This window comes from Colossoma macropomum, unplaced genomic scaffold, assembly GCF_904425465.1.
Source record: "Colossoma macropomum unplaced genomic scaffold, Colossoma_macropomum, whole genome shotgun sequence".
Lineage (NCBI taxonomy): Eukaryota > Metazoa > Chordata > Actinopteri > Characiformes > Serrasalmidae > Colossoma > Colossoma macropomum.
The window spans coordinates 38,266,084-38,338,172 of NW_023494793.1; the positions used below are offsets into that span (position 1 = coordinate 38,266,084).

A 72,089-nucleotide genomic window follows, 5' to 3' on the forward strand; every position below is an offset into this window, starting at 1 on the left:
TCATTGAAAGATAAGAGAGAGAAAGTAAAATAAAAAAAATATAGTTCAGCTGTACTCTGGGACTTAAAACTGCACACAGCATGTGGCTCAGCTGGGATTCAAACCTGAATTGTAGCTGCAGGGCACACTTCTGAAAAGAGGGGGATGGTGCATTCAGAGTTAAAGCTGGTGAGAAAGTAGCTATCAGTGAGGACTGACTGCAGCTTCAGTCACACTCACACCAGCTGTTGGTATAAATAGTAAACTCGAAGGCCCAGCCGGCTCTCAACGAAGAGACTAGAACAAAGAACAAGGCACAGTGGAGCCAGTGGAACCAATGGAAATATGATTCTGATTATGTGGAAGAAGAGAGAAATCTACATTCGTCATCCACTTTAACTGATACCTTTTATTTTATGTCCGCTTGCTGTCCACTTTGAGCTCCACCTGCCTTTAGTTCCACTACATCTGTTGTCATGCACAATTTGTTAGCCGTCCTCTACCCCATTCATCATTGGTCAGTTTCTGACTACAGGACCATTGATGAAGGGCCAGAGGATGGGAACAGATGGGTTACAGCCTCTAACTGTACACCACTTTCTAATAAAGGTGCTGGTGAGCGTGCATGAGGAATGATAGCAATTCAGTTTGAATTTAAAAAGAATAAGACCCAATTTCTTATTTTATGCCTACCCCTTGTTTTCGAGTGTCACGTTGCCCCTTGAAACTGAAACTAAACTAAAACTAAAATAAAAAAGAGCATTACTTCATTAACAGCTACTAGCGCTGCTCTGTAGGCGACCCTGCCAGTCTGCAGTGATAGCAGAGGAGGGTGAAGTTCAGCTCCTCACTGCTGGGCTTTAGTTACATTTAGGGCATCATATGCCTTCAGAGAGGAAATGTGGCGACTATTTATTCGGTGATATGAAGCTGAAGTCAGTTACTCGCCAGCTTCTTGTTTCAATTTTCCTGTTCCACCTTAAATGGTGCAGCAGTTCTGATGCCTGAGGGACCAGAATGTAACTGCTGCACCATTTAAGGTGGAACAGGAAATTGAGCCAGTTAGCTAACGAGACTTCAACATACTACTGGCGACTTTTCATGCATGTTATGAAGAAAAGGACCATAATACATTGAAATGACATTGAACTAAGATAAAATAATGGTTATTGTAATTTTTTTACGGAGAAAATATTCAAATTTGTGGATTTCTTTAGTTGCCTGAGCAGCCATCTTGACGGTTTTTCTTTTTTTCTCGTAACACTCAGTTTGGAGTCTCTGAAAAACGTCCGTTTGGATGGCCATGTAGCCCTAACACTCCGCCTTACCCCTCTATTGCAGCAAAAATCGGGACACCGTACCCCTAGACGTGAACGAGAGGGGTAAGGGCTAAGCGGTAGGGGCGAGGGGTGAAATGGGATTGGGCCTTAATTATAGTCAATCCTTTTTGTTCAGAGTGTATATTTTGCACATATTTTAATCGTAATGTGTGGTTGATATTGATCCTTTAGTTTTTTGTGGCTGAAGGAGACATGTTGTGTAAGGTTTTATGTCACGTGGTTTCTGTATTTTATTTATCTGTTTTTTAAAATAAGCATTTTGTACAAGGACATGATACTTAGCTTGTCTTGTATTAAAATAAAATTTGTGTTCTTTTAAGCCAAACTATTCTGGGCCCAACATCCCAAAAACATCTTGGTGTTAAGATCATCTTATCTGGTAGAGAGGGTGTTCAGAGTGATGCTCGCTCTACCATTTAATCTCTCTATAATAAAGAAAGTTTTAATACTTTAAATGTCAAAATTCAAATCTCGAGATCAAAATTGAAAATTGTATCAAACCTAAAAATATGTGAATTTCATACGAGAGTCTCCAGTTTCACAGAATTGTTCTCACTCCGTGTGTGGGGGTTCTTCCACAAAATAAAGGTTGCAGAATTTTATTTATACTGTTTTTTTTCTCTTTATTACAATATGTGATCATGTTCTTGAATGCTTTGTTAAGTTTCGGTCAATTTGCTGATACATTATTCAACAACTGTATATTTAGCAGTTTTTTTCTGTTTGTTTTTTGTTTTGTTTTGTTTTGTTTTGGTTCAGAAAGACTAAATAAAGACTAAAACGTGGATGTACTTGCCCAACCCCTTTAAAATATAGGCTTCTCTGAAGACAGTGGAAGTAAATGTCCTTGAGCAAGACACTTAACCCCCACTCCAGGTGTACTGGTTACACAGTAACCTTAATCTACCCAACCCCCAAAGCCCCTCAGGTCATTCTTTAGAGTCCCTTACGCACTCCCTTAGTCAAATAAAGGTAATGGCGAGTGTGTGATGAGATCTCATTCTGTCCATTTGCCCGGAGTGAGGATGATTTATCGCCGTGTCGGCTGCCCGGGCGATCTTTAGCAGGTACTGCGGGAGTGTGTGGGTTAGCTGTGAACGTGGTGGCAGAGTGTGAGGAAAGAGTGTGATGACTGTTCTGTCACCCTGCGTCTCTCTTCCTCTTGCTCTTCTTCTTCGTCTCGTTCTCCATCTCCCTCTCCCTCCCCTCTCTTTCTGTCTGTTTGACTTGCTTTGGTGAAAATCTGTCTTCTTTCTACCTTTTTATTTGATTTGTGTGAACACTGTAGGCTGTCCCTTTTAGTTATATTAGTAACTGATACAACTTAATTAGACAATTCATAGTATAATCAAGACAAATAATAACCAAACATTCCAAAAATACATCATTGTTAAAACATAAACTCGGCTAACCTTTAACCAGTTATTCTCCAGGGTGTATTTCGGTTTGTCCATCTGAATTTACATGCCCAAATCCTAAGGCAAATTATTCAGTAACTGCATGAATTGAATGTAAAGTGTTGGTGTTTTTTTTGTAAAAGCTCGCCTCAAATTAACAGAAAATGTGTTTTATGATCATAAACATAATGTCATATGCTTACAATTTACTGCGCAAAGACAAAAATCTTAGGCGCTCTTTGTATTTTCTTATAAAAATATTTTTTTTACAGTGCATATCACTGAAGAGACACCATCTGAGATCCAGTTTATAGCTCAGATATGTGGGGGGGTCGATATTCAGAGTACATTACCCAACTATTTGACTGGAAAGAAGACAGTTACAGCTCTCATGTGACACCCACCTTTGGAATGTAGCTTCTGAAATATGAAAGTTATGAAGTAAAGAATATGACGAAGTGCGTTTTGGAGTTAAAGAGGTTAAAAATGCAGGTAAATAGGTGGCCATCAGGCTTCATTTCTTACTTTGAGAGACCAGTAGGGAAATTTAAGTCAGCCTGAAATCTTGTTAGTCTCTGGTCACATTAAGCACAAATCATTTATCATTTAAAAGACAAAATTCTTGTTTTTCTTTAATCCTCCATCGAAATGTAAAGGTAGATGTCTGTTAACATGTCGATTAATACACTCTAGCCACAAGCTAATGTTGGCCCCGCTACTACAACAATACTGCAGTCTTGCTTCCTAGTGTACTCCTTTCTAAAGGTGTTATAGAAGCAGTCAGAACCTTTCTTTTCATTTATTTGCATGCATTTGCCTGAAACCAACTGATGAAAACAGAGCCAGTTCACACAGTTCACAACTGTGGAAAATAATTGCAGTCAGCTTATATAATTGTGCCAGTTCTAATTCTAACTCAATATCATGATGCATTTTGTGTATCACACAGTATTATGTCTTATTTGTGCCAGTTCGCTCACTCCTAATTGTGACTGCCGTTAAACATCAGCCAAAGTAGTCAAGGTGATGTAAAGCACCTTTGTGTTCTGCTTTTATTAGCAGTCTGTTACAGAAACACTGCAGGTTCTGTTTTCTAACGAACGAGCACTTTTATTACACTGAACCCAGCAGTCATTTGAATCGTGGCTTTAAATCATTTTAATGTCTTTGTTTGTGCATGCGTGTTTTGTGTGTGTGTGATACTTAAAAAAGATGGTTCTTCAAGGGTTCTTTAGTAAAGAAAGTGGCTCTGTATAGAACCATGGCCACTCAAAGAACCCTCTGCATGGTTAAAATGTCCTTTGCAATCGTGAAAGGGTTCTTCAGCTAGACGGAGAACATGCTGTAGTTGGTTCTATATAGCATCAAAAAGGTTCTTTTATTGTTGCAAGCTTTTTATATAACAACTCAATCCTTTTCAAAAAGGATTCTATATGAAACAGAACCATGCACAATTCATTCTCCACCAGTCTGCAAAGAACCCTTTCATCATGCAGAGGGCTCTTTGAGTATTCATGGTTCTATACAGAACCATTTTCTTTGCAAAAGAACCCTTGAAGGACCACCTTTTTTAAGAGTCTATGATGGACTTAGGGCAGGTCCTTTGAGCAAGGACACGAGCTCCAGTGCTGTCTGCCGCAGCTTCTGCAGAGAAAAGTGAAGAGAAAAGGGGGAGGAGAGGAAAGGAGAATGAAGGAGAGGAGAGGTGGGGGGGAGGGGGAAAGGACAGAGCAGATAAATGGAAAAAGTAAAGGAGACTGTATGATTAATTACAGTGGAAAGACGAGAGAAAGAGGAGGGGAGAGGAAAGAGTGGAAAAGTATGTCACTGTGTCAGTGTGTGGGAATGCCGTACTGCCATCAGGAACCGCATTCAACGTGGCAGAGGAGAGGGAGAGTGTGAGAGGGAGAGAGAGCGATAGCGGAGAACGTGTATGTGTGTGAAGAAAGCAAGAGAGACAGTCAGATGGATTTAGTGGTCGAGAGACAGTCTGTTTGTGCAAGAGAGGGATGGGAAGAGAATAAGTGCATGAGAGAGCAAGAGAGTTGGAGAGAGAGAGAGATGGAGGTCTGTGTGTGAAAGAAGGACCGAGATTGAGAAATTGGGCGAGAGACAGTCTGTGCGTGTATGAGAGAGAGAAAGAGATATAGTCTGTAGATAGACTAACCAGCTGTGTGTCAGATATTTCTCAGTGGATGTCGCTAAATTTTCTAGAATTAAATCACGAAAAAACTGAAATACTGATTGTTGGTACAGAAACTCAGAGAAAAATGCTTTATGAGAAACTTAGTTCTTTAGCTTCATATACCAAACCTGTAGTACGAAACCTGGGTGTGAGCTTAGACTCTGAGCTCCGTTTTATTCCGCATGTAAACGCAGTCACTAAAGTAGCTTTCTATCATTTGAGAACTATCGCTAAAGTTCGCCTTTTCTCTCTCAGAGTGACGCAGAGAAACTTGTTCATGCATTTGTTACAAGCAGAGTTGATCACTGTAATGCTCTTCAACTGGACTTCCTAAAAAAACAGTGCATCCCTTACAACTCGTACAAAATGCAGCAGCATCCTAACAAAAAACAAAACGGAGAGATCACATCAAACCCGTTTTAAAGAACTGCCCTGACTACCTGTATCATTCAGGATAGATTTTAAAGTTCTGCTACTAGTTTTTATGGCTCTAAATGACCTTAAAGCACCTGCTTACATCACAGAGTGTCTGTCTGTTATGTTCCAGCACATAATCTAAGATCTGCAGATACTGACCTTCTACTAATACAGACATGGAGAGAGTTGTTCAGTTATTATGCTTCTAAACTGTGGAACTCAATTCCACCTTTTATTATACAGTCAAGCTCAGAGCTCACTTTTAAGAAGCATCTAGAAACGTATCTCTTTAACTTAGCATTTCATTAAAACTCTAAGGCTACGTTTACACAGCAGGTAAAAGTGGCCCAAATCTGATTTTCTCACCAAATCCAAATTTTTTTTTGTTTGGCCGTTCACATTATCTTTTAAATGTAACCTGTATGCGACTTTAGTCTGAACAGATAATGCTCCCAAACTGACCCGCATGCGGAAAAGAACAATGCTTCACGTGGCGGCTCGTTCAGAGGTAAACAATCATGATGGCCAGCGAATGCCAGTCGCTCCAGGAGCTTTCAGTTTCGTCTTTGCCAGCATCACAGGAGCGATTATGAAGTTCCAGTGGTTGACAGCTGGCTTCTTTGGTTCTTGCCCTCGTATTGTTTAACCTTGACGCTGCCGCCTCGGTCTCCTCCGGCCACGTTTGTCCGTTTCATTTGAAATCTCTTCGAACACGGAGCGGTTGCGCTAAGTGTCTTCTAATTTTTTGGTACAGAAACATCAGCCTAAATGTCTCAGCAGCGCAAAATTATGAGTAATGTTGAGTTGGGTTGATATAAAAGTTGCATGAATTCCGATCTGGCTGTTCAGACTGAGTCACATTGCCGCAGATCGGATACATATGGGATTTCTGTACCACATATGAAAGCGTCTCAAATCGGAATTGAAAATGTCAGATTCAGTGCGTTTTTTTGCTGTTCACACTGCTAGACAGATGACACATCTGTGTCACATGTAAGGATAAAGATCGGCCACTTTTACCTGCTGTGTAAACGTAGCCCAAGTCTCGTGGTTTTTATCTTTTAATTTGATCGTGTCATTTTCTTATGGTTCTAAATTAATAATTATAATTTCATGTATAACTGTTTTTCTCACCTGTCTGTGAAGCACTTTGAGCTGCCACCTGCATGAAAAGTGCTATATAAAAAAAATTATTAATTATCATTATTATTATTAGATATGAGAAAAGGTGAGAGACAGTCTGTGTTTGTGAGAGAGACATGTAGATACTGAGCGAGAGAGAATCTGTGTGTATGAGACAGAGATGTAGATACTCAGTAAGACGAGAGAGAGAGAAAGGTGGAGGTAATGGGCGAGAGGCAATGTGTATGAGAGAGAGATGTAGATACTCAGTAAGACGAGGGAGAGAGAAAGGTGGACGAGAGACAGTCTGTATGTGTGAGTGAGAGAAAGAGAGAGAGATGGAGGCTGTGGATGAGCGACAGTGTATGAGAGAGAAAATGGAAGCTTTAATCACTGGAGAGGCAGTGAGAGAGAGATTTAACCTACTCATCTAAATCCTCGAGTGTTTTTATCTCTGTAAGCGAGCGAGGAGGGAGGTGCTTACTGTACAGACGGACCCTCAAATCACCAGAGCTGTTTAGAGTGTTTGAGAATGTGAGTCAGCTGTGTGTGTGTTTGGGGTGGGGGGGGGTAAATATTCTTCAGGATTTGCTGTTCCATCACAGAAAATGTAATAAGAGAAGGCAAGAAAAAGGCATGTGACTGCCGAACCACACTTCGTTCCAGCTGAGGAGAGATGAGAGAAGCTAACGCTAACACTCAACGCATGTCTGTACGTGCTGGGTTCTAGACACATGCCTTTCATTCAGCAGCGGTCAGTATTTATTGTTTGATAACCTTGTGGTTTTCTGCTATGTGAAAGAAGAAGAAATGAGCATTTGGAGCTTGTTTGAATCAGGTGACCAAATGACTGTTCTGAATTATTTTGCAGCATCTCTATTTCAGCGGCCTTCCTTTGACTCCTCCATTCTGTGCGTCATTCCAGGCTATAAAATACCAAGTCAAAGATCACTGAACTAGCATTCCGACCTCAGTCTCAGTCTGGCTGCCTTCCAAAACACATGTGCACACACTTACATATCGCTGCTATTGGAACAAAACCTCATATCTCCAAAAAGGTCATTCTACAGGGCAAGAAAAAACATTCTTAACTTTTAATGGAAGTGAATGGATACATCATTTCTTCCAAGTAATTTTGGTCCATTCACTCTGAAATTTTGACATATCATAAAGTGCAAGTGACCTTTTCAAATTATGTAAAAGAAAAAATGAAAAACAACAAAAATGGAGATACGAGGTTTTGTCCCAACAGCAATGAAATGCATGTATAGTGTAAAATTGTCAATGACGTAACTAAACCCTGCATTTCTGAAATGATAACAGAAGAAGGAAAAGAAAAGAAATTTAGTCCTTTTGGATCGTATTTGTTGGTCCATTCATTAAGACATGTTCACAAATTATAAACAAGTTGTCTTTTTCAAATAGTGTAAATAAAAACTGAAAAAACATGCTAATTTTAAAGTTTGGAGTCAGTGTTTACATGTCTATGAGACCAATTTGTTTTATGTAAAGAGTGACTCTACTGCAGTGTTGATGTTCTATAGGTTTTAAACAATAAGTTTGGCCTCTGCGATGGCAACAGTTCTCTCATTGGAGTAACTGTTCGGAAAAGAACCATGTTTTTTATGTCTCATGTCTGAAACCTGGTGCTGTAAAGTGAGGACATGCTAAAATATGCGCCGTACCATAGAGGCAGAGTTTTGTATAGGCATAATATCTGCCTGTCAGAATGGCATCTAGTGCCCTGTCTTCAGTGCAGCTCAAGAGCCACATTCACTGCAAAAAATAAAATCATAACAAGACAATCTTGTTATGATCAAAACAAGACAAGCCACACGATCTTGAAAATGAATGAAGAGCTGCTTCATCTCATACATACAAATATAGTCTAATCTGTTGATCCTAAAATAAAAAAGAAACACCTGCTGTTCATTTTTTAAGATTAAGATTTCATTTTTTGCAGTGTTGTGGCAGCTGAATTATTTTTGTCCTTTTTTAAACAAGTGTGTTCCAAATCTGGAGTTAATAAAGCAATTTATTATCATACGTGTGGCTTTTTTAACATTTCAGGCCTCATTTTGAGAAGTATTTTCAGGAATCTTATTTTAAGCATTGCCATATTGACTTAAGACTGTTTTTAAAATGTTTTCGAAGCTTGTTCAGACATTCGCATTTGAAGACATATTGTACCTAATTAGGTTTTAAGAAAATGCTTAAAATAAGATTCATATGCTAGTTTTTGCCCATTTTTGATTATTATTATGTCATTAGATCAAAATAGTGTTACTTAAATCTAGCCATAGCACCCTAATCCCCTTATTACAAACATACTAAGGCTTATTATTCAGTAACTACAGTGACTTCAGTGCAAACAGGTTGAGCTATTCTTAGGTTATAGAAGTGTAATAAAACTTTGGGCCTGTTGGTGGGCACTGGCCATTTAGGGGTTAAACCAATGAAATACTCCCTCGATGTACACAGAAAACAACTGTCTACGTTACTATTATATTTAGTTTTGTTTATAATTTGAGCAGCTGTCCTCTACATTGTGTGAAAATGTCATGATTGGGCCAATAGAAATGCTCCAAAACTGCTTTGAATAAAATCTCTCTATGTTAACATTAGTTACCTTGAAAGTGAATCAGGTTTTTGCCCTCTCCTGTAAAGTTACCATTTTGGAGATGCTTGTTTTCTTCAGACAGTGATTTTAAGACTGTAAGATGACGTAGATGTTTTTTCTCATTTTCTCAGTTTTATCATCATTTTGGCAGATATTTGTGCTTAATTTAAGTAATTTTTCCTAGATTTGTTTTTATTTTTCTTCTTTTCTGACAGAATTTTGCAGTGTTCCCAGAACAGTCTCCTCTATGTTAGATATAATGCTTTATTAATATACAATATTTAATCATCCATCACGTGTAGGAATACTTGTATCTTGCTATTGTTTGCATGAAATAAATGAATAAGTGCACAATTTTTGTTTTTACTTAACTTGTTTATGTATTAAAACCATGGTAAATGATTTCTTTAACCATTATGGGGTGCTGTTACCATGTTAACTTGGTTAACCGTCACCTGGCACAGGTTGTTATTGTATAAGAATTATTAATGTGACGATGCGCAGTGGTATTGGAATCATATTGGTTTAGTTTTGACTGATATTTCAGACTGAGATTTGATGACAGATTTATCTTTTGAACTTTACTGTATATTGGTTTGACGAGTTAATAAAGTCAAGTTAGGCATACATGCACAGAAACTCGCACCAGAATCCGATCAGAAATAGAAGGATGGTGCCGAGTAACCAAACTAAAATGGACTCTCTGTGTAGAGGCTAAGTAAGGCAGCCTGTGGTAAGGCTCTGAATCAGGGATATCATGTATCATAGCGGCGTGTGCTCTGCAGTCCATGGCCAGGGACAATGCAGGTCACCAGAAAAAGAAACGGCTCGTGTAGATGTAAATTCACCAGGCGGAATAAAACGTTAAGAGTTTAACCTTCAGTAAGCTTTTACTTGGAAATCTATAATCTTGAATCCAGTCCTAGCTCCGAATCCTCCTGCTTCAGTGCATAATTCCCAAATCTTTCCCCTTCAAACCTCCTGTTCCCTGACACGCACACACTCTCGCTGGGAGATGATTGTAGGGAGCGCAGAGGTTCAGATTAGCCTCAGCTATCTCAGTCTCTTTAAAGAAGAAAGCCCTGCACTGCTGCAGAGGAAACCCTGATAAAGCTCTCCATTGTAACCACATTGTCTGTTCTTTTGATGTTTTATCGCTGCTCCCAAAGTAAACACTAGCACTTATTTTCTTAAGCCTCACCAGCTCCCTTTTGTTTTCTTTCAGAACCTAAAAAAAACAGTACAAATCCACAGCGGTTTGCAAAAGTATGAGTCTTTTTCAAAATCGAAATAGTGTTTCACTGACTGTAGGTTAAGTAACAGTGAGTTAAGTCTGTTTTTCTGATGTTATGGGAGCAGCTAATTCAAATGGCTAGACATTTACACCAATCAGGCATAACATTATGACCACCTCCTTGTTTCTACGCTCATTGTCCATTTAATCAGCTCCACTTGCTATATAGGTGCACTTTGTAGTTCTACAGTTACAGACTGTAGTCCATCTGTTTCTCTGCATACTTTGTTAGCCCCCTTTTACCCTGTTCTTCAGTGGTCAGGACCCCCATGGACCCTCACAGAGCAGGTACTATTTGGGTGGTGGATCATTCTCAGCACTGCAGTAACACTGATGTGGTGGTGGTGTGTTAGTGTGTGTTGCGCTGGTACGAGTGGATCAGACACAGAAGTGCTGCTGGAGATTTTAAACACCTCAGTGTCACTGCTGGACTGAGAATAGTCCACCAATCAAAAATATCCAGCCAACAGCGTCCTGTGGGCAGCATCCTGTGACCACTGATGAAGGACTAGAGGATGACCAACACAAACTGTGCAGCAGCAGATGAGCTATCGTCTCTGACTTTACATCTACAAGGTGGGCTGACAAGTTAGGAGTGTCTAATAGAGTGGACAGTGAGTGGACACAGTGTTTAAAAACTGCAGCAGGACTGCTGTGCCTGATCCACTCAGACCAGCACAACACACACTAACACACCACCACCACATCAGTGTTACTGCAGTGCTGAGAATGATCCACCACCCAAATAGTACCTGCTCTGTGAGGTCCTGACCACTGAAGAACAGGGTAAAAGGGGGCTAACAAAGTCTGTAGAGAGACAGATGGACTACAGTCTGTAACTGTAGAACTACAAAGTGCACCTATATAGTAAGTGGAGCTGATAAAATGGACAATGAGCGTAGAAACAAGGAGGTGGTAATAATGTTATGCCTGATCGATGTACATTGTGTATATCCTTGCTGTGGGGACAAAACCTCATATCTCCATTTTTGTTGTTTTTCATTTTTGGCATCATTTAAAAAAGGCAGTTGCAATTTCTCCATTTATTTCCATTAAACATTAGAAAAGCTTTTTCTTGTCCTTTAAAGTTATGAGGTTTTGTTCCGACAGCAGTGATGTGTGTGTGTGTGTGTGTGTGTGTGTGTGTGTGTATATATATATATATATCCTAAGAAGGAATGAGAGATAGTAGCCACCCATTAGCAGATTAAGTGGACGAATTCGATAAAGTGAAGCCAATGACATCATGCTAATTTGTGGCTACTAGGGGTTACATAGACTAATTGACCAACAACTGGTTGGCACTGTGGGCAGCAGTCAACTAGTCAATGACTGTTCCCAACACACACTGGTGGTAAAAACTGCAGTGAAGAGACAAGAGGAGAGAACAGAATTTTTTTCCCCCCACAAAACCCTAAGTACTTTGGGGGAAGCACTACATGAGATGAAGCCAATTCCACTGCAAGCTGTACAAAACTACCCTGAAAGATGACTTTGTAAACTAACCCTGTATCTTGCTCCAGAAGCTTATTAGTGAGTAGAAATGCAGCTGCTTGGTACCATCATTTATCTTGATGAAGAATCGTTTGTTTTCCCATTGGACTGATAAAACCAGCGCACAGAAGCTCGGATAGCCAGGGCCAGTTTAACTTCTCTGTGAGAGAAACGATTCTGAGAGCTGTAATGATTTTAGTGTGAAGTTTACATCAGACAGTCAGTGTGCCTCCATGGGCAGAGTGCCTGAGGCTGAAACTAGAAGAAAATAGAAGAAAAATTCTTTTGCAGTGCACGTCTCACACCTTAAACCACAGCACCTGATGTCCCAGCCCCTATTAGCAAGCTAGTAACAAAATATTTTCCAGATATCCAATATCTTGCCTTTTTTTCTGGGTATTGATGGCTAGTCGACTAGTGAACTACTGTTTTGAATGACTAGTTCTTCTTTATTAGTATCATCATCTTCAACTTAAACTTAAAATCAGTAGCTTAGAAAGTTAGAGTTCCTTCGTCTGTTTTGTGTAAGGAGTGTGTGTTTGTGTGTATATGTGGGAGACAGCTGGAGGAGGAGAGGGGGCCGAAACCAATCCGCCCCCTGGGAGTGAGTGGATCATGACAGCGAGCAAACAGCTGAGGCTGAAGGCTGGAGCACAGCTCACCAGCACCACTGCTGCTGTCCTTAAAGACTCAAATTCTCCACTGCCAAAACAAAGCTATATTGGCCCCTCGCAGTCCATTCTGGGACAGCCAAACAGTGCCACCGCCAGCACCGCTAAACTTAGTAGTAATGCTAAGCTTACTAACAGAAAGCATGCAGCGTAGTTATTGTCCACTGTAATGGAGGCATCATTTTTTTTCTAAACCCTTTGCTGTTGAAGTAATCAAAACTTCAGAGGTTTCTGATTGGGTTCCAAAGGTTTAAGTTGGAAGTAGCCCACAGATCCATCCCAGAGGAACATAATATAAAATTGCCTTTGTAGGCTGGCAAGCTGACTTGCAGTTAGTTTAACGGTAGTCATTTGTAATTCATTGGAGAGCCACTTCGCAGCTTACCAGCGTTTGTTTACCAAAACGAGAGGAGGACCACTTGCCTCTTATGATGCTTATGAACACAGCAATTGCTCTACTGGAGCATTATCAAGAATCTTGATGCAGTCTTAAAACACCAGCCATAGTCTTTAGAAGGAGCCTGTCCGCATCCTATTCATCCCATTATACCAAAATAACTGCAAAGTAGGGGTGACAATATTTAATCATTATTTTGATAAATTATTTCACAGTATGCTTTTCTAAGAATGTCATCAGTACCTAAAAACACGTCATTACAAAGAGAGCATAATTAATCCTTTTTAATTGTATAAAATAAGCACTACTGGTTGTTCTTTTGTCAAACCTCAAACTAAATATCTTGATGCATATTGTGTATTATGTTTTTTTTTTGTCATATCATCCACCCCGCAGGGATGAACGGAGCATAAAATATTCATTAAATATATTTCTGGGTGTTCAGAAAACTTTAATTTTTGTAAAGTAGAAAGATGTATTACATTTGTCATGAAAAACAATCAATTTAGTTTTTTCTATAGCAAATATGTTTTCGACAGTAGGTTGCCAGCATTGAGTGCTGATTGGTTGGTGAGCTGACGTTGCTCATAGGCTGGGTAAAAAGAGTCCGCACTCTTAGTTGTCACTGAAGACCTATGACTTCATGGAAAATGTTAAGAAACATGACTGCAGTGTTAAAATATATTATGCTCTGCTGTGTTGAGGAAATGAGGGCAGTTGTTAAACCATTTACAAATTACAGTTTTCCACAAAAGCTCCATCACCCCCCATTAATTTTGGGGCCCCAATAATCAATCCAGAGGGGATTATTGAAAGGGAATTCTTCATAACTAGAAATGCTCTGCACCAAACCTGCCTAAATATGCCCTCAAAATCTCCAAACGCCAGACCCATGGACTCAGACCTCACCGATTGGATCTATGTTCTATGAAGTTCACTGAAGTCCTCAACGCCATCACATTGAATCTGCGAAGACTCGTGGCACTTCAGCTGATGATACTGACACCAAAATTTGCTTTTGAATATGTTCTTTATTTGTCTTATTTGTTATCATTTTTGGAACTCCTCACATTTAATTAATGTTGTCATTTGTCATGGTGTTAAATTTAGGGCAATACCACAACCAAAGTTTGTTGAAGCCAGCATGGAGTAATATCATTTGACCATGGAGACGCCCAATGACCCATCTTTCCCTCCCAGTTGGAATGTTCTCAGGCACCCAGGGCCATGGGACACACAAACCACAGCTGGGCTTCAAATGTGAATATCTGCAGTAGGGTTAAAGCACTGCTGCAGTAATCAGTGCTTTTACCAGGTGTACCCTCATGGAAAGAGCAGTGTTTGTGAGCAATATAATTTAGTGTGGAATTTAAACTAGTGTGATTAGATTCGGTGTTTACCTCAGAGACTCTGGAACAGTTTAGCATAGAGAACATGCTGCTTCGCCACTGCATCTGCTGTCGAGTATTAATTTAATCCACTGTACACTAGTTTCAGAGTCCTGAATTATATTACTCTTGACTTTTACAGATTCGTAGATCAAATTGGTATTTGATGAACACAATGTATATGATGATCCAACACCATGGGCCACAAAGTGGCCAATTTGCATACATTTCCACCATGGCAAATTTATTCCACAGAACGTTGATGAACAGCACTTCAGCTTCACTTGGCTGATTCGCTTTGCGCAAGTGACAAAACTGAAGTGCCTGTCCCCATGTGCGACTTGTGTGCTGTTAATTACTCTAAGATAATATATGTGTTTGTTGAGGGGGCAGTAAAGAGGTAAAGAACAGAGGAGGTAGGGGGTCAGCCCCATTAACCTCCAGTTCACCCAGCCTTCACAAAACACAAAGGAGCAGCCTTACCAATCACAAAGGCTTGTGCTTTTCTTGTTCTAACACAACCGAACTGACTCATGAAGGGCTTGAAATGTAGCTGGTGAGGTTTGTTATAGCAGGGAAACTCCAAACTGCTCATGGATGTGGATCCCCTGACCTGAAACTGGAATCACTGGATCATTCAGTTGTAGTGGCTTAAAATGACTGCTTGGCTAAAAGCAGATTTCCCCTTTTCCTAAGTGTAGTTAGTCAAGACATGTTTAGTGTCTGAAGTTTGCTTCTGTAGTTTTGCACTGGAGCTACGGGGCTAGTGTAGCTAACAAGTAGTGGAAGCTTATAGGTCTGCAAGTTAGCATTATGCAAAATATCTGCCACTTGCCTCAAACCACGTTGACATACTGTCTATAAAACGGACACAAGCACCTCGCTCAGCTAAAAACAGCAGTACTAGAAAGCCTGAGTTTTGTCTATACTTCTGTTCATTTTTGCAGATAACAGTATGTCATGCAGTGTCAGAATCCACAAAGCAAGTTTATTTGAGATTACTTAAAACCTCGACATGGTTAGAGGAAAATGTGTGGTGGTTTAGGCACACAGTTAAGCAACCTTAAGCCTCCATTACTTGTTAGCTATGTTACCCTCGTAGATCCAGTGTAAAACTAAAGAAACAAACTTCAGACGTTAAACTTGTCTTGGTTACTCAGCCAAAGTATCACTTTAAAGAGAAATTCCACTGATTTTTTCAAACATTTCTGCATAATTCAATCATTGAGATCGTCTGTTCTCATTCAGAGTGGTTTGAGTTGAAATGGTGCATTGTAGAGAAATTAATTGACTCTGATTTCTTTACAGTGGTGGTGATAAGAATCATGGGTTGTGATGTCTACAAGACAAATATAGCCATCTTATTTATTATCCAGTGAAACTAGTGAACCTACACTCATTTTATGAGTTTTCACATTATACTAGAAGTTTCTTTAAAATGGAGAGTTTCACATCTAAATGACTTCTGAATGACTTTGTTTACATGTAAACGATATGATTTTGCAGGAAAATCCATGGAATTCCCTTTAAGTTACATTCCCAACCACAGAGACACATTTGGGTTTTTAGTGTCCAGAGCAGCACTGTAAAAATCACTTGCACATATTTAGTGCTTTTTACATTTATACATTTGTCTCTTTAATAAAAAGCATGTATTTACTTGACATTGTGATTCACTGCTGTCTCTAATGAATGTATACTGTAGGTGGCAATCAGCAGAGCTTCTGTTAAAGCTATTAATAGGACAGCTGGTTGCTTTTGGTTGCCTAAGTGCATGTGCACGTGTCTATATGTAAGTAAATACCCTCTGGCCTGTGTAGTGGTAGTGTATTGTGTGTTATTATTAGTGAGCATGTGCATGAGTGTAGGAGTGGCAAGAGTGGGCTGGGTTGACGGTAGGCAGATGGCCATCTCCCCAGGGAAATCAGGGGGGTAAATCTCTCCATTTAAATCCTTCGACCTGCGCCAAGGCCAGAGAGAGCAACAGCACCAAGGCCCCAGCAGGGGTGACGAAGAGAGAGACACATAGAGAGAGAGCAAGAGAGAGAGAGAGAAACGGAATGAGGAGGAGGAAAGGGTGATACTTCAGCCTCAGTGGCCTATAATCCAAATTCACTCTCTGCTGGAGATTATTAAGACCTGTCACAATGAGCATAGAGCCAGCACAATTTAGAGGCACAACGTATGATGATGAAATGCACCGTGATCAGACAAGCCACCTGTGATTTGTGTTATTTTTATAATCCGCTGACTTGGAGGAGGGTGAAATGCCCCTGCCCTAGGAACTGAGGTGATGCAGCTTTGTTCTGTGTCAATCTTTGTCTCCTCTCTCCTTTTGGTCATGTCTTATTATCAAACCAGAATTTAGAGCAGATTATGATGGTGTACATGTCAACATCTGCAGCACTTGTTCTTCCATTCAGCTAATTTACTAACTTTATGCACTCTTAAAAAGGATCGTTCTTCAAAGGTTTTATATATATGTATATATATAATTATTATTTACAACCATGCAATGAACCCTTTAATCATGCAAAGGGTTCTTTAGTGTTTATGGTTCTTTATAGAATCATTTTCTTACTAAAGAACCCTTGGAGAGCCATATTTTTTGTTAAGAGTGGTGATGTAACACTCTTTACATCTTCCAAAGTATAAAATAGCCCTTGTCTGTCATTTCTCTGTGGTATGTTGTGAAATTAGTTTAAAACAACATTTTATAGGTAATCTTGTTTGATTCAGATTTTTTTCCCGGCCAAATCGGCTGATAACTCTTCTTTTTTACTAATATTTATTTTTTTACTTTTTGCCCAAATCTTGCACTCACTGAGCTACATGAACACAGTTGCCCATTTTCAGTCATTTTTGTCGGCCAAAGTTCCAATGTAAGTACATAATTTCCACTCGAATGGGCCAAACAGGCATTTTAAATTCATAAACAGAAAATCAGTGAATGATTGTTGCTGAAGTGAGTGCTACATCAAAAATAAGGAGCACCTGGCTATTTAGCGTAATGCACAGTAATGCTACAACATTTTATATAGGTACAGCAGTAGCATCAAAATACAACTCCGCACATAAAAATTGGCCAAAATCAAGGTAATAAATTGAACGATCATGCATCCCTAATAGTGACTATATATAACCATATGAGCATGTAAAATACACAGACTAAAGCCTGCATGTTTACTCTGAAATATTTGAGTCAGTGCTACATCTCCCTGCGTCTGAAGTACCCCCTGCCCTGCATGTATTTGTGTTTTCCTGCTCTAAAGCACCTACTTCAACTCAGGAAGGGCTAATTAACTCAGTTGGATCAGGAGGTGAGTTGGGAGCAGTGAAAACAGTAAAATGTACAGGGCCAGGGTTGGGAACCACTGCTCCAATGCATTGAAATCTGCTTGACACCACATAAGAGAAGGAGGACATTTACTGGTGGACACTGCTGCACAGATGCCCTGTTGACCCACTTCCCCTTCTTCCAAATAAGAAGGCATTCATTGAAACGCCTGATATTACATCTCAGGTCTGAAGCCAAATATCAGCATCTCTTCAGTACAAAGCATCATCTTTACCTGTTGCCAGTTGGAATGACCACAAATGTCTGCTTAGAGATGTGTCAATGTTTTAACCATTTTGTTTGCAGTAGAATCCCCTGTAAAGCTGCAGCATCTAGAAATGTTTTTTCCTCTGGCTGTTGTATGACTCTGAATCTGTGAATATACAGGTGTTACATGACTTTTAGACATTCACTGCTACAGTGGTTCATGTGGGTTCAAAATCCAAAGATTGCTTCAGCTTTCATGCAGTTAGAGTGGATCATAAATCATAAATTATATTACGAGTGACACCAGAGTTTCCAGTCAGTGGGCTGTTATTATGTGGAAATAACGTTTGCTGCAGTTGTGCTACTAACCCTATTATTTCGTAGGATAAATAGTAAATATTAGCTGTATCAGTGGTCGGTGTCGAAGCTGATGTTTTCCCCCCACCCTGTATTCCGCCGTCTGCTCCAGGATTGACAGGCGGCGGGATACTGCCAAGCCAATCATAGCGCAGGAAGCGGGGCACGACTAGCCAATCTTGGCCAGAGAAGGCGGGACTTGTCCGGAATACGGGCGGGAAAGAAATAACGCCTTCCCAAGTTGTTGTCAAGGAAACAGAGCTGAGGACGGTTGGTGGGGGGCGGGGTCATATCGAATGTTAAAGTGGGACTGCTGCTGTCTGCCTTAACGCGGCGGCCACGGTGGGGTGGGGGGCCGTGAGGGACGCTCATTTTATCTCCTTTTTAACCCCTTTTTTCGACTGACATCATGGGTCAGCGCAACGAAACGCACCACAAACTGTTTTTTGGTTGAAAATGAGCTCAGCGGGGTTAGAATTTGACGTTTTATGGCACGAGAAAACCGTTGACCTCGTGAAGATGCTCTCCGTCTGTATGAGGGCGAATCCCCTCAGACTGGGTTAAGTTAACCAGTCGTTTTTTAGCTCGACTCCGCTTTATTTTGAGCCTTAGTTGTGCTGTTTTTTTCTCCTTATTTCGTCGTTTGAGCGTTTTGGGGGAGTGGAGTCTCCCACTGTGTATTTTAATGACTGGTTTCGTGTTTTGCTGCGCGATGTACATGGATAAAACCAGTGTGCTCCGGGGTAAGACCATTTAGCTTCTTTGCTGTGTCGTTGCTGTGCTTGTTTGTGATTTAATAGCGCGATCATTTGGAGTGAAAATGCACGCTGATGGATTGAAAGGGTGTCCTGTCATGTAGCCATGAATCCGTCTGCAGCATGTAGTAGGTCATGTTATTCATACATGAGCTAGTTCAGTGTGTCAGTGGGAAATGGCGTGGCTCCGTCCTCCTGGAGAGAAGGCTGCAGGTTGCATCCGATGAATCTGCATTTCCCCTCTATCTGCAGACACCCATAGCCGTGTCCCAGCGGTTAAATACATGCTGGTTAATGAACGAGGCTGGGTCGGTTGATGCAGCGCTGCCAGTGCTCTGATTTACATTGTTAAATTGAATGGATGTCTCTGCATGCTTGGATTTGATCAGCAGCCTTTGGGAAGTCATGCTGCTGCTTCACCTACATTTTTGCACACTGCTGCAACGTTACTGCACTCGGGGAGTCAGTGCAGTCAGTGATGCAGACAGGCTGGCATGTGTGCTGGTGTGTTTCTACAGGGGGGGGGACTACAGCCATTCCCAGCCGTGGTGTCTGCATGCATTTATAGGTGTTTCTATGGTGCATCTGTTACCATCACTAAATGCATGTATGATCATGGTGTCTGTATGCATATAAATGTTGGCTGCGCTTGATGCTTGTTTTGTTAGGCTAATTGCCAGCTGTAGTGTCTGCATGGTTATTCTACGATGCAGGGGCTGTACACTGCCATGACAGCGTGCATGTATGTACTCACTGGCCACCTGATTAAGTACAACTAACCATGTATTTATTTTCATTGTCCATTTAATCAGGTCCGCTTACCATATAGGTGCACTGTGTAGTTGTACTATTACAGATTGTGTTTCATTTGTTTCTCTGAAGAATTTGTTAGCCCCCCCTCCGTTCATGAGTAGGACCCCCACAGGTACACCATTGAGCAGCTACTATTTGAGTGCTGGATCATTCTCAGCACTGCAGTGACACTGACATGGTTGCGTTAGTGGATCAGACCCAACAATGTTACAGGAGTGTGAAAAAACTCGGGGTAACTACTGAACTGAGCACAGTCCACCAACCAAAAATGTCCAGCCAGTAGCATCCTGTGGCCAGAAACTGACGAAGGACTAGCAGCAGTTCAAGCTTGGACCTGGATTTTTCGGTAAAGCTGCTTTGTGATGACGCCTGTTGTAAAAAGTGCTATATAAATAAACCTTGACTTGATTTGAATTTATTAACAGTCTCCAGCTTTACAACTCCACAAGGTAGGGGCCTCTAATACGGTGGACAGTAAGTGTACACAGTGCTTAAAAGACACACCAGAAGCACTGCTGTGTCCAGCAATAAATTTTAGTTGTGCCTGAAGTTGTGGCTCGAACTTGAATACGGCCTGAGAATTTTCTGTCCGAACCCAGCCGGAGCTGGGTCTGAACCCAATCCAAGCTCAACCAAATTCTGTCTGAACCGGACTTGAGCCATACCAGCATCATGTTTTGAGTCTAAAGTTGACCCAAGTACAACTAAATTCTGTGTGAAGTGGTCCATCACTACCCAACATGCCAAACAAAACCTGACAGGACAGCATCTGTAGTGATAGTAATAGCCTTCATTAGAGCACAGACCAATACATTTAAAACAGTCTTAAATACTTTGATGTAATAAAACAATCATCGGTAAAAAAGTAAATTTAAATTCTGCTGTAAGAAATTTATTTGTCAAATAATTCTTTCGAACAGTATCTCAGACATTTTATAGTCTGGATAAACGTTCCATACTGCACTGTTCTCACGCTGTGCTGATATTAGCCTTCACCTGTTTAATGCTAAAACTCTGTTTCTGCTCATTGAACATATTGAACAAATATAGTTCAAAAAATGGTTTTGGTCAAACCAAACTGTACTTTTACTGATTATGTCCTGGTTTCTCATGAGCCAGATTAAAAATTATTGTGGTGACGGTAGTGAAGAATAAAGTAAGCAGAAAAAAAATAAAGCAGGGGATATGCAAGGTGGAATTTGTTAAAAGTGGGAGGCAAGATGTCAGAACCCGAACTCACTCAAGCTGACACATTTGGAAAATTAACATGAGCAGTCGGGTCCCATTGGTTTCAGACGAATATTTCAAGCTTCCGTCCAGCTCAACATGGACTAACTTGCCTCTACCTTGTTAGTGTCACTGCAGGGCTGAGCATGATCAACCACTTAAATAATACCTGCTCTGTTGTGGTCCTGTGGGGACCCTGACTATCATTGAGCTGGGAAATGCACTACAATCTGTAATTGTAGAACTACACTAAGTCCAACTATATGGTAAGACCTGATAAAATGGACAATAAGTGTAGACACAAGGTAGGTGTACCTGATAAAGTGGCCAGTGAGTCTATGTATTTGTGTGTCAGTATTGGTATCAGTATCATGTTCAGCAATGCTAACACATGATTCACTGTCTTCCCGGCACTAAAAACCTGCTGTGGTTTCAGAATCGATAAACGCTGTGAAGTGAAAGGATAAAAACGTAGTACCCATGCTCCCTCTGTCATGCCTTGATGTGGTGGGTGTGTCTGAGAGCAACACACATTCTCTGTGTCTTGTTTATTCATGTAAGCTACTCTGAGCCCATTTCTCTTTCAGTATTTCTATGGGTGTCACTGCTCATTTTGACCTACTGTGGCTGCCCTACCTTTAACAACAGCCTTCTCTCCAAAGCACAGTCTATTGTATACACCCTCCCCCAGGTCACGGTTACATTAATCTCATCTGGATTGGTTAGCGTGTCATATCCATTACAGTGGATGACAGATGCGGGACGAGCCGGGTAACTCCGGGACTGCAGTACTGACCCCTTTAGAGCAGACAGTGGAGGCCCAGATGTCATAGGCAGTTTATCTGCTGTCTGTGATATATCACTGTTTAGTGCGTCTGACTGCCTTAAATGAAAACTCTAGCATTTTTCAACCCTCTCCTGCAGTGTATGGAGGAAGCAACTGCCTCTTGGCTTCTATTCTAAGTGTGCTTCGAGTCAACTGGTTTTCAGTACTGAGACACTTATAAATACACTTAAAAATATAGATTTTCTGTTTGTGCAAAGTAAGAAGTAAAAACATTCAAATGGCTTGAGCGTCTCCTACAGCTGTCAAGGTCTTTGCTTAGCAACGGCGTCTCAGCGGAGTGATACAGTGTTTGTGAAAAACGAATGCTTCTCAACCAATCAGCTTGCGTGGCCGGAACTAACTGTTGTATAAATTTCCATATCATGGAAAACTGTCTTGTCCGTGCTTTGTTGACTTGAGTTTAATATAGTTCTTAAACATTGTCAAAGTTTCAAAACATAACATTCACTTTTCAGTCCATTTTGTCTGTATATGGAAGTGAAGTTGCAAAAATTGTCTCTTTTGAATTGATTTTTGTGGTGTCAAAGTATATTACCTATGTCTGCTTATGCAGCTTATAGCAGTTTATATCACCCCATCCATTCGCATTGAAGGTAAAAGCAGTGTTTCAGCTGGGACTCCTTATTTTTTAAGCATGGTAACAAAAACAGTCTGTTTAAGAGATAAAAGTGGTTGGAAAATGGTCTTGTTAAAGCAAATTATGTCTGCTTTTGGTAAATAAAACCAGACAAATGTCATAAATAGGGAAAAAATACCAAGGAAAATGTAGGATATGGGCTCCTAAATATGTCTTGTTCCTAGTTGATATGTTACTGTGTGGGGGTTGTTGCAGTACCTTTCTCAGGTACTGCATGCTTCTCATGTTTTCTATTATTCGAATTGAAGAATCGCCCAAATCTTATATTCAAAAAGCATCTGTGCTGCTGTCAGCAAGAAAAAAAGAGAAACAGTTTAAAACTAGTTCATCAGTTGACAGCATGCCATTATTTTGGTGCCGTATCATCTTTGGTGGCATGTCAAGATGAGAGCGGGTGTTCTGCGAGAGAAGGCTCGAGCGTCGGCCGTGTGTTGACTGTCCTGTCAGTGCAGTCTGTAATGACGTGGGGATAAAAATAGTCCACAGCCTGGAGTTTTCAACACGTCCTTCAGCTCGCTGTAGACGAGATATTATCAAACGCCAGCTAACCTTATGTCTGTGCTCAAGTGATTTTCCATAGCATTGTGGCTGCACAAAAGCTTCCCATTAGCCATTTAACAGTCGTAAACGGCTCTAAACAAGGTCCGAGATGCGTCAAAACAAGTTTTGAGGTGCATCAAAACGAATGTTGCAAAGTTGCTGATGTGAGTTTTTCTGGCCCCAGCAACAGTAAACATGGCTGCATCTCATTGACTGTGGCTTCCTTTTCACCATAGAAAGGGATATAAACAGGAGGCTGAGATCTTTTGGGTCAGTCTCTCAAATGGGCTGCACAGGATTCATGAAATATTCATGCAGAGTCAGATAAGATGGATGCGTCGGTCAGCAGAAGGATGGCATTTTGAATGGATTATTGATTTAGAAGCAACTGGCAGGGCAGAAGGATCTTGACTGGTCAGTTTTGTAGAATTGGAAAAAGCCTGAATCCATAGATAGTGAGATAGTGTCAGACAGAGTCTTGTACTTCAAACCACAAGCTCAGGAAATACACAAAACAAAGTGGGGTTTTTTCAGCCTTGTGTTTGTGTTTCGGATTTTCCTTTTCTTTTCAGAAGAACATTGTCTGTATTTGTGCATTAATGCAGGTCTCAAAGCCTGGAAGTCTAGCATCCTCATCTGCACCGGATTGGTTTTCAGTGTTGAGGTAATGTGAAGTGTAGCAGTTGAGCAGTTGACTTAGAACTGGGCCTGAAGCCCGGGATTACGAGTTCATATTCTGGGCATGCACGCCTGTTATTCCACCAGCATGGAAAGGCAAAACTGGCCACGCAAGCCAGCGAGCCTTTCACTGCAGAAATACAGAATACATCATTGTGAAATGCAGCATCTTTTTTAAGCGTTCTATCTGTAGGTAACAGATGACCAGAAAGAATGGCCATGTCCAGTGGGAGGAGGGTTCTGCCGTGGTTGTCAAAACTGTGGCCTGCACTCTCCTGCTTACATGGCAATTCATCCATCTTCATGATGCAGTCAGATGTAGCACAGAATTCTCGCTACTAGTGCTGGGCACTAGTAATTAATATTCAATATTATGTTCTGTAAATATGTCACACTGTCAAACGGTACTTAAGTTTCTTACAGGAATAACATGTTGTAATGTAACTATTGGTGTCTATGGAATAGGATGTTATTATGCATATAATTCTTGTCAATAAACAATATATAAGCAATATATCGCCCAGCACTATGAGCATTTCGCCTACAATAAAATCGTTTGAGTGGCTCGTCTGGTCAAACACACATACCACCCGACTTAGATGACCTTTTTCACGTGGTATGCGCTAATTTTTGGTGAAAGTAAAACTATAATATCTAGTAAATGTAATAAAGAGGCACTTCGAAGCCCAGTGCGGATCTGTTTGTTGATATAACAGTGTGATGTAGCTGAAATATCATTTTGGGGCTTATTTGATTGAAATGGTGTTCAATAAATGGTGATAAGACGTAAAACTCAGGTTCTGTGTTTCATCTTTGCCGTTTCATCAGCGACTAAAACCAGCAGGGGTTTGCAGTCATATAAGCACTTAGCTTAACAGTATTAAGTGATGGTTTAAGGAACTAATAATACTGTTTTTATACATTTCTATAGCAGTATATTTACATTTTTATTAAAATAAAGTCACTGTTTTTTGTCCCAGTGTGATAAAGTTCAGTTCAGTTGCACATTAATTCTTGGTACATAAATAAACAGACTATAATTACACAATTGCAGTGGAAAATAAATGTATAGAGAATGTAGATGTTAGTGTATATGCAACAACTCTGGTATCTTAAAAGGGTCTGCTGTCCAGCCTGAAATAATGTCTAGGGTAAAACACTGACTGCTCTCAACTACTGGCCGTTTAACTGCAGACCGTTGGAGGAGAGTGTGAGACTTCATCATGCCGCAGATGCATACTGTGTCCTGTTTGCTCATGCAGGGAGCAGCACGTGTATGTGTGTGTAATTCTTGGTCTCTGGATTCGCACTCATCTGCAGACGGTTTGACCTTGGAGCCTGTTCCCCGTTAGCTTTCGTACAGTTCGGCGCTGGCCAGTTCCAAGCTCTTTAGCATACTGCTGAGCACCTGCATTCACTGAGAATGGATGCACAGCATGTGATAGGAAATCATTTGAACCAGTCGGTTAACCAGATTTATGGATTTCATCGTTTAGGCTAAAGGAATACTGTCAGTGTTTTTGGTTGTAGCATCGCAGGGATTTCAACTCACTATATACCAATAATGGAGTGAAACTTTAGATAGTTGTGCCACTGGGGAGCCCAACAAGAGCCAGATTCACAGAAACAAAAGTCGCAAAGAATCCTGGGTAACTCCGCTACCATTCCTAAAATTTAAAGTCTGTGAGTTTCTGCTGTTGATTTGAGTTTAATAAAAATGACTATGGAGATCAGACAGTCATATTCCACATTTGACCGCTTAGAACTGGAGTGGACAGCATGATGATATTTTATCATTATTGTGATAAATTATATTACAAAACGCTTTTCAGAGCATATACTTATACTTTCATAACACTGACTAACTACGTGTTTTATCACAAAGCGAGCATAATTAGGCCTGTTTCATTGACTTTAGAGCAGCACAGTTTGTAAACCATTGAACAAAAATCATTTTAGGTTTAGATTTACTGTTATTACTACAGAATTTTTTATTATAGGACTGTTTTGTCTGTTCCAATGTATTAAATCTCAGAAGAACTAAATATTGCGATGCATATTATGTATTGTGAAGTATTCTGATATCATATTTTTTGGCATATTGCTCACCTCTACTAATAACTGATAATCATATCAGTCAATAAAGCAGTTTAACTAAAACTGAGTATAAATTTGTAAGGACAGCATCTTTTTATTGGAATTTTTAGGCGCCTAACAGTAAGTATGTATGGTAATATCAAATATTTGGTGATTTATTTATTGTACTTTGGTAGAGCAGGTAGTTTAGGCGACACTGTGATGCTGTGCTAAAATAACTGCATTTTATTCGTTTTACTGCGTTTATAATCCTCTTCGAATAAATGTTTTATTTCTCCAGGTGGATTAGAATTACAGAGAAATAAAAACAGAAATAGCCGCAGTTCCTACATTTTGTGAATGTATCCATATGGGCATCAGCAGATATGTACATTAAAAGTATCCATATTGGTGCGTCCCTATTTAAAATCTGTATCGTATCAGTATGGGCCGCAAAATGTTAGCACTGGTTTGGCACTAAAAAACAGTGCGTAGCCTTTTTGAATGTGGTTCATTATGCCTTTGAGTATTGGTTGTTGTATTCAAAACAGCATCTTCCTCCAACTGCCTCCAAGTCCCGTCTTTACTGCTTCAGAAAACCAGTTGGCTGTTCTGAAGTCTCTGTCAGCTTTAAGTCAGCTTCGTGCAGTACGGAGACAGGGAGCTAATTTTTTACTTACTGTTGCCCGTTAGAGTTCTTTTCATCTCGTAATTCCTCAGCAGCCTCCTTCCTCTACTCCTCTAGAGCTGATCTTAAGAATGGCATAAATCTCAGAATAGCAGGGAGGTACAGTAGTAGTGCTTATTTTAGGCCTGCTGAATGGCCCTGTCTACTGTGTGTGTATCTGTGTGGGCCTGAAAGCTTCTATCTGCTGTTTTACGTCTGCCTGGGAAGTGGAGCATGAAAACGATAGTCAGTCAGAAGGAAACTTCCCTGAAAAGAAGAGAGCGTCTTTATGCATGTTATTGTGTGTGTTTTAGTCTTCGTGGGCCGGAATGCGTCTTTTAAGCGTGTTCCATGTTCTTGTTTGTGTTTATGAGGACTGTGCTGTTTACTGATGCACGGTTGTTGAACATGCATGTCTAGTTCTTGTTAGAAGATTGTCAGGATTGGTATGTTATTTATGTTTTCTGTGAAAGAGAAGCGAATAGCGAAAGAGAGAAAGAATTTGTCCTTCTGTAGATGTCTGAATGACTTGGATCGTCTAAGTGACTGCAAAAAAAAGAAAAAAACATATGGAAAGTTTTTCCTCTGTCTGCTATTAGACGACTTTGGAAAAGCAGTTTGACTTTCTGACCATGTCAGATGATAAATGATTGTTTTTTTGTTTGTTTTTTTAAGTTATTTTTGATAGGATTATCTTTTTTTGATTATATTTAGGTGTGCATGACTGCAAAGATGTGCTGTTATGGTGTAAAGTATATGATCTTCTGTATTGTTTTTGAGATATATTCACATATCTCACCTAAAATGGGCTTGTAGGTCAAAACTCCCATTCCTCCTCAGTCTAAACATCCTTACATTTTCGAGCGCTGGACTATTTCAGGAGAGGTTTCTGAAGTATAAAGAAAATAAAACAAAACAAACTCAGCAGACACTGTGCAGTCAGAACTGTGGCTGGGTTTTTTCCCCCCTCTCCCTCGCCTTCCTGCCCCTTTAAGCCATTTTAACGAAGCATGTGGAAGTCATTTCAGCCCCCAGCCTGCACAAGTGGGTACGAGTGTCGTCATATGGAACCAATTAAGCTCGGCGTAGGGGACACAAGCCAGCTTTTTTTTTCTCTCTCTCTCGCTCTCTTTTTTTAAAACGGCAACATCACTTAGCCAGCACGGCTGGCCTTTACACCATCTGACCTGTCCATGCCACTTTAAGAAATCCCCAACAACGTTCGCTTCAGAAAAAACAAGCACATGTTTTCTGTCTCGCTCATTTCAATATCAAAGGAGCCTTTTTATTTCAGAAACATATTTACGTGGCCCACCCGGCCCCTGCGGACAGTGAAGCCCATTGAAGCTTGTTCAGCGTTTTCCTGGTCTGGGCATTATTATGTCACTGGGGCCACGGAAAGCCGTCCTGAAGTGTTGAGATTGATTGAGCTGCTAAATAGGCGAATCATAACACTGCATGGACACACTATAGCCTGACGCTTTAACACACTGACCTACATAATCCACTCCAGACCCACGCAGACACATTCTCTTCACTAAACACTCATCTAGCTCTTCATCTGAAGCTTTTAAAGCCCCGGTGAGGATGTTTTTTAGGGTTGAATTGCAGTGAATTAATCACTGCCTACTGACTCGGTTTTCGTACTGTATATTAATATATAACAGGCCTATTATAAGTAAATCAGCTCCAAGGTATATCTATGCTGATGTCTCTTTGGAACAAACATACAAATAAGAAATGACAGTTGCAGTATGAAAATAGTTTTATTATTTAGCAGTGTTGCCACTGTACCACAGTACAGTAACTTTATAGGAGAAGGAAACCTGTAACATATATTAATGCAGTGAGATTCGTCCTAAGTAATTTCGGTCCGTTTCTAGTACATATAAAGGTAGAGATGGCATATTGGTATCGATGGGAGTCAGTAACAGGTCGATGTCAGCAGAAGATGCAAGATCAGATATCGGGGGGGAAAAATAAAAAGAATGAACCAGATCCAATTTTTTAACAAATCTGTCCTGAAACTGCACTCACTCGCACTGTGTGGTGAGATGCTGAGTAGAGTTCCTGCAGAGTGTTTGAGTTGTGTACAGTATGATAGCCTAGATTTAGATTCTCCTCTTAAGTGGAATGCTTCAAATAAAAATTACAAGTTTTAAAGTTTAGTAGTTTTTAAAGAAAAAGTCTGACTAGGATTGATATTGGCCAGTAGTGATGGTTTCTATATTGGCATCTGTGTCAGTAGTGGAAAAAGAAAAAGTGGTATTTTGCCATCTGAAGGGCAGCTGGAGTTTTCAAACGAGGGAGAAAAGTTATAATAATAATAATTTTTAGTGACCCTTATTAGTCTCACAACAGGGAAATTTCACCTCCTCATTTAACCCATCCGTGCAGTGAAACGCCACATACACAGTAGTGAATACACACACACTACAGGGCAGTGAGCACACTTGCCCGGAGCAGTGGGCAGCCCTATCCACGGCACCCAGGGAGCAGTTAGAGGGGTTAGGTGCCTTGCTCAAGGGCACTTCAGTCATGTCCTGTTGGCTCAGGGGATCGAACTGGCAACCTTCCGCTAACAAGGCTGGTTCCCTAACCTCCAGTCCATGACTGCCCCATCTGTTATAATGTTTTGAAATATGACAGTGATGATATATGAAATGGTTAAAGTTTTCCTTCCTCGGGAAGCTCATTTACTTGTGTCCACTACTTAAGAGAACATAATATGATAGCACAGTATGTATCATGTTAGGAGTTGGGCATGTCCTAATGTCCAGTGTCCCAAATGTTTCCTTGATATGATGTAGTTAATCCTTTAAGGCTGACTCGAAAAATTGGCTATTTCTGCCATTTTACTTTTAGTAATGCAACATCTGAATGCTCTTGTTGCGTTAATTTGATACGTGAGGAAAGTGATCTAACAAACTGAAAACTTGAGATGTGTATTCTGTTTGTGTTACAAATTACCTTTTGTAATTAATTATCTTCTGATTAATCAGTAATAAGCACTGATCCAGATTGTGCTCTGAATGAACTTGTGCACTCGCTCAGAAAAAAACACGGTGCATCCAACAAGAAAGGATTTGCATGTTCTGTGATATTGGGATCATCATAATAATTAATAGATATGCTGCAGCCCTGGAGTTTAGTGTTCTCTAATTTAACACTCCAGATTATCGAGCCTGTCATAAGGTGAATTGGGTGTGTTAGAACAGGGCACTGAGTTTCTCACCCTAATGGCGTGGTCACATTGTACTGCTGTCTCGATAGTTTCTTCATAGGGGTCAGGAGCCAAAGTCAGGCAAACACGAATTGTACTAATATGTGGTGGTTTTGGGGGGAATGTATATTTCAGTAAACGGTTAACGTTATCTAGTTAACTAGTGTTCTTTGCAACCATGTGTGACACGCGACATCATCTTCACTAAAGAACAGTTTCTCCATTAAGTATTTTTCAGAAAAAAGATACCACAGCTCGCCTGCTTGTTTTCTATTGGCTGACGCAGCCAAGATTTGCAAATTCGCAGGGTTAAAGTTCTTCTTGATGAACTCGGCACAAAGTGAAATTTAATGCTACCGGAATTGGTTTTTTGTCTTCTCGCTTTTTTTTCCATTCAAGTTAACTGGCTTTTTAGCCAGGCAGATTTTACTCCCATTCAGTGTGACCATGGCTTTAATGATAAGCTGAACACCTTTAATTACAGTAACACTGAACGTAGTTCAAGAGCTTCTACAATCAAAGTTTAAACTGGATCAAAAGCCACTGATGATGTTCAATCTAGATCTTGACGTGATGTGTAAATGAGCATAATGACCATGTGTTTTTATGTTACTTCGTTCCCTTTCATATTCCACCAGACTGTCTTTCTAAAGTCTGGAGCTCGCACGGAAATGAAGATCATGGTGAAATATATGTAGTGTGAAAGAGCTTTTGCCATATTTGCCTTCTCTCAGCTGTCAGAAAGGACCTCTCTCTAATGCTGTAATCCACCCCACACACCAAGCTCGTTCATCAAAGTGAGCTCATTCGGATTTGCATTTAAATACTGATTTTTCTTTCATCTGCTGCACTCTTTTCAGAAGTAGCAGCAGCCTGGAAGTATCAATGATAACTCCTTTTTGCCGTAATCTTCACTGCCATTTACACACTGTAGCCTGAAAGCAGTGCAAGCAATATTATAATTATAGTGTAAAACCAGAGGGTTAAAATTATAAATGACTGATTAGAATTTTCAAATTGTCACAAAATAATAATAACACGGTAATAAATGAGACTGTTTGATAATCAAACTTTCCTGGCTTAAATAATGTTACAGTATTGTCCAGGAGCATGCTTGTGCATTCCAGCTGTGTCTGAGCCCTTGGACGCAATGTTTTCCATAGCAGGACTCATTCTAATCCCACTTCGACTGCATCAGTCATGCATGAAAATTTGAGTAAGAGTTTTGCCTGAAATTCTTTCTCTCTGTGTCCATTTCTCAGGCCCGTCCGCGTCCAGTCCTCGGCTCCTGACTAAGAGTCTGTCTCTGGAGCCGGGCCCCTGCCCAGGAGCCCACGACACCCCTCAGCGCCTTTGCTCGGACCCCGGACCCCTGGGGCCCCAGCACTGCAACGGCACGAGTGAAAATGGGCCCCAAGATGCACCCCCTCCGCCCCCAAAAACCCGCCCACCTTTACCTGGCCCCAAACCACAAGGTATGACTTTCAGCCCTCTTTATATTAAAGGGACACTGCGGCCAAAATGAAAAATTTAATCATTGCTACATCTGTTGTAGTCGTGTCTACGTGCCTTCTACAGCAGTGCCGCAGTAGTCTCTAGAGTAAGATTTCTCAGTGAAAAGACCAGGAAAACCACCGTCTCATGCATATCTTGAAGGTGGGAGGAACATTTGAAAAACTACAAAAGCTTTAGGGTAGGTTTGTGGGGGCAGACTGCTTATTTCTTTATTTATTTTTTCGCTAGCTAGTGAACCAGAAGGAAACCAGATAGCTAGTGTTACTGCTAGGAGGCCAGATATCTTATTGCAACCATGATGGACAACTGTGGTAATTGGCTTCAAATTATCTTTACAGTGAAGAGAATGAATTTTATAAGTTCCACATCTTTTCAGAAAGAACACCGTTGCATATTTAGTAGACAAGACTTGGGGTGGCGTTAGGCGGACAGAGTATCCTATAAAGGCTTTGGTGTTAACCAGCACGCTAGCCAATTGCTCTGGCTTTATCATTTGCCTCTTAATATTATGTATTAGTTGCACTTTGCAGGTATTGTTTAATTGAATTGTGTCTAATATATAGCTTATATATATAATGTGATTGTCAATCGAGGTAAGGGTTACATTAATGCTGGCTTTGTTGTATTTGTTATCGTTTAGATCAGTTTCTGGACTAGCTATCAGGTTTGGTTGACACCACAGGGGTTCATAGTAGTTGCATGACGTATTTGCGTAATGCATGCTATATAATGTAGCAATGGCACACTGGTGAACAAAAACATGAAAGCTGTACAAATTTATGAATTCTGTCAAACTACTGAAGATGAAGAGTTGCTTAACAAGAGACGTAGCTCATAAAACACTATTTTTAGGCCAGACAACCTCTGTACGACATTTTTTTTTATCAAATGTAATATTTTTTTATATTTCCATGTTAACAAGTGGGTCGTTGACAAGTGTTAACATGAGCAGAAGTGCCTAAACATTTTCCACCACCCTGCATTCATCCTAATTGAACTCACTTTATGCACCTTACCAGAGTCTGCAGATTTTCAGTTTATTAGACCCAGATGTTTTAGGTTAGTATGGGTCTAAACTCTGCAGGAAGTTTATAGCAGGGTGGGGCAAAAAATTCCTGTCTGCCAGTTACACCACTGCATTATAGAAGTCGCTTTGTAATCCTTATGGAAAACTGTGTTGTAGGTCACAGAGTATTCCCAATGCATGCGATGCTTGTGACATTTAATTAGATAGTTGATTATTTGTTTAATTAAAATGTGCAAGTACAGCTTATCCAAAGCTTGGATACATGAAACAGAGCCCTGTGGGCCTGACACTGATTTGTATGTCCCACTGGTATATGGTCACATGATGTAGCTAGTCTATTAATAACGATTGCTGTATTGATTTTGTCTCGCTCAGTGCCCCCGAAACCACCACATCTACAACAACAGAGTGCCCGTCGCCCCCGGCCCCCAGACAAGCCCCTCCCACCACCTCCATCACGCCCACTCCCAGCAGATCCCCGCCAGTCACGGGCCACGCTGTCGCGAGCTGAGGGAAGCTCCTCCCCTACATGTGTCCTATCACTAATCGAGCGATTTGAGAGGTGAGAGAGAGATTGTACTTTTACATTTATTGCGGCTGTTTACCATGTTCACATCGTATTCTGGAGCACGTCTCATGATGTATTATACTTATTATATTGGATTACTACCAGTTTTTCTTCCACTTTAATTATTTACAATGTAATTTTCTTATGACAGCAACCGGAGGGTAGTTCAAAGAAGGATTTCTCAGTTAGCTGGATGGCGTAAGTCAAAAACGAGGAGTGTCCTCTGTGCTTCTCCTGTCGTCCTCACATTGGGCTCAAATTCTCTGACTGAGAAATCCCTCTTTGTGGAAGTATCCCATAGGAAATTCCAAACTGTCATTCTTTTCTGTCTGTTCCCAGGGAGCAAATCATCATGGTGCCCGACATCACAGGTGGAGTGATGTGTACCCCGCGGGTCCCTGAGCAGCAGTCTGCTGTAGGGTCTTTAACCCCACCATCAGAGACCGTCCTGCCCTGCACCTCCATTCCAGGGCCTGTGGAGGCTCTTCTGGCCAAGCAAGAGCAAGAGGAACAGCAAGTGGAGGGGGAGGAGGTGAAAGAGGAGGTTCAAGAGGAGGACGAGAGTGAACTGGGTGCCTCCTGCTCCGAAAAGCGCTTGTCCATGGAGTCTGGCTACAGCGCCTCCGACAAACTGCTGGACGCTGTGGATATGAGGGACCTCAATCAGTCAGAAATTCCTTCGGACCGATTGTCCCTCCCCCCGCCGCAGACAGACGGCAAACTGGCCAACAGGGACAGTGGCATCGACAGCATCAGCTCTCCATCTCACAGTGAGGAACTATGCTTTGCTGGGGACGAGGATCGCATCGGGCATGAAAGAGAGATGTGTCCGTGCAGCCCCACTGCCGCTCTTCCTCGCCTCTCCTCCTCTTCCTCATGCGGCTGTGTGGAAGGAGCCGTTGGAGAGGGAGCCACTGCAGCAGAGGGTGGGAGGGACTCGGAGGGGGACAGCGATTTGGAAGAAGGGAGCGGGGATGAGAGTGAGATGAACCCCATGGCCCTGCAGCCTCTCCCAAAAGCAGAGAGGCAGGACTCGGTTGAGGTGAGTTTTGTTGGGAAAATGTAGCGTATTCACACAGATTTAGGAATTTACGGATTAGCATTTAGTCACTGGGAATGTTGAGGAACTTTGGCAGAAAATCAAATTTGCAGTTTATGTAGTCTGTGGGACTTTTTGCTGCCCAACTTTGCTTCTTTAGTTATGCATTTGAACTATGAGATTAATTAGTTAACAAGTAAGGAAAGTTTGTAAATACGAGAGTTTGATTCAGTATGTAAACATTGTTAAAGTTTCAGAATATACCGATTCAAATTGAGCTGTTCAAGTGGTTAATTCATTGTTTTTGTGATGGCACGAAAACCAAAGCATTTATAAAAATCTGACCATTCAGCCTATAGCTGTTTAACTTGGTTTATTGTGGCTGCTGACATTCTAAGAAAGTTATAAGAAAGGTGTAAGTTATAAAAAAATTGTGTGACTGCTTTCTGAATGAGGCACAATACAAGGCAGCTAATTAGAACATTTTACATATATCAGTTTTAACAACACAGTCACACAAACAGCCTCTTTAATTCAGATGGATAATTTGAATTTTAATCATAAATTATGCCTGTTTTTTTGTAAATAAAACCAGACAAATGTCATGTCAGTTTGAGTGTGATAATTCAGGCATCCAGTTTGCGCAGAGCTAATCGGCAGAGTGTATACTATAAACTTCTATTAGTTGTTAGCTACATTAGCCCCATAGCTCCAGTGCCAAACTGAAGAAGCAAACCTCAGGCTCTAAATATATCTTGGCTGATCAGCTGTTTTTGGGATGAGGGTAAAATTGTGTAAATCTGATTTTTTTCTTTCAAATTATCACTTTACTTAAGAACATGAAAAACGTTCTCAGCAATTCTTAAAATGGACAGAAACACCAGGAACTCTGTAATACTAGTGGTTGTAAGTGGAAGTTGAAAGGTCAGTTCAAAGGTCAATTCAACAGATTGTCTGAAGTGTTCCTCCTCAAATGTGCACACTAAAGAATGTTAACTTCCTCCTTTCTCCTGGACGAAACAGAGCTTTCACCACACTCTGAGCACTTTAGACAGGCGATTTTTTGCTTGTCACTGCAGATGTTTGCAGATTGGCCTCACTCAACAGGAGTTTGTGTGTTTATGTGTGTGTTTCGCCTTGCAGCTGTCAGTCCAGCAGCGAGTCTTTAACATCGCCAACGAGCTCCTACAGACCGAGAAGGCTTACGTGTCCAGACTTCACCTACTGGACCAGGTGTTCTGTGGGCGGCTGATGGAAGAGGCGCGGACCCGCGGGTCTTTTCCCTGCGAGGTGGTCATGGGCATCTTCTCCAACATCTGCTCCATTTACTGCTTCCACCAGCAGTTCCTGCTGCCAGCACTGGAGAAGCGCATGGAGGAATGGTGAGTGGTGGTGGGAGGATTAGAGAGAATGAAGAGAAGGAGGGAAGAAGGATGAAAAGGAAAATGTCAACAAAAGCTAGAGCTGGGAAATATGGCAAAAAAATGTATATCACAATACTTCATGAAGTGTTCGTGATGCATATTCACAATATTAATTTCTTTCTGACGTTTGGAACAGATAAAGTAGTGCCACATTTAAACAGTACTATAAAAAATTATGAATACAATAATTTGTATTAAACATTTAAAATACTTTGCTGCCCTAAATCCAATTAATCAGGACTAACTATGCTTGGAAAAGCATGCTGTGATATAATTTATTAGAATAATGATAAATATTGTCATATTGCCCAGCCCTAACAAAAAGATGCTACCTTAAATAAACACTGGCACTCCAGATACTACCAGTAGCTGTTAGGCTCGTTTATTTTTTCCACTTTAAAATAGTTCCAAATTGTAGACATTTAGACCGCTCGTTGCTTTGAGTTATGGATAACCTTCTTTTACGTCACAGCAGTGGAAAAAATGGACCACAAAGAGGTTAAATGACCTTAACAAATGATTGGAAGTGAATAAGGTTTAATACAGGTTTCATATAGCTGATGCTGATCCGTGACAGATCGACAAAGAGAGTGACAGAAAAGACAGAGATCAGACTAAGCCAGCCAAATCCTAACAGTGCTGTCTCAGGAAGAACGACTTCCAGTTATTTCTCCTTCTCAACTAAAAATGTACTTGGAGGTGAGCATTTCACACTGGAACGCTGAGATATCACAGTGTACAAGCCAGTTTACTCCTCCACAGTTAGAAGTATGCAGAGTTTGGATAGAAATGGTGAGAGAGCTTTCCGGCTGCCTGGGCCAGTGTGTGAATGGACAGGCTGATTTATCTTGACCTTTGCTTTCTGCCCTTAGGGATGCGAACCCACGGATCGGGGACATCCTGCAGAAGTTAGCTCCCTTCCTGAAAATGTATGGTGAGTATGTGAAGAACTTTGACACGGCCATGGAGCTGGTGAACACCTGGATGGAGCGATCCTCGCAGTTTAAAGCCATCGTCCACGACATTCAGGTACGGACAGGCCACCATGTTGTTTCAAGTTTTGGAATGCATATGTGAGACTTTAAACATGAATCTGCTGTCACCATTGCTCAGTTCTGTTGTTGTCTTTATTTTGATATGTTGATAACATGATCTAACAAAGTTGAAAATTATAGATTTTGTTTGTGTCACACAACATAATTTTGAGCAAGCAAACAAATGATTAAGAATACAGTTGTATGAAACAGTTTGGGCACCCCTGGTCAAATTGCCTGTGCAAAAGTTATGGCACTCTCCTTAAATTTAAGCAATAGAACACGAGAGGAAGAGTGTTATCGCAAAATAACATCACGGCTGTGATTCGGTCGCTGTAGGTCATGTTATTTGCGATAACACACAACCTTGAGTGTTCTATTGCTTTTATACAACACTTAAATAAATAAAGTAAGAAGTAAATAAATTGGGCCGTGAACGCGGCATTTAAGATGTTTTAAATAAATTGGGCCGTGAACGCAGCATTTAGTATGTTTTAATGTTCGCAGTTCCTTCCGCCAAATTATAGTTCCTTAACAAGCAGCTGGTTGCCACGTCAGAGTAATGAACTCCGCTCACTCGCTGCACAGCCAGCAGTTTGTTCTCCAGCTCCTTGTTTTGTTCCAGCCAGGCTGTAAAGCATCTTACAGCCCATTTTCTTTGGCGAATGGTATTCGGTTCATTTCTGGCTAATTCCAGGTTGTTTAGCTGTTCTTCTGTCACAGCTGCCGACTGAAAAGCTGCTCATTGGTGATGACACTTTGGGAATTTAGTGTCGTCTCATCTTCAGAGTCTGACCAAATCGGCTGTCGGTCAAATGTGATCTTAAAAGTATCCATTTTCTGGGGCTCCCGAGTGGCGCAATTGTCTAAGTGTTGGCCCTATCATCAGGAGATCGCAAGTTCGATCCCTGGTGATGCTACAGCCATCCGTAGCCGGGAGTCCAAGAGAGCACAATTGGCCTCGCTCTCCTTGGGTGGGTGGGATGGCCCCTCCTTCTCCCCCCATCACTCAGCGCGATGCTAGGCAGCGCAGGCGTCTGTTAGCTGACGTAACAGATCTGGCGGTTGGCGCTTTCCTCCGAGCGCGTTCGGCTGTCCAGTGACGTTGCGTAAGCGACAAGTTCAAAAAGATGCGGTGGCGCTTCACAGGTCTCGGAGGAAGCCTGTGTTAGCCTTCGCCTTCCTAGTGTTGGTAGTATCGTGTGACTAGGGGAGTCCTAACTAACGGGTGGAATTGGAAATGACTAAATTGGGGAGAAAATTGGGTAAAAATCCAAAAAAAATTAATAATTCTGTTTGTGGCAAAGTGAGAAGTAAAAACGTACAAATAGCTTGAGCGTCTCCTACAGCTGTCAAAGTCGCTACTTGGCAGCGGCGTCTCAGCGGAGTGATAGTGTTTGTGAAAAAAACGTGATGTTATGGCAAAGTAACAACACGGTTAGAACGCCTCTCAACCAATCAGCTTGCGTGGCCGGAACTAACTGTTGTATAATATGTTTTATATCTCTAATATGGTGAAACAATAAAAATCGTGCACTAAATTTAACAGGCGATGCCATATTTTGCCATATGTTTGTTCCCTATAGAGGATATCTTATTTTCACTGTAAAAATCAACAAAAGATAATTTCACTGGGGTGTTCAAACATTTGCATACAGCTGTGTATGTCACACTTCACTTGCCTTTTAATGTTGTTTTGACCAAACAAACAATAAGTACTTAGCAGTGTGAGTTGTGTTCTGAATGCTCACACAGTAACTATGCAGTGCATCCCACGATAAAGGCGGCATGGAGCTTCTTTTTACAGTGATAGGAAACACAGTAGCACACAGAAAGCTCTAATTACACATGCTGACCTATTTTACTGTGACCTATGTGGACATACTCACACACCATCTACTCTGGGGGCAGATTTTACTGAGTAAAAGTGGACAAAAATAAGTTTTTGAACGTATCGTGAACAATGCGTTAGGTGATGTAGTTCTTAATGGGGTTCTCCTTCTAAATAATTAGAACCTTAATATCAGCTCCTCCACAGTCAGTGACATTTGTTTGACACACTGTACAGTATAAGCAGATAATTGTAACATATAGAGGTTGTTTTTCATGTTTTCAGCCAAATACTCAACATATCAGTGAGGAGCAGGGCACAGTGTTAGCAGCCCTATTTTATTTTTAAAGCTCATTCATTCCTGTGAATTCCTGTAAACGTTCTTCCTGAGTGGTTTGAGTTCCAGCAGGGGAAACATGCTTTTTTGTGTGTGGGTGGAGAGCAAGGACATGAGTACATGACTCCTGAGCGGTCAGTGAAAGCAAGGCCTTCTGTTAAAGACTCTATTTGGCTAGGATGAGTAAGACTATTACACTTTCCACAGATGTGTGAAAGACGAGGAATCCTTGCCAGCTGTCTTTCGCACAGTTATAACTGGTGTTAATTGGATATCACCTTGCTAAATTCACACCCACACACGAAAAAACGTACACTGAAAATACAGTTCTGACAAGAACTGTAAAGATCAGCAGCTACGCACTCAGCATAAGGCTTGTTAGGCTACCTTGCATTAATTAACCCTGTATTTTGATAGAAAAATGTTTTGATTAAAAATAATGAATGCACCAACATCTCTGATCACCAAGTGCATTGGATGAAAGAGAGTGAATCATTTTAGAAGCTGTGTTGAAGGTTATGTTGAGCAGTTAGTACAAATAGAAGCAGATGCCCTCATGTGAGAAAAACAGTAATAAATAGCTTTGTGTATTTAATGCTTTATATGCATTTAAAATGTAGCTTAGACTGCAGTATAAGCATGATCAAGAGAAAGAAATTATGAGAAAGAATGAGTTGGGATTGTGAAAAGAATAAACAGGTATAACAAGGCAGCCAAAGTGAAACCTTGTAGTTAAAACAGGGAAAGTAAAGAAAAAAAGAAAGTAAAAAAAATAGAGGTATATTTTCTTATTGCTTAAGAAGTAAAGGCTAATGATTTCCCAAAGGATCAAACTATTCCCAAAGCTCCTTTCTACAGCTTATAAATAAAGCTGTCTGGTGAATATCTAATCTAAAGGGACTTAATTCTTCAAGAGATCAAGGTTTTATCAGTTTAAAGAAAGATTCATCCACTGGGCTTTGGCCATGTAGGGTTTTACATTTAAGTGTGTTAAATTTATGATGTTTATTATAAATTGATAAATGTTGCTGTCGATAATGCATGTGCTTTCTTTCATCTTTTTAACAGCATCTGTGTGCATACGTTCTTACATGTCTGACTCATGGCTTTGGTTTTCTGCTGCTGGCTGTATGTATGTGTGGCAGAAAGAGGAGATGTGTGGTAACCTCACCCTGCAGCACCACATGTTGGAGCCCGTGCAGCGGATCCCTCGGTACGAGCTGCTGCTGAAGGACTACTTGCACCGACTGCCTGAGGACGCAGATGACTTTAAAGATGCGCAGAGTGAGTGTGTGAGAATGTAACATTAAGGCTTCACTTAAAGGGGAACTCAACTGATTTTGAAGTTTATGCAGTATACACCGATCAAGCATAACATTATAACCACCTCCTTGTTTCTACGCTCATTGTCCATTTTATCAGCTCCACTTACTACATAGGTGCACTTTGTAGTTCTACAGTTACAGACTGTCCATCTGTTTCTCTGCATACTTTGTTAGCCCCCTTTTACCCTGTTCTTCAGTGGTCAGGACCCCCATGGACCCTCACAGAGCAGGTACTATTTGGGTGGTGGATCATTCTCAGCACTGCAGTAACACTAATGTGGTGGTGGTGTGTTAGTGTGTGTTGTGCTGGTCTGAGTGGATCAGACACAGCAGTGCTGCTGAAGTTTTTAAACACCTCAGAGTCACTGCTGGACTGAGAATAGTCCACCAACCAAAAATATCCAGCCAACAGCGTCTTGTGGGCAGCATCCTGTGACCACTGATGAAGGACTAGAGGATGACCAACACAAACTGTGCAGCAGCAGATGAGCTATCGTCTCTGACTTTACATCTACAAGGTGGACTGACAAGGTAGGAGTGTCTAATAGAGTGGACAATGAGTGGACACAGTGTTTAGAAACTCCAGCAGCACTGCTGTGCCTGATCCACACACTAACACACCACCACCACCACATCAGTGTCACTGCAGTGCTGAGAATGATCCACCACCCAAATAGTACCTGCTCTGTGAGGGTCCATGGGGGTCCTGAGTACTGAAGAACAGGGTAAAAGGGGGCTAACAAAGTCTGCAGAGAAACAGATGGACTACAGTCTGTAATTGTAGAGCTACAAAGTGCACCTATATAGTAAGTGGAGCTGATAAAATGGACAATGAGCGTAGAAATAAGGAGGTGGTCATAATGTTATGCCTGATTGGTGTATACTGATTAATTAAAATGTAAGCAAAGTCATTCAGAGAGGTCTGATTTGAAATGCTTCATTCTCAAGAAACCAAGAGTCAGAATTGTTCAGGGTGATGGAATTTTAGAGCCTCTAAAACTCTGAAAGACAGAATTACAGAGAGGTTTTGAAAGATTCCCCTAATGTCAGCAGACCACTGTGTATATTTAATGCTGCCTAATTGAGCTTCTGTTCAGTAGGTAGTGCTCTGGCTCTGACACCTTATGCATTGTTCCAAAGTCCTTCTTTCTTGAAAAGGGACAAAAGGCCTAGTAACTGCTAGTGATGAACAAGTGTCCTGTTCCTTAATTCTTCTTATAAATTGCCCAGTTTTTAAAGAATGACGCATCTAAAATGGAGAATACTGATCTAAATACCTCTGATCTAATAATGTAAAGATCTAAGAGAAGGCTTTTTTCTTAATTAGTCAGATTTATGCCCACCTAAATATGATTCATACATTAATGTGGTGATACTTCCAGTTGTTGTGCTGTATGCTGTAGCATTTCCTTCATTAACAATAGAAATTTGTTATTTCTGTCCATCAGAATCTTTGGAGCTGATTGCAACGGCGGCTGAGCATTCCAATGCAGCCATCAGGAAAATGGTGAGTGAATTTTCTCATGAGAACCCCACACAGATGCAGCTGCCGAAGGCCGTGTCTGAGCTAGACTCTGAACTGATGGAGGTCTGTGTGTGTTGAGCACCCTCCTGTTGCACTCTGCACTGCACCCAGCCCAGACGAACTCCCCTCAACATTTGTGAAAAGAGCCCACACCGCCACTTAGCTGCACCGCTTTGTAATTAGAGACGGTCGCCTTTTTCATGTGCAGGAGCTGTCCAAAGTCTGTCATTTAGAACTGCTAATTGCCAGTGTTTTTGCTTTCACGGTCTCTGCTCTGTGAGAGAAAAGCTTAGCCAAGTGTAATTGACCCAAACAGGCAGTGTCAAGTGTGAACCACTGATTAGACAAACGTGTCTCCTCTTGAATTTTTCTTTTTGATGATTTTAATTTGCTTTTTGGTGGAAAAGTGAATGATTTTCCCCCTATCTGTCATTATCATACTGCATGACACAAGCCTATGTTCATGTGTGATTCTATGTGTGTGTGTGTGTGTGTGTGTGTGTGTGTGTGTGTGTGTGTGTGTGTGTGTGCCAGGAGCGAATGAGAAAGTTGTTGAAGGTGTATGAACTGCTCGGGGGAGAAGAGGACATTGTTAACCCGACTAACGAGCTCATTAAGGAGGGACACATCCTCAAACTGTCAGCCAAGAACGGAACTTCACAGGACAGATACCTCATACTGGTGAGGGGCTTGTTTGTGTCTGACAGATTTTTAGAATATTAAAGGTGTAAATATCTGACCTCAAAGCAATTTGACTCAGTTCCAATTCTTAGGAATGTATGTCATGAAAATCGATTTGATTATCATACTTTGATTCTGAATTATTTTTTTTAATAGACTGAACATTCAAGTGTGACAGGAGGAGCGTTTTACCTAGTAGTGAAATGTAAATAATAAAAAATCTTAATTTTTTCTTTGTCCTTTTAAAAACTGAGGCTACATTTTTTTTGTCCTTTTAAAAACTGAGGCTACAGGTGGCTTGATGTGCTAGCAGGCCAATTTAGCACCTGGACTCTTACTACTGAGCAATGTGTAGTATGTAGTAACTTGGCAATATGTGCAGAATATGGTTTGGCAGTGTCTTGCTGAAATAAGTTTTGTCTCAAAACCTATATGTATTGGTCAGCATTAATGGTGCGTTCACTTGTGCAAGTTAGTCATGCCTTGTGCACTAATGCACCCCTATACCATCATGGATGTTGCACTGATAACAAGCGGGGTCCTTCTCCTCTTTAGCTCGGAGGACACAGTGTCCATGATTCCCAAAAAGAGTTTCAAATTTTGGTTTGTTGAACCACAGAAAACTTTTCCACTTCGCCACAGTCCATCTTAAATGAGTTCAGGCCCAGAGAAGGTGGTGGCGTTTCTGAATCATGTTTATGTATGGTTTCTTCTTTGCATGGTAGAGTTTTAACTTGCATTTGTGGATGCAGTGAAGAACTGTGTTCATAGACAGTGGTGTTCAGAAGTGCTCCTGAGATAGTGCTGGGCGATATGACCTCAAATCAATTTCACGATTAATTGAATATTGCAACTCGATTACGATTAATGAACGATTATTTTGTTATTGGCTTTTTTTGTTTTGTTTTTTTGCCCTCATAGTTCACTGAAAAGGTTTGTACTGTAAATATGTTCTGCATATCTTAATGTAAATTGTCCCAATAGACTGATCAGAATTCACGCGACTTTTACATCAATCCAACTCGTCATAATTTCGCGCTGCTGAGACCTCATAAACATTTGCGGTGATATGTCTGTACAAAAATTAGAAGAGACTTATCCAAAACACCTCAGTGTTTGAAGAGATTTCGAAAGAAATGGGCCATGTGAGCCATGTGCAGCAACGTGACGCTTATGTTCTTTTGCGCATGCAGGTCAGTTTAGTAGCTGATCTGTTCAGACTGATGTCGCATACAGATCGCTTTTAAAAGATATTGTGAACAGCCAAACAAAAAAATCAGATTTGATGAGAAAATCAGATTTGGGCCACTTTTACCTGCTGTGTGAACATAGCCTTAGCTCCATGTTGCAGACTAGACATGGCGGAGTCACGTGACTACATACATGGTAGTACGTTTGAAGGGGACAGTACGTGAAGACAGAGTGGGGAAAGGATTAACAGAATTTTTAAAAAATCAAAATAACCGACATGGGTAAGATTCCGTCGTTTGGAGGTTTCTGAATGTCTATTTCGATTACTTTTCGATTAATTGCCTAGCCCTATCCTGAGCCCATACAGTGATTTCCACTACAGAATTGTGGCTAATTTTTAATGCAGTGCCGCCTGAGGGCCCAAAAATCATGACCAACCAATACTGGATTTCGGCCTTGTCCCTTGCATACAGAGATTTTTCCGGATTCTCTGAATCTTTTACCGATTTTATGTACCATAGATGATTAAATCCCCCAGTTCTTTGCTATTTTATGTTGAGAAATATTATTTATGAATTGTTGCAGTATTTGCCTTTGCAGTCCTCCACAGAGTGGTGAACCCCTCCCCATCTTTCCTTCTGAAAGACTCAGCCTCTCTGGGATGCTCTTTTTTATATCCAGTCATGTTACTCACCTGTTTTATATCCAGTCATGTTACTCACCTTAAAAACTCATTGGCTATTGTTATACCTTTAAGGATGCATTTACATTGTTTATACCTTATTGAGCAAAAATGTACCCATATAGTGCTTTTTTCTGGCAGTGTATATGTATAGTTTTATGTCTGACTCCTCTTCATATCTCTCTGCAGTTCAATGACAGGTTACTGTACTGTGTCCCCAAGCTGAGACTGATTGGACAGAAATTTGGAGTGCGGGCGAGAATTGATGTAGACGGCATGGAGGTCTGTCATCAGATCATTTTTCACAGTACCTTTCTATAACACAAATAGCTTGAAAGCTCTTTCCCAGTAAATTCATAAGTCACTTATGTTGTTTGATGTCACTGCTGAGAAGCACTAACTTGTCTGTTTGTTTTACAGCTGAAAGAGACGAGTAGTATAAACGTTCCACGGACCTTTCTAGTGTCAGGAAAACAGCGCTCTCTTGAACTGCAGGCCAGGTGAGTTTAATAGATGAACACGCTCTCAGTTTTAAGACATCACGTCTAGGACAGAAAAATACACTGTTTGTCTATCGTTATCTTGATAGTGGCCTTCTCAGTATTGATTGTGGAGGACTGCAGTGATGATGAGGCCTACATAACATTTCATCACAATTTCTTTTCTCAAAGAACGCAGAACAGCTGAGTGTATCGTCAAGTTTAACTGTATTTAGTGCAGTGTGAGAAATGGTGAATAAAAATGATATTCATAGTTTTTGATAGAATTTTTTTTAATGTGCTGCTACTCGTTCTGTTCTATATGTCCCAGATCAAACTTCAGAACTAAATATGGTCATACATTAAGTGTATCATCAATTTGTCTTTAAGTGTCCTGATATATTTTTGCCATATCGCCCCACCTTTCTAGACCCATACACAGATATGTCATGTAGCATTGCATAGTATCACAGCATATACCGTACAATGTGCTGCTGTACTACATAGAATGTGTTGCAGTGAGAGCACTGATAAACATCAAATTCTGGTTGATTTTTACCCTATGCTCATATAAATGTAATGAAATAAAACTTCCAGCATAATTCATCGTGTTTTGTATTAGTTTATTACCTCTAAACTCTGTGGAAAACATGGAAAAAAGACTAGATTAGTAATATTAGCTGAGGTAACATTAGCATTTATCTGACTGACTGCCTGCCTGCCCTTCTCTGTGTAAATTTCAGGCCACGTGCTATCTACTAAGCCTTTTTTTGTGGTCTTGATATGGCTTTAATTTTACACCATTAAAGTGGCACGCTGGGCTGCACAGAGAAATTGAACAGTGCTAGGAGTCACTGATGAATATCAGTGCTGGTATGCGATGGCCTTCAGACCAGTCTTGTTTTTTCACTGTGTATTTTTTTACTGCATCTTGACCAATCGCAAATGTACGACGGCGTTTTAGGGCCACTGTTAATAAAAATAAAAACAGTAGACTTTGAGAAAAAAGTCATAATATTTCATGAAGAAGGTCGTACTATTTCGAGAACAAAGTTGCAATGTTTCAAGAAAAAAAAAACGTAATATTTGGAGGATAAAGTGTTCTAATTGTAGAGGGGCTGCCATAACGCGTTGGGGTCTCGGTTGCTGTACTGGCACCGGAGTTCCACTCACTCCTGTCTCTTTGTGGATCGATCATTTTGATTATCATTCTCACTGTCTGTGAAACTTCATGTCCTCTTTGCCGTTTCTTATACTAATAACAGGCTGGTGCTGATGTGCCAGGAGAGACAGGGAGACTTTCAGGGAGTATTTCTTTATGGGTGAAGTGGACCACAAACTCCTCAACGTCCCTCATTTTAACACGAGGAGCTGCTGCCTTTACTTTATAAAGCAAAAAAGACTTTTTTTCCCAAAATATTACGATTTTTTTCTCGAAATATTGCGACTTATGAATAATTCTCGAAATATCATACTGTATTACTTTCTTCTTGAAATATTATGACTTTATTCTCGAAGCTCTTTTTATTTTTATTAACAGTGGCCCTAAAACTGATGAATATCCCTGTTGGTCTTTAATGAATAAAGGTGTTCATACATGATTTTGGTCAAAATAATGAAGCTAAATCTTTACCAATGTCACATTATTGATTTAAAAGTGCATTTTTTGCAATTGTAATATGTAGAAATTCCAGTACTTATATTTTTGTCCATATTGTGAAGCCTTAATAGTTCCAAAAAATCCAAACATGGCTAACAGTGAATGAAACCAGAAACGTCACATTTAGGTAAATGTTGTGTTCACTATTCACTTGGGGTGCAGGAAAAAATCGATTCTTAGATGTATCGCGATGCAGACATGAACGATTCTGAATCGATTCACAAACGTCAAAAATCGATTTTCTAAATATTTAATTTATAATGTAATGTTGACGGAACGCAAAAGGCGGAACTTGGAAGTGGGTAAGTGCAGCGCCCGGACAGTCTGTGGCAGCACTTAAAGACACTACAGGTCGAGTGAGAAATCCGACAGGCTCCCTCTGCATTAAAGCCAGGTTAGATCAGGAGTCACAACACAGATGTTAAGAAGAGCCGTTTTGTCCTTTCAACAAAAATCAAACCGTCTTGGGAGCCGCAACATTTAATGTCCAGTATGTGTCAGTGTGTGCTGATGTCCTAGTATAGACTGAACAATATAAACGAAAACACAGACTTGCTCTGCTCTGCCTTAAGCTTCGCCTATACCCGCTCTCCTCTCCGCCAGAAAACTTTCCCTCAAAAGTTGAAGAGTTTCTTGTAAAATGTCTCTCAGCTTTCGCTGTTTTACGAGGCTGAAGTCGCTTCTCACTCGCCAGCTTCTTGCTGAACTTTTCCGGTTCCACCTTAAATTCTGACTGAGATGCCGAATGTAATTGCAGCACCATTTGAGGTGGAACAGGAAAATTAGAAAGAGAAGCGACTTCATCTTCGCAACTTTTTAGTGTTTGACAGTCTCTCGTTGCAGATTTAACGGACCAGGAAACCAACTGCGCTGCTTAAAAATGCGAATAAGTCCGTTCATCTCCAAAAGTTCGTCTGTCTTTCTCTTTTCCTTTTTGTTCGCTAATAGCCAGGCGAAACCTCGTTGCTACGTGACCTGCAGTCTTTCGCGCCCACAGCCCGCCCCCCCATCACGAGACCAAAACCAAAGTTATAAAATCACTAAAGAATATATAATGCGCTGCGTGGTCATCCATTATCCCAGGATCTTATTTCACCGTAACGGCGCATTTTATCACAGATGAGTGGCAGCAGCGTCTCATGTGCTCCAAACCAGAGCAGTGAATGAGAGCCTTCCAGTTCACTTGCCACTTCACTTCCATTTGATTTATTAATAAAAGATATTGGACGTAAATGCATTATGGATCATTGCAAATACTTTGTTTTAAAACTACCAAGTCCTCAGACAGTAAGAAAACAGAGATCATGTGTAGAGAAAAAAGATGCATCGAGCTGCATCGATAATCGTTTTATAATCGAATCGCAGCCCTCTGAATCGTAATCAAATCGAATCGTGAGGTGCCTAAAGATTCCCACCCCTACTATTCACTATTAACATTTCAGAGTAAACTGTTTCTTTAAAGAGGTGCAGATTGTTTGCATGAAAGACAAACAGGATGATTGCTGTTGTTCATGTAAGGTAAGGTGTTGTTAAGGTAAAACCCTGCTAATGGCACCATCAGAGCGTTACTTATGATATTGGCAAGGACCAAAAATATAATCATAGTATAATCATAGACTTCTTGTGCAGGAAAAAGGAGTGTTCCAGACAAAGAGCTTATCAGCTCAAATATAATTACCAAATTAAATATAATTATGGAAACAACTTTTCTTTTTTGCTGTTAGGACTGAAGAAGAAAAGAAAGACTGGATTCAGGTGAGTTGTTCTCCCACAGTGTCTGTCTCTTTTTTCCACATATCCCTCCTTATGTTGTCACTCTCCTCTGATCTGCCCGATAGCCTATTCCCCCTCTCTTCCCACACTCTATTTGCATGATATCCTGTTTTTATTTCCCTTTTTCATGCTTTCTCTCTCTCTTTCTGTAGGCGATCCAGGCCACTATTCAGAGACACGAGCAGAGTGTTGAGACGTTCCGGGTGTTGAACTGCTCAGTGCGGGAGGAGGACTGCACTCCCCCCAATTCCCCGGTTAGAGCCTTTCTTCTACTCTGCATCTGTTTGCTGTGTTGGTGTTGTTCTGTGCTGCATGTTTATTTGACTGCTTGTTCTCTTGTTGCCTCAGAACTGCACAGAACTGGGAAAGCGTGCCCCGACTCCTATCCGGGAAAAAGAGGTGACGCTGTGTATGAAGTGCCAGGAGCCATTCAACTCCATCACTAAGAGACGCCACCACTGCAAAGCGTGTGGACACGTACGTCTAACCATAAACACATGCCTAAACACACCCATTAATTACCAAATTAAGTATATGAACCCCACATTCTTCAGCAGACATCAGCAAGTCCAAACATCAGTTAGGATGATTCACACCTATTTATGATTATTTGGAAGTCTTTAGGAAGTTCTTCCCCATTCACTACACTTAATTTGGCATGTCACTTCTTTTTTCTGAAGGTTCTGATTCAGACAGCCAACATCAGAGTGTTGCGTGCCAAAGGCTGTAGAAACACATAATGCAGTTTCAGTACCCTGCAGTGAGTCTGCATGTTCCAGCAGGAGAAGGCTAACATGAACCATTTTGTTTCCAGGTGGTGTGTGGGAAGTGCTCAGAGTTCCGCGCCCGGTTGTTGTATGATAACAATCGGGCAAACCGCGTGTGTATAGACTGCTACACCACATTGGTGGGAGTCCCGCCCTCTCCAGCCAGTCTGACAAATAGCGCTCAAAGAAGACGCTCAATTCTAGAGGTAAGACACTAAGACACAAATGCTGGGTTCACACTGAAGAATCAAATCAAATTTGAGTCCCCTTTGTAGCTCTTAGGGGGACTATTATATAGAAAAACTATATTTCCCTCACTTTATTGAAATGAAAGATTTAACTTAAAGTTTCAAATGCACTGTTCACTCCTCAGTCCACATGACTTTAAAAGAAACGGCCGTTTTGAAAAACCAACACATTTGCGTATATTCACCTATTACACAAACAGCAGTTTAGACAATCAGGGTTGGATTTTACAATAGCAGTACACTTGCCTTTGTCTAGGGTTGCCTCACTTAACTAGCTAGCTAAGCAAACTTTGTAACGCTCACTTTTGTGTGGCAAAGGGAGAAATAAGGCCTTCTGAAGCATTGAACCTATTGAACCAATCGCTTTTCGGGGCCAGTTCACTCTGGGGTCCTGGTGGCCAACCATCAAAAATTCAAAAAATTTTAGAACCATGCTGAAAACAGTAAAATGGGACTTCAAAGTGTCCTCAGATCCCGTTTCAAATACACACATCACTATTCTTCTCAGAATTCATATCACAACATATGTAAACTTTGTGAATAATTGCTTTGTCTGGCTTAAGGTTCAGGTTTAGAATGAGAGAGTAAATCCTGCTGCTGAAGTCTACATTTGTGTTGACTCGATCTCGCATCTTACAAACTGTAGTTCCAACACAATAATGGAGCGGAGTTTGTCCTTTTGGAAAAAGGTCATTGCTTTAGCCTGATCTTTGAACCTTGTGTCCTGTAGAAACAGGCTTCTGTTGCGGCGGAGAACAGCGTGCTCTGCAGCTTCCTGCACCACATGGAGAAGGGCAGCGGGCGTGGCTGGCAGAAGGCTTGGTTCGTCATCCCTGAAAATGAACCACTGGTGCTTTACATATATGGTGCTCCACAGGTGGGAAATCAGCTCATCTGTTAATAATAAGCCGGGTGCACATTATAAGACTTAAAATTCTAACAGCTTTCAGAAACAGAGAGCATAAACGTAACATCAGTTTGTTACAAAATTTCATATTTTATTGCGAGGCCAGACTACACAGTAGGCAGATAGATGAATAAGGAGTTTTGGCAACAAAAAAAGCTCTCACAAGCCCAAACCTCTCTCGTTATCACGTGATACAAACAAAGCTAAGCTGAACCGGACCTGTTTGTGCTTTTTTATGTACATCCTAGTAACTAATGATGAATATGCGGTTGAGAGACAGATGTCTGTTCTACAGTGACAGCTGGAGAAACATTTTATTGCAAATTGAAAGCTTTCTTGAAATTGTAAAGAGACTGCCTTGATGTTTGAATTCATACACTATAAACAGTTTAGAGGCTCTAATTTGCCTGTGTTCAACAAGCAGCACCTCTATTTCTGCAGTCTGTTGCGTATGTGATGTGCATATACATCTCTCTCTCTCTCTCTCTCTCTCTCTCTCTCTCTCTCTCACTGTTGCTTGAATCACTACCTTTATCAGTGACCATCTCGCACTAGAGCACTCGTGAACGTTTTGAGTAAAAGTCAAACGTCTGAAAATATCGGAAAGCCTCCAGTCACTTCAGAGCTTGATTGCAAGACAAAAGGTTAACTCGTTTCTCTCTCACACCACCAGAGCATCCACACTGAACATCTGACTGAGCTTGCAACCTGGAAAATCACTATTTATTGTGATAATTTGGCATAAAGGACAAAATCGTGGTTTAAAATCGGGCTAAAGATCATGTAGTGTACGCCTGGCTAAGGATGAATAAAATAATGTGGTCCCTGGTGACCCCCCTGTCCTACACAGTTTCATATTTTGCCTGATCTTATTCTTTGGCTATGAACAGGATGTAAAAGCCCAGCGCAGCATCCCCCTCATTGGCTTTGAAGTCTCCCTACCCGAGTCATGTGACCGTCTGGAGCGTCGCTATGCCTTCAAAATGAGCCAGAGTCACCTGACGGTTTACTTCAGTGCAGATGGGGAGGAGCTTCAGCGGCGCTGGATGGAGGTCCTCTCAAGAGCTGGAAGAGGGGAGGAGATACAAGCTCATGGTCCAATCTCTGAGGCCCTGGAGGAAGAAGGGGAGGAGCCAACCTCTCTAGGAGAAAGCACATGATTGGTTGATAAATATATCTCTTTTTTTGCACACATGAACTGTACAAATGTGACCACAAGGACAATATCTGGCATACAAACACAGACACACACGAGTACACACAGACACACACACACACCACAGACATACACACACCTTCGCTTTTACACACATCTGTTCTAATTGTCGGTTGTAAGTTGCATGAAATATCTACAGGTACGTTTGTCCGTGTATTGCTCATCTTCTTTGAGTGACAGGTGTTTGCGAAACCTGCCAATGTGTGCTCACCTACACATGGCGCGTCTGAGGACACGTCAAAGATAGTCGCCATGCTTTAATATCACCTTTCCTCCGCAGCTAGCGATTTCTATGTTAGATAGAGCCACTCTTTCTGCCAAACATTGCTGTGTTGTTTTTTTAAACGAGTGATTTCTTGCTGGACTTTTCAGTGCTTGTAAACTCATCCGTGTCGTTCTGGGAGAAGGCCTGCAGATTTCTCAGCGTGATTAGGCAACTTGGCACTAAGCTCCACTATCAAGTTCAGTATAGGAAAGTCAAAGGTGCGAAGGGCAGGTTCTGCGTAGGTTTACTGTTAAGATGTACAGCAAACAGATGGCACAGATTAGTCATCCCCAACTTAGATAAACTGAAAGAATGGTCACGATTTTTCAGATTTATGTACTAAGACTAGTACACAATCATTTATGGAATACAGCTGTTTTTATGGCCATAATTTCCTATTAAATGATTAAATTTAAGAGCTTGCAAGTTCTAAAAAATGAACACATTGTAGCGTTGTAGAAAAGACAGTTTTGCCAGTCATCAAGTTTTTGGCTGTTGAGGGATTCCTGAAGTTGATCTTTTATGCTGATCTTTGGATCAGTTTCTCTTCAGCATATACTAAACCATAAAATCAGATCTCAGGAGTGAGGCAGCAGTGTGGAGCATCAGATCAGCTCCCTTCTGCCACCCTGTGGAGTTTTACTGCATTGCATTGTGATGCTGTTAAAATTCCTTATTTGGCTTAATACTGTTTAAAAAGAAGATTGTGTGCTAAAATGTGGGTCTAAGAAAACACATTGGTAGAATAACATGGCTGTAGAGCACAGCATGTGTGAGCGAGTCCCCTGCTGCTCCAGAGAAAAAGAGTGACTGATTTTGTGCTAGTAGATTATATGCGGGGGACAAGACTGTAGATACAGGGAGACTTTATAGAGTGAGAGAGAGCGAGAGGTATGTGTGTATTGGGCTAGTTTTTATCATTATGACATCAGTGATATCTGCCTTATCCAGAAGGGTTTTTTGATAAGAAAATTAAGAGTATATATAAATAAGAAAAAAAAACATGGTAAAGGTTTTGATGACGATACTAAGCGTTTTAAGCAGTGTTGTATTTGTGTATGAAAAGTGCTAAAAGGGTAAAAGACAATTGCGTTTGTAAATATAATTTATTCCTCTGGACCCAGTTTTGTGGGTTGGGTATTATTGACGAACTCGGTGTTCCCTTTGTCATGTGCCGTATAGATGGACATCAGAGCATCCTGTGGAGAGAATCTGAAGCTAAACTTCTCTTTTTTACCACTTTTATGAGTCAAAAAGTCCGTATTCAGTGTTTTAGAAAAGAATTTTTCTTTTTCTTCAATAAGTCTGATTACAGAAATGGGTTTACCAGTGTGATGGCCGAGTCACTCATGCTGATCTGCTATTTGTGTTGGGTATTGTTTTTGATATTGCTCTCTGTTGTTAAAAACACTTGCTTGATTAAAAGTGAAACCGGACCGGTCAGTTGTATTTTAAAGTCTGTGGCCTCCCACCATCCTGTTTGTCTCTCGGCGGAGTGCCCGAAAAAAATAAATAAATAAAAAAGATGTCAAAAATGAGCTACATGAGTAGAATAGGGCTGAAAGGCTTAATCACCGTGGAGAGATAGTAATCATTTGAGGAAAAGTGTGTACCTTCATGGCTGTGAATGTATGTATGTGTGAGTGTATGCGTGCGTTCATGGGTCATATTGATCATTGTCCAGCCTTCAGTTGAGCCTGCCACTCGTTCGCTCATGCAGACCCTCCCCCCTCCATCACCACACCAACAGAAAGCATATTTGTGTTTACCTGCTGTAGGTTTTCTCTCCATTATGCATCTTTGTGTCATGCCTTACATATCTACATTTCTGCATTTGACTCTTTTTTTCTCTGCTTTTTTGCCAAAGTATACTGCAGGAAAATATGTATTATTGTGTGTGTTGTGTTTATCTGTGTTATGTTTTTTTTATTACACATATTTATTGTTTTTTCTAATGTTTTTTTTTTTACTTCATGAGGTTTCTTGCCTATAGTTCTTGCTTCTAGAACTATCTGATAGCTAATAAGAAATTTGTGCAGTACAGATCCTAATACAGAGCAACAAATACTAAATACAGAATTTCTCACATCATGAAGGATGTATGGACAGTAACAAGCAACATCACAAAATCCTGCATATCCTGTAGTCCTACAGATTTGTTTGAATTGGTGCATGAATTCTTGTATTAATCAGAAATCCACCGTTATTACAGTATACGGTACTATACAAAAGTCAGAGACCACCCTTCATTTATTTTATTTCCAGTCAAAACAACTATTAAATACTTTCAGTACATTAAGTTTTTCATTTTCAGTGACAGGAAAAAATAAGAAATTTACAATGGCGTTTTAGGGCCACTGTTAATAAAAATAAAAATAGTAGACTTTGAGCATAAAGTCGTAATATTTCTCCACCATCTCCACCAACTCCTCAACGCCCCTCATTTAACACGAGGAGGTCCTGCCCTCCCTTTGCAAAGCCTTTGGCCACAATATTGCGACCTTTTCTACGACTTTTTTTTTCTTGAAGTAGTACGACTTTTTTCTCGAAATAAATTTTTTTAGTATTTAGTGTGGTCATTTACATTTATTATGGCTTCTGTTCTTTCTAGAACACTTGCTTTCAGTTTTTCAGAGAAATCTGCAGGGGTCCACACCTCTAAAGTTCAGTCTTAGAAGTTGGTTGCATTTTCTGCTTCTCACAATCCAAGTGAACCATCAGCTTGTTTGTTTGCACATTGTACTTTTATGTATTCGACATTTTCTCAGCAACAGCTTCTTGCCAGCCACACATTTGTGGATTTTTTTCAGCAAGAGTGGAGCTTGAGCTTTAACTGATTAGTGAGTTCCATTTTCTTGAACGTTTAATCTTTTTTTTCACTCCAGTGTTGGGAACTCCTATTTTTTCACATATTTTTCCTTTGAGTTTCCCTTCCTTATGCAAGTGGATTGTCTTGTATCTAATCTCCTCAGAAATACCTCCTGGAAATGAATATCTTAAGTGATAAATTGAGTAGTTTCTAACTGTTTTGACTGGTAGTTAAAGAAATGAAAGGTAGTCTGTGACTTTTGCACAGTGCTGTACATTCCTATTCCGTAAGTGTCTCTTCTAAGCTTTGCTGGTATCATTTAACACTAAACCATCATGTGAGGTGTCAGGATACAAGATTAAATTTTATAGCATGCTCTGGGGGATGCAAATGAATTCAGCGGAGCTTGTTTTTTGACAGGCGTCTCGGTATAATCGCACCGTTTGCATATTCTACCAGAAAGCTGCTCAAAGATCCATAATTTCAGTGCTTTCAAACAAGCGTTCTTGCCCAGGAGGTGCCAGTTTGTTGCAGGATCACTCGGGCAGCTTTGCTGAGCAAGTGTTCATAAATAACCCATTGTTATGATGGGACCAGACCAGCCTTCTTGCATAATAATCCCTTACCTGACTAAATAGGTACTGTAGGCACAGCTGGATAACTGACATGGCCATATCCTTTTAGTTTTATTCCATCCTGTAGGGTTATCTGGCAACATCTGTGCAGATGTTATTTCCGCATAATTTAAGAAAAGCTTTGCATTTCTCTTTGTATCTGTTTATTTCAGGTAGTTTCAACATCACAGTCATTTTGCATTCCACCCTGTACTATTTCTGAGCCAATCGTTCATCAGCCAAGTGTATTTCTGATTTTGATTTGTTCAGATGGATTGATTTCTGAGGTCTGGCCTGTTGTAATAGGAATGTTAAGCTTGACTGAGGTTATGTCAGTGTATTGAGGTTGAGCACATACAGGTCAGTTGTTTGCTGCTCACCATAAATGTTAATCTTTATATGTGATAACAGCTGAAAACCTCATTGAGGTCATGTTCGCTTTCTGACATCATCGCAGCTGAGACTGTGTGTGGGCCATTTTTATCCTACTGGAGTCATGGCTGCCTCAAAGAAACCATGTAAAGTTGCCAGATAGTCCCACCAGAGGTGTTTAAAGCTAAAACGATATAACTATGTTTACCTGGTTTGACAACACAAACATGTTTGCATTACGCAAATGAGCCCATGACCTATTTGCCTCGCTAAACCGTGCGACACACTATGTGGCATCAGTTTTTGTTGTTTTTCCTCTCTCGTGGAATCTGTATAGATTTGCTGTACACATGATGAGTATTACTGTTATTACAAGTACTATTCTAATTATTATCGTTAATTATATTAGTGGCAGGCCACTGGGTACCATTGTATGTTGACAACCCAATGAAATCTGTGCAAGATCATGAAAATGTTTATGAATTAAAGTAATACAAAAAAGATTTGAGTGTCAGAATTCACTTCAGATTCAACAAAACTGTGTTTTATCAGTTACTGTCATTACATGTTCCATAAACCAAAAGGGCGCATAAGATTTTGTATAAGGATAAGCTGCACTTAATTACGTTAAAAATTAACTTTTTCTTCCTACATAAAGACAAATACAACTCATGCCCTAGTTAATAAAGAACTAGGCCTTAAGTGTTTACTGTACATGCTTCTCATTCCCTTGGTTAGCTGTTTCCAGATGTAATGAGGGTCTGTCACAGTGGTCATTGTTCTTCTGGAGATACACAGACAAGAGATAAAGAAAAAAACGTATAAAAGAGGAAATCGATTTTTTTCTGCATAACCCAATTATTAAGATGTAAACAGAGTCATAAAAGTGGTTTTATTTGAAACAGTATGTTGTAGAGAAACGTACCAACTCACAGTGGTGGTGACAGGAATATAGGTCATGATATCTACAACACAAATAGCCATTTTATTTACTATCCAAAACCACCAATCAACCAAGTTTTTGTATGTAATGTTGAAAATGCAGGTCCTTTGGGTACCTGCATGTTCGTGACTACAATAAATGAATTAAAAACAAAATTCTTTAGGCCACAGTCTTATCTCCTCACTATGATACGACAGTGTCTCAGACATCGGGCAGCTTATTCTTAACCATGTCATGTAATAACTTTGAGGGAGCTTTTAGAGGCATTAAACCCCTCAGACATTTGGTTCCTATCACCACTATTTTAAACAATCCTGAGTTCTCCAGATTGGAGCGTTTCATGACCACCGACTCTGAATGAATTTATTTACATGTTAATGATTTAATTATGCATGAATCTTGAAAAATACACAAGTGGAAAAATGCAAGGATTGCAGATGTTTACAGACAGGTGTGCACACCTAAAAAAGATGGTTCTTCAAGGGTTCTTTAGTTAAGAAAATGGTTCTATGTAGAACTATAAACATTCAAAGAACCTTTTGCATGATTGAAGGGTTCTTGGCATTGTGAAAGCGTTCTTCAGATTGATGGAGAATGCGCTGTAGGTGGTTCTATATAAAACATTTTTGAAAAAGGTTCTATATAGCACCAAAAGGGGTTTTCTATTGTTACGATATCCAGCTTGTTACAATAGAAGAACCCTTTTTGGTGCTATATAGAACCCTTTTCAAAAAGGTTCTATCTAAAACCATCCACGACACATTATCCATCAGCCTTTCATGATGCAAAGAACCGTTTAATCATGGCAAGGGTTCTTTGAGTGCTCATGGTTCTATATAGAACCGTTTTCTTTACTAAGGAGCCCTGGAAGAACCGTCTTTTTAAGATGTACTACATGGTACAAATAAGCATGTGGCATGTATAAAAATGCTCATCTTGATTCAATATTGGGCCACAGATGGCAGGAGCTTCAGTCACAATGATGGCTCAACTGACTAGTGTTTACATAGGAAAGGTTACCAGAGTTACATCTGCGTTTATATCTACGTGAAAGACATCAGTAAATAGCTCTGGAAATTGTGGTTGAAAGCACATTTTCGATGACTGTGAAGCTTGTGCGTCAGTACGATATGTAAGGAAAAACAGAAGAGCAACTGTTTCTCAGGTGACTGAGAATGTCCATCAGGATGTGGTCAGACTGTCAGCTAGAACAGGCCCTCCATAACTACATACTATCATACTAGTAGTGGTAAAGCACAGTATACAAAAAGCAGATGCACAATTGAGAGTTCAGTGGTATAAAAACAGTGGACACTGGTCTCCAAAAATATGGAAGAGGGATACGGTCAAGTGAGTCAACCTTCACCATATTCTCGACAAGTGGGCGGGTGCACGTGTGGCGTACAGCCAAGAAAGGGGGTCCGATGAGGGGTCCGGTGGTTCTATTATGCTGTAATCATGCTGCATTTGCTGGCGTGATTTGGGTCACTGCAAATCAAAACAGCATTATTCTGACTGCTCACCTTCACCTATGATGACATATTTCTACCCTGATGGGAGTGGGCTCTTCCAAGAGGATGCCCCATCCACCGGAGTCACTGGCTGTGTTTACATGCAAAGATTTTTGCCAATCTGATTGAATACATTCCGATTATAGATTAAGACTGAGGTGTTTATATTAACTCTATTCATCAGTCTGATGGAAAATCTTTGTTCACGTGCACGCCACAAGTAATCAGATCCAAAATGATGCGCATGTGTGGAGAACCACTTAGAGTAAAAGTTACCATGACAGCGAACATCACGTGAGTCCAGTCAGAGTGAGATGAGCAGCAGTGAGCAGTGCTTGTGTTTTTAATTACTTTAAAATAATGTCAGACTCAGGAAAACGTCCTTCACATGCCCTTATTAAAGAAGGCCGAGAGGAAGACGTCGCGTTCTGAGACACATAAGCTGGACGTCCGTCCCACCGCCGTCTTTTAAAGCTCAGAGCATAAACTTCGTCTCCTCTACAGACCAGTTTCTGCTCCTCCATGTTGAACGGTATAAACTTTCACTATGACGCGACGCACATGCGCAGAACGTACACGTTCCGAGTGGAAATGTAATCAGATACAGGTGTTTACTTTTAATGTTATTCTTCTATTTAACAGATTATTTGCAGGATTACCCACTTCGTTCAATCGGATAAATGTATACCGAACGGCCTCAATCGGAATAGACTGTTCCGATTGAAGTGTTTACATGGACGTATTCGAATCGATTGAGCTATTAGTCGGATTATTGACGGATTATTAGGCTGAATGTAAACGTGGCTGCTGAACCAAAACATAAACTGAGGGTATTTCTTTTTTATGAATGGTGTCCCAACCCTGCCAGGACTGTTTCAGAGACTTGTACAGACTTATATAAGATGGTTCTTCAGGGGTTCTTAAGCAAAGACTATGGTTCTGTATAGAACCATGAGCTCACAAAGAATTCTCAGATGGAAAATGTGTTGTATATGGTTCTATAAAGAACTCTTTTGAAAAGGGTTCTAAATAGCACCAAAAGGGTTTCTTCTTTTGTTACAAGCTTGAGATTGTGACAATAGAACACTCTTCTTCAAGGGTTTTTAGTAAAGAAAATGTTTATATATAGAACCATAAACACTCAGTGTAGAACCCATTTTGTTGCTTTATAGAACCAAAAGACCATATACAACACATTCCCCATCAATCTGAGGAACCATTTCACCATGCAAAGAACCATTTAACCATGCAAGTTCTTCATAGTTCTATACAGAACCATTGTTTTTGCTAAAGAACCCTTGAAGAACCATATTTTTAAAGAGTGTAGAATCTAGGTCCAACACACTGATGTTGCTCTGGAAGCCCAGCACCTTATATAGACACTATGTTTATTTTTCCCTTAATTTGTCACCCAATGTCATTTGCATTCTTAAAAAAGATGGTCCTTTAAGGGTTCTTTAGTGAAGAAAATGGTTCTATATAGAACCATGAACACTCAATGAACCTTTGGCACGCTTAAAGGGTTCTTTGCATCAGGAAAGCGTTCTTGGATGGGATGGAAAATGTGCATAAATGTGCTATAGATGGTTCTACATTATATTGCCAAAAGTATTCACTCACCCGTCCAAATCATTGAATTCAGGTGCTCCAATCACTTCCATGGCCACAGGTGTATAAAACTAAGCACCTAGGCCTGCAGACTGCTTCTACAAACATTAGTGAAAGAACGGGTCGCTCTCAGGAGCTCACTGAATTCCAGCGTGGTACCGTGATAGGATGCCACCTGTGCAGCCCAGTCCAGTCGTGAAATTTCCTCGCTACTAAATATTCCACAGTCAACTGTCAGTGGTATTATAACAAAGTGGAAGTGTTTGGGAACGACAGCAACTCAGCCACAAAGTGGTCGGCCACGTAAAATGACAGAGCGGGGTCAGCGGATGCTGAGGCGCATGGTGCGCAGAGGTCGCCAACTTTCTGCAGAGTCAATCGCTACAGACCTCCAAACTTCATGTGGCCTTCAGATTAGCTCAAGAACAGCGTAGGGAGCTTCATGGCAATGGGTTTCCATGACCGAGCAGCTGCATCCAAGCCTTACATCATCAAGTGCAATGCAAAGTGTTGAATGCAGTGGTGTAAAGCGCCGCCACTGGAGTCTAGAGCAGTGGAGACGTGTTCTCTGGAGTGACGAATCACGCTTCTCCGTCTGATGGACGAGTCTGGGCTTGGCGGTTGCCAGGAGAACGGTACTTGTCTAACTGCATTGTACCAAGTGTAAAGTTTGGTGGAGGGGGGATTATTATGGTGTGGGGTTGTTTTTCAGGAGTTGGGCTCGGCCCCTTAGTTCCAGTGAAAGGAACTCTTAATGCTTCAGCAGACCAAGAGATTTTGGACAATTTCCTGCTCCCAACATTGTGGGAACAGTTTGGGGATGGCCCCTTCCTGTTCCAACATGACTGTGCACCAGTGCACAAAGCAAGGTCCGTAAAGACATGGATGAGCGAGTTTGGTGTGGAAGAACTTGACTGACCTGCACAGAGTCCTGATCTCAACCCGATAGAACACTTTTGGGATGAATTAGAGCGGAGACTGTGAGCCAGGCCTTCTCGCCCAACATCAGTGTCTGACCTCACAAATGCACTTCTGGAAGAATGGTCAAAAATTACCCATAAACACACTCCTAAACCTTGTGGAAAGCCTTCCCAGAGGAGTTGAAGCTGTTATAGCTGCAGAGGGTGGGCCGACATCATATTAAACCCTATGGATTAAGAGTGGGATGTCACTCAAGTTCGAATACTTTTGGCAATATAGTGCATATAGACTCTTTTTGAGAAGGGTTCTATATAGCACCCAAAATGATTCTTCTATTGCTACAAGCTTGACAATGTAACAATAGAAGAAGCCCCTTTGGGTGCTATATAAAACCCTTTTCAAAAAATTCTAAATTCTATACAGAATTATATATAGAATATATTCTATATAGAATTATATTTAATTCTACATAGAATCTATATTCTATATAGATCCACATCTATATCTATATAGATCTACAGCACATTCTCCATCAATCTGAAGAACCTAGTCATGATGCAAAGAACCCTTTAATCATGCAAAGGGTTCTATGAGTGTTCATGGTTCTATATAGAACCATTTTCTCTACTAAAGAACCCTTGAAGAACCATTTTTAAGAGTCCTCCATTTACACTTGATATAACTAACCAACCTTTTAAAGGACTAAGCTCGTCCAGACCACCACAAGCAGTCTTGATTACCACCGATCTATGGGGTCTTTCAAAGGATGATGAAACTGTTGCTTGGATTGTATCACATGGGCCTTTCTAGGGTTAGCAGCCAGCTCCTGCTCTTGTAGTACTCGCCCAGCGTATTTTTTTACTGTTTTTCTGCTTCACCACACCTGACGGAAAAACATGAGCTCATTCTGAAAACATTTCTGAGGCAAAACTCGGTTCTCGATCAGCGGAAGCACTGAACGGTGTTTATGCGTGGGAGACTCCAGAAACAAGACTGACAAGCGCTGAAGTAAACAAGCGTTTCTTACTCGCCATCTCATTGGTGCGAATAATAAATAGGCCCCGCCCCTGCCGAGCGCCTATTGGATAACTCCGCTGTCAGTCAGCCTCGGGTGATCCGTCGTTTCTTGGTAACAACGTCACGTCGGGGGCTTTCCCGTCTTCAGAGCCGAACTCAAGCTAACGGTAGGAAGGCGCAGTACGGCAGAGCGCTAATGGTGACTGAAAGGGCGCTGACGTTAGCGAAGTTAGCGGTGTTTTAGAGTATAACATAGTGAGAAATTGCGCCACATAGCAACTTAAACGACTCCTCAGTTGGTACGCGTGGTTTGGTCTTCTTCGCTAGCTAATGACAGCCAGCTAACCCAGCTAATTCGCGTGTTAATCGTCTCCGTGTTTACCGGGGCGTGATTCTTAAAAACAAGCGCTCGTTCAAGTTCGAGCAGACTAACAACCACGGCTAAAGCTCGAGTTGGCAGCCTAACGTCTGAGTAACCAGCTAGAAGTCCAGCACACTTTCTGGAAAGACATCGTTTATCTTTATTCGGATATTGTAATCATTGTAGCTAACCTAGGTGGGTCGGTAGCTTGAGTAACGTTAGCTGGCGCGGCAGCCAACAGCTTCGCCTCTCTGGAGAAATGTCTAGCTTGTCTGTCCCAGCACAGGAGCAGGGCGAAGGAAAGGGAAAGCTGGAGGCTTCTGCACCACAAAAGAGCATCAGTCAGGTTGTGGTGCCTGGACAGCAGCCGCAGACCGTCTTCGTGATTCTGGATTCATCAGCCGAGTCTCTCAATCTCATCAGGTGGGTGTAGATCAGAAACTTGGCTGCTGCCATGCTAAATAGTGCGTCAAAACAGTAGACCACCATTTTAGTGCATACATCAGTGTCGTAAATATAGTATGTGGTTTGCCTTGTTCGGCTATGGCGTGGGACTTAAAATACATTACATACAAGTTGGGTTGTTTGTACTGTCCCTAGACACAACGTCCAGCTTATGGATCAATTTGTAGTAATGTCTAGATCGCCTTATTGGTAATTACTCAATAGCTGATGTTAGATAGGAAATTAGACTGCAGCCTTGCAAGGTAAATGCCACGTAATGTACAGAAAGGCAATAGTTTCCCATTAAATTAAGATGATTGCTTACAGTTACAGCTGTACATATCGCTTTTATTTCATAACTTATTACTGTACAAAAGCTGTACATTGGAAAAGTGCAATACTGAGTATGAGTATACTAATGTGTATATTGTGTATATGTAATGTGTATATATTTAGAGTCTACAGTAATGTGTCTGAGTGTATATATATATATATATTTTTTTTTTTTCTTATATATTTTTGTATATTAAGTGCTACAGAGGGGCTACACACCTAAGATTTTCACTCACCTTCGCACATGTGTAAATGTGATCTTACAATGAACGTGATTTGATTGCACTTGTTTAATCAATGTAATAACCAAGTTATTACCACTACTGTGAAAAAGCAAGCATCATATCAACAAACAAACTGATCACCAGGCTTAAGTACCACACAGTGAGAATGAAGTCTGCTCCTGGGCTCTCTTTTCCTTTCATTTGAGAAACTCCATTTAAAGTTCTATGTTAAACTGAAGCCTGGGTCGCTGTTATGACATGATGCTTGATTTTCCTCTTAGTGATCTACTGATACGGCCCTGGAATGCACTGTTTGACCCGCTAAAGATAAAGCAACGCTTTGTTGGGTGGCTGCTTGCAACATGTGCTGTGTTTCTGAAATCTGAATCCAATACGCTTCTTTAGATTAGGTTCATTTGTGCGCACCTGCCTGAGGCTCCTTTCAAGGCCGTGTCTTGAGTGGGAGCAGTTCGCCTTTTAGTGGGTGATTATGACTGATGCGTGTCACACTGTCTCATCTGACTAGCTCGACTTTGCTGGTCTCAGCAGCAGGGTCACATTTTTTTAATGCCTGTGGTATTCTGTTTGACCCTTTGATGGCTCACCCAACAGACTGCAGAGTAAGCTCTGGGTCTTTAGGAAAAAAAAGGACCAAATAGCTGATCCTGCCTTTCCTTTCCTCGTGCGAATGAATGGGAGGAACTGATCCTAGATCAGAGCTCTCACTTGGAGATGAGTTATAATCCTAGCAGAAAAGAGGCTTGTTTGTTCTAGCTGTCAGGACATATAATTCGGGAAATTACTGACCACAAACACTGTTTATATAAAGTCCATGTTTAGCCAACAAATCTAGGGTAGTTAATCTTTAAAGTATTGCCAGATTTTTTACTCGGCGAAGCTTGTTTGCTCATCCTTGTGGGTAAACATTGTAAGGGGTTTATTAGCGTGGTTAGGCTTGTCCATGAAGTGAACATGCTAAATAAACGCAGCAGCCGAGTAACTACTACCACTACAACCTGTAATTACATTAATATAGCAGCATCTTATTACACTAATGTAGGTAATAATGGAAGCTCTTTTGAACACAGAAATCTCCATTCAAAATGCTGTGCACTACAGGACTAGACTTAATCTCTGGGAAACTAACCCTTAGTATCTGGAAGGTAATCCAGTCTGTGGAGTCTGTTTCGTGTTAAGATCATCTTAGCAGTTGGAAAGAATGTTCAGAGATACAAACAAGTACAGAGATCTTAGTGCTGTTGTGCTTTTGGGGGAAATGAAACCCCAGATTTGTAAAAAATTAAAACCGTGGCACTTGGTGAGGTTCTGCAGAATGCTTGTCTATGTTCCCCTAAAATGAGAGCTGTGTTAAACAAACAGCTTTCATTTTACTACCTTCATTCTTCACTTGAATTTCACAGGAAATGACTCAGCACAGCTGCCCACGTTTTTTTTTCTTTACTGCTCTGGTTTCCAATGAGCTGCGAGCTGAAAATGAATGAAAGCTGCAGGCTTAGTCCAGGGAACGCCATGTGGTTTTTTTGCATGCTTCCAGGAATGCATTTGTCAACATGTGCTATCCTCATGAAACAAAACTGAGCAGAAATGTCTTGCAGTCTAGAAAAAAAAGTTCACTTCATGGACAAGGCTTGCCTCTTAGACAAATAAGTTGAATCATGGAACTTATTATCATTGTTTTCACTGGGGTGGGACCCTCAAGGGTACATCTCAGTACCTTTAGTCAGGGAACACAACTGTATCATAATCCATTGAAATCATATTTTCTAAGTTGTGTTGACTCCACACACCCCGTCTCGTCTCCAGGCTTTTTATTTTATTGTTCTGTTTTAAAACATTAGGTTATGAAAAGTACAGATATGTACATTTCCACTGGGAAAAAACCTATTTAAGGTGCACAATTAGACCTTAAAACCTCTGTTGTACCTTTTGAGGGTACATTTACATTGTTTGTACCTCGCTGAATGAAAAATGTGCCTGCGCAGAACCTTAATCTCTAACAGTGTGGAGCAGAACTTACCTATTTGTAGGTGAGGATGCAGTTTTGATCGTGTTTAATTGTGACATTAGTTACTACAAATAAAACTAGTACACTAGTATTAGTGCACAAGTATAGGTGAATGATGTTGATGTAAAAAGACTAGGTTTAATCCCTGTCTGGGAGACCAACTCTGTGTGTCCAAAAGTATCCAGACACCCCTTCTAATTAAGCTGCTTCTAATTTGAAGCTACTTTAATGTGCACTGATTGCTAACCTGGGCATTTAATTGCACACACAGCATGTATGATCTCCATAGAAGAGCATTGCCAGTATAATGACACACTCTGGAGCAGCCGCACATGAGCGGCCCCCATGTCCAATGCCAAGCGTCAGGTAGAGGGTATAATAAAGCCCCCCCACCCCCACCCCAACACTGGGCTGTGGAGCAGGGGAAATGTGTTCTCTGGAGTGATGGAGCTCCATAGGGATGAGGTTGTGATCCAGAACTCATCATCCAACATCAGTACCTGACCTCACTGATGCTCTTGTGGCTGAATATAATCAAATCCTCACAGCAATGTTCCAACATCTAGTGCAAAGCCTTCCCAGAAGAGTAGAGGCTGGGATTTCTTTGTGTTTCAGCTGTCTTTGCTCCCTTCTTATGTGGATTAAGTGGTAAAACTCTGAACCTGTTTGAGTGAAAGTGGTGCGAGGGCGCCCTCTGTCGGTGGCAGCGCGATATTAGTTTTTTTCCCCCCTCCACTCCTTCCTATTTTTAGTAACTCTCGATGTGTGTCGGTTAGTGCGCAGCTCAAACGATTTACGAGCGGAATCTCCAACATCGAGGGAACTTTTCTTATCTTTGGACTTGGCCGTTTTTCAGCTGGTGGGAGCGGAGCCGTTGTAAAGCAGCGCTGATATGACGTTTGGGAGCTTTAGCGCCGGAGGATAAACCCAGCACGGCTATCGTCGCGTTTAAAGCACTTCTCCATCGGGACATGGCATCACCCTCCGTGGGCTGGGCTGGTGCTCAAATTCGCTGTAGACTCGATGTGGGATTCATTTAGGTTTGGCTGCATCCCGTCACTCGGATCGGATCTGCTGTGCTGTACAGCGGGTATGTATGCTGTAGGTGTGTACAGAGCCGCTGTAGGTGGACACAGAGCCGCTTGAGGGCCCTCTGCGCTCCTCCTCGGAGATGGGATGTGGACTTAAGCCTGGCTATTAACACTTGCCATCGTTCTGTATTGGTGAAATGAGACCGGGCTGAGAGTACAGCCGCCCTGCGTTCACCTTTTCTCTCACTACAGAGCAGTGCTTAGTCACTCTCCTGAAATGCTCATGGTCATACACAGAGAGAAAACACTGTGAAATGCCTTTCTGCACGGTGGAGGAAATGATATTTGATCTAGCACGCCACAGTTCGCCTCTGTGGGGTCATTCATTGAATTAATCTGCTGTTTATTGGTTGCTGGTGGTAGGTTTGGTGACACTCACTTAACTGATTGTTTTGCAGTCTTGCCCTGTTTCTGTTTTTTGGCCATACTGGATAGATTCGGTGGTTATGGATTTCATTATGGTGAAGTTTATTTGTTTGTTTATTTATTTTTGATAGTTTCCATGGTACTGGATTTCATTATGGTGAAGTGTATTTGTTTATTTTGTTTACAAACAAATAAGCTTCACCATAATGAAATCCAGTACCACCGAAACTATGCAGTACCACCGAAACTATGGGGTCATTCAGTGAATTAATCTGCTGTTTATTGGTTGCTGGTTGTAGGTTTGGTGACACTCACTTAACTGATTGTTTTGCAGTCTTGCCCTGTTTCTGCTTTTGACCGTATTGGATAGTTTCAGTGGTTATGGATTTCATTATGGTGAAGTTTATTTATTTATTTTGTTTATAAGCAAATAAACTTCACCATACTGAAACCCAGTACCACCAGACTTAACCACCAGACCTAACTGTTTTGCAGTGTTGCCCTGTTTCTGCTTTTGACCATACTGGATAGATTCGGTGGTTGTGGATTTCATTATGGTGAAGTTCATTTGTTTGTTTTTTATTTTTGGATAGTTTCGGTGTTGCTGATTTCATTATGGTGAAGTTTAGTTGTTTGTTTTGTTTACAAACAAATAAACGTCACCGTAATGAAATCCAGTACCACCAAAACAATCCAGTGCCACCAAAACTAGGGTGTCATTCAGTGAATGAATCTGCTGTTTATTGGGTTGCTGGCGGTAGGTTTGGTCACACTCACTGAGCTGATTGTTTTGCAGTCTTGCCCTGTTTCTGCTTTTGACCATACTGGATGGTTTCGGTGGTGTTGATTTCATTATGGTGTTTAGTTTATGTATGTATGTGTGTATATATGCATATGTAATATGTTAAAATACATACATTTGAATTTAACCTCTTAAATGACCAGGACCCGCTGGCACGCCCAGACCTTTATAACGCATTTGTATAACTTAAGAATAACAAATGACTACAGTTTGCATTGTTTTCCATGTGGTTACTGAATGATAAGCCTTTTGAGGGGATACGTGTGAAGTTCACTCAAAAGCACAGAAGAAAGAAGACAGAGCACAACCTAAAATAAATAGATAAGAATAAAAATAATAATAAATAATAATAGGATAAGACTAGAATTGGAGAGCAATTGACATCCACTGTTCTGTTCATACCAGCATGTCAGCAGCAAGATTTATTGTTTATGAAGCATCTGAGAGCAGAAGCAGATTCAGCACTCAACACAGACAGGCCCATCAGTTCTGATCTGAAATTGTGTTTGAATATGGGTGCTGGGGGTGGTTCTACTAAGCTGGATTTTCTGGTTAGTTTGGCTTATTTTAGGGCTGAAGACAAAGTAACCCTTTTCATCTCAACTAAGTGCTACTTTAAGTTGAGTGCACTAATCCCTGAGAGCAGCTTTAATGGTTCTCCTGCCCTGTTAACCTTCATCTTGACCCTGGCAGACATTCCCTGGAGAAATGCTCTTTGTGCTAGCATGTCCACTTTTGGAGATGGTTGTGCATTTAAAGTGTTTTTCACATTCTTCAGCCTAGTTATGTTCTTATCTCCTCAGCGTGGAGCCTCTTTTACCTGAGTCTGGAATTGTGGCCGATATCGAGGTGGACGGCATCCTCACGTCCGATTCGGACACTTTCTACCAGCTGAAGAGCCAGCCCATCGCTCTCAGGTGAGTCCAGACACACATCAGAACAGTTACAGTTTATTTAGATTGGAAAAGGTGTAACAGTTTCATACAGCTGCTGGTCTTTCCTGAGGGTCAGCTTTCGTATTGTTTATAGCTCTGTTGCTTTTTTTAATTATGATTTTGCAGCTTTACAGACTTCTATTTTAATTATTTTATTTTATATATTATATTTTTTGTCTTTTCTGAGCCAAACCAACCTGTATGGCAAATAATTAGAGCATTACAAAGATATTTTTAGCACATAAAATATGAAAAAACACACTGAATCTTGACCTCAGAATTGAAAAGTGTATTGAATCTAAAAATATGTGTATTGCTATATGCCTGCTTAGGTAGTAATAGTGGTAGTGCAAAGTTTATTATTGTACTCTTCTTTATTTGGTAGTAATCCACAAGTATGTCTAGCTACAAACGGTGATTTAATATAAAAAAATGATTGTGTTTGAACTTAAAAAGTAAGTTTCCTGGTTGCCTTACAATTTTGAGTGCGTTGAACTTTGAGTGTTTTACATTCGGTTGACTTATTATTTAAAGTTCAGGGAACTTTTAAAGGAACCAGGTCACTAACTCTTTTTAAACTGTCAAACTTTTTTGAACAGTGTACTTACCTAATTTGTGCTGTCAAGAAATGCAAACATTTCTGTTGTGTGCACTCTGACAGTACTTGGATAGTTAGACTTAGATATTCCTAGACTGGTAGACTGACCTGTAAGCCATCACAGAATCTGTTTCAGTTACCTGACCTAAAATAATCACACTTTTCATTTTTTTTTTGTCGCAGTCGCACAGCCTTAGCAAATCCCACTGAACCACACCTCCTAATCTCCAGTCCAAACATACTCTATTTTAGTCAGCTTATCCATCAACTCACCCAAACACGCAAACTCAAACAGCAGGTCAAAATCCAACCACATACCAGACCCAGTGCTGAGAAAACTGAGAGTGTACTCACGCTGTTTGGTGGAACAGTCGATTTTTATCACACTAAAGATAACCAAATGTTTATTTCACTATCAGAACAAGTCAGTATGTACTTTATAAGTAGTCTCTGTAGTTGGGCTGAAAGATTAATTGTTTTATATTGAAATCGCACTTTTTAAAGTGCAGTTTCCAAATCACAGGTGCTGTGGTTTTAATATAGCCTGCGTTATCAGCAACATTTTAAATCTGAAGTTTTAAAGGGCTCATATCCCACGTTCTTTCTTGTATTTTATTTCCTTCCCTGAGGTTGACTTGAATTATGATTTTTGCATGGTTTTATGTACTAAAAGCAGCCATTATTCTTTTTTTTCATAAAAAAGACAGTTTTCCAACCTCTCTTTATCCCTTACAGTTAAACAGGCTGCTTTTGTTGCTATGCCTTTAAGACTGATGTGTGTAAATGAGTTCCATTCTGATTGGCTGCCCTGTATTGTGCCTCAAAAAGCAGGCTGGGTTGCTCCCTATAACTTGACACTGCATGAATAGGTGGGGCTAAACTGCTGTAAGCTGGAGGTGGATATAAGTAAATGTGTTGGTTTTCATGGTATCATAAACACTGTGAGTAAAAAAAAGTGAGTAAAATTAGATTTTTCATTATTTCCTTTTAAGTAGATGAATTTAAAACATTTGGGGACTTGGAAGCCTCTCTTGTGGAAATATGTAATTGCACGGAACGTGTGAAAACATTTTGTAACATGGGTTGTGCTTCGGAGCCCCACAAGCAGATGAATCAGACTTTTGTGAGTGCATTGAAAGAGTATTCAAAGAGACCTCAGTCAAAGCTTGGTGAAGGTCGTGTCTCCTGAGGATGTGGGTGAATTATCTACTACTCTCATCATATCTTCATCAGAATAATGTTGATTTTGAATGGAGATATAAACGGCGGGACACCTGTGAGTGTGATGTTAATACGTAAAGACGTGACGTGGTCTGAAAACTCCCACCAAATCCGTCCCATTACGTCTGACTTTATTGTTGATTATTTAAGGTTTTACAGGGTGACTCGCAGCTGCGCACGCACACCGTATTTTAGTATGTTGTTTCTCCATACTCAGTAATGCTACTTCTTTCAGTTTTAACAAAATATTAGTCCTGCTTTAACCTAGTAACATGGAGCTCATAAACAGCCTGTTGAAGAGTTAGACCAATCAGAAGCGACCAAACACCCATTATTGACAACACAGCCGCAACAAACTGGCAGTCTGGCACACCATGTTTTTTTTTTTCAAGCCTCAAGCCAGAAAAAGTGGATGTGCTGGTCTTCTACGCCAAAAACAACCCTGGATCTGAATTTATAGTAATATTGTGACCGTGATTTGGTCAGAAAAATCGCAATTTGATATTTTCACCCAATCCTCCAGCCCTAATCTCTAGATAAGTGATGTGATGCTTTAGTTTTTATTGTTTTCTATTCTCGCACTGTGTTGTTTGATATCAGTATTGAGTCTGAATGCAGGTTTCTCCATGGTAGTGAAAGCTACACATGAAAGCAAGAGTGGCTTAGGTTTCTGTTCATAGTACATTCAGTGCTAATGCTGTTTTGTAGGGACTTCCCAGAGACTCAGCAGCTGCCAAAACAATGTAATCAAACTGTCTCTTCCCCCTACCTGGCTGTCTGAAAACTTGAAATCTGGAACTTTTTTTCCGCATTACAGTGGGCTGTCAAACTGAAGCTTTGATTATACCAGATTGACTACAGGCTTGCACAACCCAGCATCTTTCAAAGGTTAAAGAAGCAGTTACGAAAAGGCTCCAGAGTCCACGGGCTGAACTCTCTCACAGCCCAACTGCTGTTATCTGCCCCAGCGATCCGAGTGGCACACTGCTCTTTGGCTCCGCGTGCGTCAAAGCTAGAAGAGCAAGAGCACTTCTGCTGACTGCTGTTGTTGTTGCCGTTGGCCGCTTGGAACTGTGGGACTTCCAACAGTGACTCAGCACAAATTCAGGCCATGCTGGGAGGAGATGTGAGGGGCTTTCTTGGGAAAGGCGAGACTGAAGTCATTTCAGACATTTAGCCTTGTTTTTGCTGCAGGATCTTCTAATGAAAACAGTGTTCGGAGTGGGGTTTCCAGAATTTGTTAGGCAATATTTCATCACAGTGATGCTAGTCAGGGCGATGTAAATTATGTTTTTTCTTACCCATGAGCAGAAAGCAAAATTAAATGTACAGCCAGAAGGGTTTCATAATTTGTTTTTCTGGTCTGCTCCCAGCGTAATAATGACTACACTGTTTGCTGCTGCTCGTAATGATCACTACAGTGTCTAATTACTGCATTAGTCAGTAGTTAAACATAGACTTTGTGGAATTATAGGCCAGGGCTGTTGGAATAAGTAGAGGTGGGTTGATTCTGAGAACTCTGTGCAATGAATAGTTGCAACTTGGTTTGATTTTGGGTTTATTTCTTTTGACTATTTAGCTCTTACACATATTATTAGCTTTGTGAGTTTGTGCTGTGAAGGAAAGCTAGTTTAAACCATAGATGTCCCGTTCAGATATGTTACTCTATAAGAGACGTCTTCATCGTTACTGTACTCAGATTGACCCGTACTTCTGATCTAGGATCAGTTTGTTAATTTTATATCCAAATGAATGTACTTACAGTCAGATGCAAAAGTTTGGGCACACCATCAAGTTACGTATTTTGTTGATTTTCTAAGTGAACACATCCTTTAAAAAGAACACACTTTTAATGCACAATTGCTGTTTATTTACTGAATTTAACACATTAGAAAAAAATACAACATAGGATGTGGCATTTGTGAAATTTGTAGCATGTTAAGTGTGTCAGTATGTTAACCTTAGCAAGTAAATAGATATTGTGCATTAAAATTTGCAGAAATATGAAATTACGTATTTAAGTTTGTTCCCTGTAGAGGATATGTTAACTTATTTTTACTTAGAAAATAAAAAAAACAAGCAACTTGACTGGGGGTGTTCAAACGTTTGTGTATGACTGTATATCAACAGGATTAAGCTGATCCTACATCACTTTACTCCACTTTCTGAAATGTGCCGTAAGGCGAATTACAGCACAGAGGGGATGGTTACCGTCTACATCCATAACCTAAAGTTGATTTACCCTTTTTCCATTTTCCCAGTGGCTCAGTTGCCCCCGCTGACCCTGTGGTGACCCCGGGTGCCTCAGCGATGACGTCGCGGGTGCTGATGAGGCAGGAGCTGATGAGGCAGCAGGCTCAAGACCAGGAGAGAAGAGAAGCCCAGCAGCAAGCGTCCAGCGCTCAGCTCCGCCCCACTGACACCTCGCCTGCCATTTCTGTATCCTCTGCACTGCCGTCCGCCCGCTCCACGCCCACACAGGTCCCGGTGGAGGTGCTGAAGGTAGGAGCAGATCTCTGAAGAATTCAGTAGCGGCCGCTGCTGCTCCAATGTCAGCATTGAATTTTTTTTTGTCTTTTACTTGATGTTCAGAGGCAGTTTTGACCGATTTAAGGGCATTTTTGCAAACTTTATTAAAACACTTCGCAGGATGAGACAGTCGACCAGTGATGTTGCAGCATATTCAGGAATTAGTCTTTAAAATAAAGAAGTACTCGATGTTTTACCCAAT

At 40.8% G+C, this 72,089-nt stretch overlaps 2 protein-coding genes across 4 annotated transcripts in view; both read left to right on the forward strand.

Annotated features, from left to right (window-relative positions):
• The first annotated feature begins 18,562 nt into the window (after positions 1-18,562).
• fgd1 (FYVE, RhoGEF and PH domain containing 1) lies at positions 18,563-53,464 on the forward strand. The gene is made up of 17 exons (XM_036579483.1): positions 18,563-18,948; positions 30,931-31,143; positions 32,586-32,772; positions 33,118-33,820; positions 34,961-35,199; positions 36,114-36,270; positions 39,589-39,727; positions 41,217-41,275; positions 41,828-41,974; positions 44,037-44,129; positions 44,268-44,347; positions 47,711-47,741; positions 47,912-48,013; positions 48,108-48,236; positions 48,574-48,732; positions 49,505-49,651; positions 50,572-53,464. Exons 1-17 carry the CDS (start codon positions 18,891-18,893, stop codon positions 50,839-50,841), a joined length of 2,913 nt encoding a protein of 970 aa, XP_036435376.1. The 5' UTR covers positions 18,563-18,890; the 3' UTR covers positions 50,842-53,464.
• A 7,614-nt stretch (positions 53,465-61,078) lies between these two features.
• Positions 61,079-72,089, forward strand: part of tfe3a (transcription factor binding to IGHM enhancer 3a) — a 23,971-nt gene continuing 12,960 nt past the window's right edge. The window contains exons 1-3 of one of the 3 annotated variants that reach the window (XM_036579484.1): positions 61,079-61,741; positions 67,408-67,521; positions 71,620-71,860. In XM_036579484.1, the coding sequence (XP_036435377.1) occupies positions 61,578-61,741; positions 67,408-67,521; positions 71,620-71,860 (519 nt within the window). In that variant the 5' untranslated portion in view covers positions 61,079-61,577. Of the gene's footprint in view, positions 61,742-64,891; positions 65,436-67,407; positions 67,522-71,619; positions 71,861-72,089 lie in introns of those variants that run through there. The other 2 variants (XM_036579485.1, XM_036579486.1) reach the window with 2 other exon arrangements.

Excerpts from the sequence above, each read along its gene's own strand:
- fgd1 (XM_036579483.1), top strand. The coding sequence starts at position 18,891 with ATGACTGGTTTCGTGTTTTGCTGCGCGATGTACATGGATAAAACCAGT. Across the intron at positions 35,200-36,113 it reads GAGAAGCGCATGGAGGAATG|GGATGCGAACCCACGGATCG; the intron begins GTGAGTGGTGGT and ends TTCTGCCCTTAG. Across the intron at positions 48,014-48,107 it reads GCACTCCCCCCAATTCCCCG|AACTGCACAGAACTGGGAAA; the intron begins GTTAGAGCCTTT and ends TTGTTGCCTCAG.